Below are 72,089 nucleotides of genomic sequence, written 5' to 3'. Positions count from 1 at the left end.
TGGGATAACTGGTAGTACTCATTTCCTGGCTTCATATTTAGTGTATTACCATGAAAAGTGGACCTTTATATTTGGAACAAAAGCATAGCACTTTAAACATTTTGTTCTGTGTTTGGTGTACAAAGAAAAGTTCTCCTTTTGTTAAATTATGGTCTTTTTTTTTTTTTTTTAAAAGTGGACACAGATGCAGGAGATGACAAGAACAGGTTAATGATGGATGCAGCAGCAGTGATGGAGCTGATGAATGTAGGGGTTGTGTTCAGTGTGGTGAGTATCAGAGCTAGAGGCTAATGAGCAGCCGAGAGTCTTCACCACTGTGGCTGCTAGAAAAAATTGGCAGTAAATGTATGAGAAGCCTGGGTTTGTGAAGCAGGAATAACAAGCTGATCCAAGGAGATGTGGACATCTTCCAGGTGCCAGGAGTCAGGAAACCCAGAGATAACTGGGAGGCCATGGCCTGCTTGTTAGCAAAAGGTCAAACGTCCATGGTGCTGCCTTCTCGACAAATCAAAAATTCGAAAACATATGCTCCATCTCGAACAAATTTTAGATGCATGGGCAACTGACTCATTGCTGTAAAGTTCACATCAAATTTTTGTGTCACAATTTCCTGACTTGATGCTATACAGGTAAAGCTCAGCTTATGTTGTGTCTTTGTTGATGACATGTTGGTTTACAAATTCAAACACATGGAAATTTTAGTCAACTTTAGATCTGTCTTCCACAAATATTGGAATTGTAGCAACCCCCATTACCCATAATAAGGAAGAAGCGGCTAAAGACGAGACTGACGTTTTTTCTGCACTCAATTAAGCGATAAAATGTATGTTTGTAAGCTTAAAATAAATTCATATTAACCATAAAATACTGAAAATGAATTTATAAATGAAATACAGAACAGAACTGGGAACGGTTATCTCCAGGTTTAGCCTGGAGACACATTTCGACTTGCTTTTTTTTTTTTTATACTGTGTCTCCTAGAAACAATTAATGACTTAAACAAGGCTATACCTGTAATAAATAGTTTTCTTCAGCATTTCATTACCAACTGAAATCATATTTGCTTTCAAATTTGATAAAGTAAATGCACATTTTTCACATGTTGAGTTTATTGTACACGACATTAATGGTATCTAACTGCTAGGTTCCAAACAAACAAACTCTCTCACCTCACCCTATCCTGTGGTGGCCATGAAAAACTATGAAAGGCCCTCTGTACACTGTGTCCATTCTGGGCTATTGTACAACAGGGTGGTTGAACAGGGTGGGCTCCATGGAGGAAGACACACTCCCTCTCTACGTATAAAAGGCTGATTAGAATGCAATGAAAAACAATTAATTTGAGGGAATTAAGTAGCAATGAAACCATTGTTATACAGTTATACAGCTTATATTCACCGTTGAAATAGGTCCTGCTTGAATCCCTGCCACTGAAGTTATATAAAAGGTTACGGTCTTTAATGGGGCAGCAAAGCATACATATACAAGACTTATTGTAGAAATTATTTTACTGCTGCATTTTTTTCATAACAGAAGATTTACTCATAAACAATTTCAGTGGGAACAGTGCTGCTGGACTCCTATCTTTGCTAAGTGCATCAAAGTCAAAACAAAGCTATTCGGGTACACTGCAGTTTGCATGAATGTTAAACAGAAGTAGGCGTGCTTGCCAACATAATGTTAGGGTAATGGTAACTTTCACAGAATGACTCAGGGTGCATTATCAGGTGCTATATAAAGAGTGTGGTCCATCCACTCTCTCTTGTCATTGCACGAGGCAGCTCTTTTGTCCGGGCCTCATCTCAACAGCTGCTGATGCACCCGTCATATTGTTGTGATTGCAGCGTCATGTGTGGCAGCCTGCACCAGATGAGATATAATCAAGGATGAAATGACAGTCAGCTCCTGCTCGTCAGACATTTGTTGAATATTAAACTGCCAGACAAAAATGAAAGGAATATTGTTCATAAGTTCCAAATGTTGATTAAAGTCTCTTCTGCATGAGCCTCATGCAGACCTCTCCACTCCTTTTTTCTCCTCTCCTCTCCTCTCATATCTAAACTGGCATTTTCATATATCTGACACACCAAGAATGCTGTTATTGATTTGGGTAGTTAGATTTTCACAATTTTTCAACATAAAAAAATGTAATTGTGGACAATTCTAATTGTTCATCTTTATATTGTTAGAATCAATAAACAAATTATAGAATACAATAAATTAATTTTCACTCCTTTAACTAAATCAAGTGTTAATAGGGACTTTTTCTACTTTTACATGACTGATCAATACAAAGCTATTCAGCAAGAAAAGGTTCAGAACCTGATAGTTAAATTAACATTCCCTCTATTCACTTTGTAGTTCATAAGTATTAAAAGAATTTGATGTCTTACTATGTAGCAAGAAAGTATGTTATAACACCCTTTTTAGAGGAATACCTCTCGCCTCGGAGAAGAAGTGACTGAAGTATTCAATGTGATCAGGATCAATCAGACGCCAATTCAACACACAGACATGGAACAATGAAGAAATCAGTCCGATTCTCAGCTGCTAAAAAAACGATGGTCTACTATTCAGTAATAGAGGAGAAAAGTGCACGTCATTGTCGATAACTCTTTTGCCTTTTTCTTTCATTTCTTTTGTTTGTATGTTTGACTAGAATTTCTTAAAAGAAAACTTGCTTATGAAATATAGCCTCAAACTTCACTTGGATTTATTAAGGATGTTGGTTGAGGTAAGGTCCTTCTTCTTTGGGGTTGTTTTTTATTTCAGCATTCAAATAACATTAATTACATTGGATACCAGAATAAAATATATCAAACATTGTTTGAGATATTAAGTGAATTTTAGTGTCTGCTTCACTGCTTTTAGTCAATAGAATAAAGAAAGGGAGCCTATGTAGGCTTTTAGCATTGAAGCACTGACGATCTGCTTCAATGAATCCACTCATACAACTAAAGACAGAAAGAATTGTTTGCCAAAATATATCTCCTCTTTGAGCCGCAAGGACTGCAGAGTGCTATTATACTCATCGTTACATAACTGCGGCAATTTCTCTTTTAAATTTAGCACTATGGTACATAAATTATTCTGTGATCTCCCAAAAGATGCAGAGGTTCTCTACTGCTCTTTTTCAAATGCAGCTCATAAATGATGAACAACGAGTGTTCTTAAATGGAACAGAGAATTAACAAAATTATTTTTAAAAAGTCAATTAATTAATGACTGCCTTCACAAAACAGCTTCCAACTGTGACCACCACCTAATGTGTTAGTGGTTACATGCATTTTTAAGAATATTATTTACCCGCAACAATTAGACAGCACATCTCAGAATGAAGACTTTTATAGAGCCTTGTGAGCCTGCTTTAAGCCCACATATTGGTCAGAGGTAATATGCACTTGCTATTTCTGACTGCTAATGAGGTCCGCTGGGCATGTTTGATCTTACACTGAACAAGACCTGGTTAAAAAATCTCTGCTAATCCTTTTTAGCCCCTTTAGAGTGAAAAAACAACAACAACCTGACTGGACTTGATGCTCTGATAAAACCAGTTCATTAAGAGATGATGCAGACACAGGCAAAGGCAGACAATATTTTTCAGCTACATTGTTCGGGAATTAAATCCCTCAAGTGCAAAAAATTAAGGAGTGACAAATAAGAATGTTTCTTTATGTGGCCAAAAAAAGTAGCAAAAAGTCAACATGGGAAATCAATCCTACTACTAATTAATTATCCTTGCAGTAATACATAGTGGGAGAAAGTCTCCCCTTCATGTTGGCTTAGCTGCATTCGGATTTACTGCAAGTTCCATTTGCAAGACTAAATCAGCATTGCAAATGAGAAGATGATGAAAAGATGTATCTTTGCCAGCCCTCCCTCCTTTCGCACTCTATTTTTGTATTTGCCCCATGACCTGTGTCCCCCGTATCCAATGCAGTTAATTTCTGCTGGCCTCATCCTCTCTCCTTGTCAGCTCCGAAAGACAGGATCATGACTCGCCATCATGCCAAGGGTAAGTACTTTCTGGGTGGGGACAGAATGACCGGCGACACCTGGCAATGAGCTCATTCCTGGGAATGATGCCCTTAATTCCCACCACTATGATCGTTTGACCACATGCATCTCTGTGTTCTGTTGTCTGAAACACAGTCTCCATCTTCCGTCGCTGTCTTCAATTTTAGCAAAGATTCTTTCGACTCTTTCATAAATAAACCATACACCAGCTCTGCTTCCACAGGCTGCAGCAAAGAGCATCTTTAGGGAAAAGAGCTCCTCTCATACACCACTGCCTTTGGATGTTCTCCCCCAAGCCAAAAATAGCAGCCTTGCCTTGCACACATTTTCCTGATTCCTTCAAATATTATTCACTGTGTGAAAAACATGTGCTTATTTGTGACAGTGTGTGTGTGCTTTGTGTTTGCATGTGATATTGTTAGCATTTATGCATCGTGACAAGATTTGGTCTGAAAAATCTCAGGCAGAAATGCATTGGGAAGAAGCATTAGTTGCAGGTAGAAAGGTGTGTAGGTTCGTTTGATGTGCCAGGAAGGATGGGAGTGAGTGACAGACTGCCACCATCATGAAAATGTGGGTTTTTGACAGAGCAGTAAACAACATGAATTTCCTCTGACACACACTTTTAACTAACGAATGGAGTGATGAACACCATTTTAGGACCGAGTGTTTGTGTTCTTGTGTATGTTCTTTAGACATATTTTCTTAATAAGTGTTTATTACCTCTAGGTTCTCAGGGGGTTCTTGAAGTCAAGCCGACTGAATCCATCATCGACTAATGAGCTGCACGCCTGGAGTCGGTGCCAGCGTCTGTGTGTGTGAGTGTGTGTGTGTGTGTGTGTGTGTGTGTGTGTGTGTTTGTGTGTGTTTGTGTGTGAAAGACAGGGAGATGCGTGGGAGTAAAAGAAGGATGGGCTACAAAAACGCACACACACACACATACACACCCTTATCCTCACGTGCAGGTGATTGGGGTCCCTTTGTGAGAGCTAGGATTTTTGTTTTCCTGGGTACAGTGCTTTTTGGTGTGAGTGGGAGGGAGTGCAGGCGTGAAACAACTCCCAGCGGGACCGACAACGCTGCAGTGCTTAGCTAAGGAGACAGAGGGAGAGAATGGGAGAGGAGAGAACCAATTACAACGGCTCACCGGCCGACTCTCATCACTGTGCTCCGTCAGCTAAAACAGAAGCAGTGACTGCGGCACACAGCGAGAGAAACTCCCTCACGCAGGATGGGTTTTATGTAATATTTATTTCCCTGTAAAACTTTCAAAAAAATGTTTGAGTTCCTCTAGAGGTGCAGACTCAAGTCCCACACCTGAGTCACGACTTCAAACAACATCAGACATTAACTGATCAAAAATAATTATTGTTCTTTAAAAAAGTCATCATAACAAAATAATTCATGTTACTGAAACCTATATTCTTGAAGTGTTAGTTGACACTTAAAGTGTTGCAGCAAATGAGCTTAGTGCAATGCACACCAGTTTATATTAGTTTATAAAGCATACACTCTCCTCCTGCCACACAAGATAAATGGGTACTGATCCAACAATGCTGTAATGACTCCTTTATGGGTAGCAGGTCTTTAAGAAGACTGTTTCGGCTTGTTTAGAAGATGCTGCATCACTAACTGCAACGTATGGGTTTGGGTCGTTGCACCACAGACAGGTGATGAAGATGAAGTCTGGTGAAACAGAAGAATCGATCATTGGTTTTGGTCTCAGAGTCAGATTTGCTGACAATAAAAAAGACAAATATCTTTTAACACTGACAAAAAACTTGTAATTTTTGTGAACGTGTAAGAATCGATCTCTAATACAGGCTCGAAAAGTCTGGCAATATTTTGTTTGTCCAGTTGCTCAGAATAAACATGACTTGTTCTTAATGATTTAAAGTCATTATGTTGGAGACTATGTAGACAAAAGAAATGAGGCTTAATGAAGGATCCTTCTATATATGTACTGCGTTATTTGGAACTTGAGAGTGTCAAGAAATTAGGTCTAACTTTGTTACTGTGTGTCTTATGAAGGCACTTAACTAATCAATCAAGCAACATAGAAAACAATATCTAATTTCTCATTTTCTTTTCTTTTATATCATACTATGTGATATAACCCACTACAGCAGAGCCTATAAGTCTGGTCCTGAAGTTACTACTGTATAGAACTGAAGCATGATGGTTATATTGTTCTCTCGTTATGCAACGAATAGTAGGTTTGTTTGCATAGCATACTTCAGCAATCTAAGGTATTTAAAACGTTGCATGAAACCATTACCTACATGAGGAATGCTGCTCTTATGAAAACATGCCGTCTTGTTATCATGGCTTCCGCTCTGTTGCACAGAACGGATAACTGAATTTGGAGAGAATGAGTGGGCTGGACTGAGGCATCTCAGTGTGAAAGTATTTTAAAATGGTTCAAATATTTTAGCCAGGTGACAGAAAATGTGAAAATCCCACACTTTCAACCACCTTAGTGATAAGTAGAGGTTTTTCAGTCTTACTTACTGCTGACTTTGCAGTTTTAACTCATTGGTGTTTATTAGGGAGCACCTTTTACCTTTTCAGCAAAAAAAGATATTTTTGTTTCGTGCATTTTTCAAGTTTATATGTTTAGAATTTTGCAAATGCAGTAATTCATATTATGAAGAGGTCTTTTGCTTTTTTACAACCCCAACACCTTTTGAGGATAAAGAGAACGTTTTGTATTTTTATTTTTTACACATGTAAAATATCTGATTTTACTTTAAAACGTGTTTAAAAGTTGACTCATCCATCCATCCATTTTCTGGAGTATCCAGAAGTCTGTTTCCCCAGAGATATTCTCAGCATTCCCAGGCTGGGTGAGATCTGTAATCCCTGTCACACGCCTGGATTGGGATTAACAGTATATAATTGGGATGGGGTACTCTTGGAAAGACTCCAAAGGGAATTACACGAGTGGTATCCTAATCAGATGGCCGAACCACCTGTCTGTTCTTTGACATAACAGTTTCACCTCAGGATCCACTTACTCGATTGTTTTATCTGGGTTTATGACATTCACATTGTCCTCATCAACACTTGCAATAGAAATATTGGAATTATGATCAACATTTTAATCTCAATCTAAAAATTCAATTTGACAGTATAGTTTGGAGCTACAAACAGCAGTGACTAAATAAACAACTCTTCAAACTCTATTGATCGTCTGATTAGAACAACACATTCCTATTCCCACTTGAAGTCAAGTCAACATTCATGTAGTCCTCAATTTACGGACACAATTGGTTCTGAGAGGTTGTTTGTAAAATGAATTGTTTGTAAGTTATTATCTACTACATTTTAATCTATAATCTCCATTTGAGGTCATTTGAATGTCATTACTACTCTAAATAGAAAAAGACTATTCTCTAAGACTGACCAGAAACTGATAGACTGATAGATCTATTCCAATGAGATTAATTTTAGGTTTTTTTCATCTTAATATGTGATTTTCTTTCTGTATACAGTGGCTACAGGAATACACATATATTATATAGTGAGACTGACAGACTTCAACATTATATTGACAGTATGTTGAATTGTAATAATAAACATTTTTAGACAGCTGCTTGAATGCATGCAAATCATTCTTTTCATAGTTGGACGAATAGTGACAACCTCCTGTTCAGCCGTCTTCTTATTCAAGGATGTTGTTCAACATCAGACCCATCAAGGACAAACCATCAGATTAAGTGAGATCAAACTAATGTGACGCAGATGTGACTGAGATGTGGGCAGATGCCTCAGATGGGTGGCAGAAGATTCGAGGTTGAGTCAGCTGACACTCACTAATGACATCCACCATCTGTGAACTGTGATTGGCGGGGTGATATGTACGCAGAGTGGATATACAGTAGTGAGTAATACTGAATCAAGGCTTGTTCCCTCATTGATATTGATGTAGCATGCTCAGACTTTATACATGAACATTAGAGACCCATGTGAATTCGACCTAATTTATTCATCCTCTTCCTAATGTTCTACATACAAGATAAGGTTGTCATGAAACAGCATGAATGACAGGGAAGGTGTGTTTGCTTGGGTTCACATAGTGCTCATTCCAGACAGATGTACTGTAGCACATTCTGTACCTCTATCAGGTGCTATCAAGACAAGTCTCATGCAACTTTGACATGGCTTTCAAAACAACATCAGGTGCTGCATACTTGAAGTTTGTCACCTGATGCTGACGGAACAGAGAACACATGGACTCTGAGAACTGATCTATCATGTGACACATCGGGGCAAATACAGCAACCGTAAGGTCTAATATTGCATACAGTAGCATGTTTGATGCACATTTTGCAGATAGAACAGATATTAAGTATTTTTCACTAAATTCGTCATCCCCACAAAAAAATCCTGCATAATGGCTTAGGCACGATGGAAACAAAAACCTCAGCCAAATTAGACTACAGCTTTATTTCAATATGCTCACCCTACCCTGTTGCGGTGACAACTTTACCAAATTTTTTGATATCGTATCAGCTGAAAGACTTGAGCCCATTTGTCACCCGTTGTTATTTCATGGTTTATACTTCCTCTGACAATCAATATAAATGACATTAACATATATATTTGTGACTGCAAGTAAGGCATAAAGGAATAATAACAATAATATGACATATATATATAGAATATTACTGTTATATTTTTTCTTGTACTTGCATCTTGTACTTATTAGCTTTTATCTATATGCTGTCCCTTTCACAGAAAGTGTTAAAAAGATGCTGAGTTGCTGCAGGGTTCATGTCATCAACTTTGACCTTAGACAACATGTCAGGTCATGCTGACATGATTATCAGTCCTGATATACTTTGAACTCCTCCTCTTGTTTTCTTTCTGGATCACGAGGGCAACTTTCAATTGTCTGTTTAGCTTGTTAGAAAACAGTATGCTGATGTGTTTAGCCAGTCATTGGGATGGACCCATCGACTGACTTCACTCTAAAACACGCAATATTCTGTTCATGACTTAAGGATTGACCACATACCTGACATACCTTGAATGGAGCAGAAATAGGCATAGAAAAACTCTTACAGACCTTCTCTGTATTCCTGCCTCAGTGGTTTCTTGGAAGAATCAGATCGGTATCAAACTGAAGATTAAAAGCTATGATAAAATGCCCTTCAATCTGTATCCTCAGAGACAGAACATGATTCTAGATCTAGTGTGTGGGTATTTGCATGTGTACAGGTAACATATCCCCAAGCTTATTCCTGTCAATCATCCAGCAAGATTGTATCACTAAAAAGGTCGCTTCTTCTAAACAGAAAGATGAATGGAGAAAAAGAGTATTTGAATAATTTCTGTTCCAAAGTAGACAAATAGAGAAGGGATTGGAAGGATTGCACCAGTGTGTCTTCGATAATTCTTCCGGAATGGCTCAGGTGGCTCATCATGCACCTGTATCTGCAATGATGATCACATCAACATGCCATTTGGAGAATGGCTGATGGTATTTTAATGCGCTTTCCTGCTCAGTCCAACTCCGACTAGAACAGAATGTTTCTATAGGTCTCCACCTCAACCCGCCCTGATCAGGCTATAGATAAGCCGAATGACTTTCTCAGGTATGTAGCACCTCCCTAGCTCAGCTGACAGCACAACAACAGGTCGGTGTTCAACTGTGCTGTCAGTTTCCTCAAAGTAGAGTTAAATCATTCATTGTTCAGGAAATATCCTTGTTCAAATTCTGATTGAAAACTTCTTGACTGAACTTAACTTCTGGAAACATCACAAGTGGAAAGTTGAGCAATCGGAAGTTTTGTGCTTGATGTGAAATATCTCTTTATTCATACTCAAAATGTTTTTCCGCAGTTAAATTTTTTATTCTTTTTCTGTTAAATTCATAATTTCAGGAGGAAGACAGCTGAAGAGTATATATTCACCCCGCACTGTGTCTCTTTTGAAAATACAGTGGACCATTAATCTTCTCCTCCCGTGGGCTGCTGGTCTGAGCAATGTTTTTGTAGTCATTGTGATATAATCAGTTCCATAGCATCTTAATGTGCTTTTAAAACTATCCTCAAACAAATTTTGAATTCAAAGGATGCTTTAGTTTTACTTATTAAAATTCTGTTCGAGCAGACTTTCAAGGAAAAGTTTGTAGACTTTTAATTCATTGCATTGTACTAATGAAAACACCACATTTTGATGCACAGCTGGCTCTCTACACATATAAATAAACATTGCTCAATGCTTAATGCATTTCCCATTGTCTGTTCTTCCATGTATAGTGTGTCTCTTTATTAAACAATCAGTATGTGCACTGGGTACCCCTCCTTGTCAGTCCCATTGTACCAGCTGTGGAATTTCAGTCCTTCCAGGAACAATGGGAAGCTTTGACTTCAGAGGAACGATCTCAGCGATGCCTCGCAGATAAGGAAGTGTGCAGGAGCCACACAGAGTATACAGACATACTACAGCCCTATTTACAGACATATATTGTTTCTGTTCTTTGTCTCATGGCATGCCAATCATTTCCCTCTGCCTAATAATGATTGCAGAGGACAGATCATCAGAGGAACCAGTTGGATAGGATCATACCAATCTCTAGATTAGCAATCAACTAATAAATTATTTGATTATCCTTGCATTATTGTACATAGAGTATACGAATACAGTTGTAATAAAAATTAAACACATTCATACTAAATGTGTACAATTGAGACAATTGAGCCTTATGTTGACAAATTGTAAAAATGTTATATCATTATTTATCTTAAAAAACACTTTGTTATATACAGTATGTCACCATGTGTTTATAAGTTATTTATCTCCATTGCTACCTTTAGTTAGCATGGTTTTACCCTTCACTCCATTCCACCTGGTACCACTGAAAACAATGGTCTACAGTATCTAAGTCACACACACACACATTCACTGTCTTCTCTTCCTGCCTGAGGTCCGCTGTTTCTTTTCTTGTCCGCATCCTGCCCAGCGGTTTGCTGGCTCCTATCTGGCGCCGCACCAATGAGCAGCCATTGACCCCCCTCCATCACCAGACTAATACTGTGAAGGGTCAAGAGCAAGGGGAGAAAAGGTGATAAATGTAGAGAGGAAGAAAAGTGAGGTTCCAGTGCTAAAAGTTGGGAAAATTACAGAGTAGGTTTGCAATGCAGGAGGTACTTCAGTCCTAAATGGTGTTAAATCACATCACAGCCATGGGGAACAAAGCAAGAAACAAAATTATAATTATTGACAAAAGAAACTTCCTTTCTTAATATGGGGGGGGGGAGCATGGTTAAATGATTCTATTATTCCTTCACATACTACCATTAGGTTATACTCTTATCACACAGGACTTGATTCCAAATCTACTTTATATGTTGTGAAAGACAAATCATGAGTCAAGGTACCTGTGTCTGCCGTAAGGCATGATTTTAAAGTTTCAGCTTGAATAATGTAGACAGAGAGAGAGAAAGAGAGAGAGAGAGAGAGAGAGAGAGAGAGAGAGAGATAGAGAGAGAGAGAGAGAGAGAGAGAGAGAGAGCGAGAGAGAGAGAGAGAGAGAGAGAGAGAGAGAGAGAGAGCAAAGTGAAATCCTCATAAATTCTGAGAAACGATATGGAGACCTAGATGAATGAAATACAGAGGAGTGCGCTGGAGGGGTGAGTAGATGTGAAAGAAAATATAAAATAATAAAAAAAAGATATAAAAGGGTAGAGAGAGATGAAGGGAGAGGAGTGATAGAGAGAGCTGACAGGGGGGACAGCTCTCTTTCATAAAGAGCATTGGATATGAGCCTCAGTCTGTCTCCCCAGGGGATGTGGCCTGGTTTGTCTTTTCTTTTACAGCGCACGCACACACACACACACACACACACACACACACACACACACACACACACACACACACACACACACACGCGCGTGCCCGTCCATACATACTCACATATATCCAGCTGTCAGTACAAAACTAAATCTATATTAACTAAGCTACCCATATTCATATTTGCCTATGAGCGTCCCCTGGTTCATTAACAGTAGTAGAACACATCCATACGTTCCATGTTCCACTGTACTATGAGTTCAGAGCGTGTTTTTAACTGTACGCCAACACATTCAAAAATAATAAATTGGTTAACAAATGAGATACATCAAGCTTATGTTACCTTTATCTGTTAGTTCACCCAGCTTGTCAGCAGTGAGGCTTTATTATTTACTCTTTTGTCAAATTGTGTCATAGTACAGCAAATAAATGTGTATTTGTGTTTGCTCCCCAACAGACGCTAAAAGTCACTGAGGTGAACTGTCAGATTGAATAGGCTGAGGTATAAATTGGGGTAAAGAGTGATCGTAAAGGGTTACTAAGGAGATGGGTTGGGTTTTGGGGGGGGGGGGGGTTGCAGTGTTTGCAATCCCAGCAGTAAAAATTCCTTTCCTTCCCATTTCCTTTCCATTACCACACATACGGCCTTTCTAGATTTTAGCATTAACGTGCTACTGTTGCATCTATTGTGTTAAATTTTGTGGCCCCTCTACCCAGATCCTGACTGAGATAAGTTATCAGTCGAATTCTCTGTCGTCTGGCCCTGAAGTCCTGCTAAGGTTTGCTGTTTTCTTGGAATTTCCTGTCCTTAAAATTCCTTACAGGCTAAAAGTTACAGCTGACAAAGGACAATATTCACTGTTGGTGCCCCAGGAATTGACTGAACAAATTCACCATTACCCAAAAATGAACCCTATGCAGCAACAGGCAGCAAATCAAGTGAAACAAATTGTTTCACTTGATTTGCTGCCGATTGACTGAAGGAGTTTTTGGTTAAAAAAACAAAAACAAAACTAAACTAAATAAAAATGAAGTTGTGTAGAAACACAGTTAGGCAGTGATAATCCACTTTTGTAAAAACTTTCTAATGTTGAAAACAAAAAAACATGTAAAATAAGCTGGAAAGTTAAACACATCTTATTGTCCAGGGAAGAGACAGAGAAAGTCAGAGCAAGCTGAGTTGTAGCCTCCAGTGAGAAACACTTCATCTTTTCTGCTTCCTTATTCTCTTTCATCTTTCATGCTGGCTGGTTTACTCCCTTGTCTTAGACACATTCCATATCTATGTGTCTGGGTATTTTCAGCCCTCACATTTTGCCCACAACCTAGTAGCTCCATACATTGCTTTTTATCCTTCAGATCACAGATGCACATATGCATATATATTCACATCATCATTTGCAGAAAAGTGTAAATGAAAAAAAAAATCAATAGACAAAGTTCAAATTCAATTTTTAATGCACCAAATTGTCAAACAGAAGTACTAATGTACAACAAGTAGCACGCTACAGCAATGAGTGTGATTACCAGAAATCTTTGGAGTCGCCACAACATCCTGAAGTCAATGTTCTATATGCAAGGAGCAGCAGAAGAAGTTGTTAATTCTAATCTTTAAATTTCTGCTGCCTCAATAAGGCATCCATCCATCCATCCATCCATCCATCCATCCATCTTCCTGACTCAGCTGGAGATGAGACGATTACTACTGTCTCATCTACAGCTAATTATTCGCCTGCTGGTCATGTCACAGGTCTACTGGAGCCTATCTCGGCCCTTTACGGAAAACAGGCAGGATACACCCCAGATAATTCGCCAGCTCTAAAAAACATTGGTATTCTATTTTTTCCAGTAGTCGAAGTTTATTTTACTCTTCACACTTCAGCAGTGACGAATGAGTGAAAATGGCACATCCAGTTTGAGCTACGGTTCATAATCCTAAGAATATAAAATGGGTAATATAATATGGATAAGAATACATCTGAACATTAGTCTTACCTATGGCTCACAATATGCATTTGAATTACCCAAGTTTACACACCTCCCCATGGAGAGCCACAACAGCAAACAATCATTCTAATGACACAAAAGATTTGTGCTCAATTAGTTTTATCTGCCTAACAGCTCCGCTCCGCTCTAAAAGCATCAGTCAGGCTGGCAGCAGGGATGGATATGTGGAGAATGTTGTTTCTCTGAGTCAATCACACTTAAAACACACACGCGCACACGTACACACACACACACACACACACACACACACACACACACACACACACACACACACACACACACACACACACACACACACACACACACACACACACACACACAGCATAGCAACATATAATCAGGTGCATATGCATACCTATGCAGCCACTGATGCAGCATTTTAGCTTGCAGGCAGCTAATGTTTATAATTTGACACATGTCTTCATTTTGTCTCTCTATTCACTTCATTTTCTTCCTTCCTGGGAAAAAGTGCATTTCCTCCTCCAGTTTCATTTGTGAACCTGAAAACTGTATCATACACAACAGTTTGACTTTTGGGTAAGAGGCAAACACAGACATCAGCAACTATTTGAGCTGATTTTTTCCGTCAGTTCCATCACACAGTTCAGGAGCCTGACACGCATACACACGCAAGTATATATGCATATAAATATATATAAACACACACACACACACACACCACCACACACACAGAAATACAAACAGACACACATACACATTGACTTTGAGGCTCCAACACTATGAAATGGAAATGTTTCGGCCATGTTCCGGGGAATACCAAACGGAGCATGAAAATAACACCCTCCTGACAAACTCCGAAAAAACAAAAATGCAAAAAAAAAAATTAAAATTGAATAATCAGGAAAAGTCTGTCATCTGTAAGCAAATGAAAGACCTGGTGCGACTTTGTGAGATTTTCCAGACGGGGAACATATATATATATATTTCCTGACACCAATTTATACAAAGAAATGAATCTAAATGTAGGTCACTGACGCCCTGGAAGTTTGTACAAAAACCCAAGACTTTACATTTCTCTCCCCGTAACTTTACAATTAATAAACTACAAGACAGTTCACTCTCCTCTGCTGGTATTCACTTATTATTTTTTTTTTAGTTTCTGCAAACCAAGAATAAAAGCAGCAAAGTGGAGTCTGGCTGCACAGTTACATAATGCAGCCACCCTGTTTGCCAGTTTTCAGTCAGAAGAGTTAAGATGTTGTCATTTCCCCCCCAAAGTTGATCTCAAGTAAAATATGCTTTTAGGAAAAGGCCTACGATAAGGTCATCACAGTCCAAAGAAAATAAGGCTGTTTAGAGCTTAACACTGCTGATGAGATCATTGATGTTTTTCCAGTAGCAGCTTTTGTCATTGTCCACTGACCCTGTGAGTCAGGTTGAGAGCACGGGGTGAAAGGCCAATTCTATTGCACAGATTGTCACGTCAACATCAACGCATCGTGTCATAAACTGCGTCATGGACCGGCACTGGATATCACCACTGAAATTAAATTTAGAGGTTGTGGTTTGTTTGGTGGCGATGGTTAGCGTGTTTTACTGTAATGATAAGGTTCCCTATACTATAATGATAAGGCTGCACAAGGGCTGCACATAGTTCGCATTCATGTTTGTAATGACACTGATTGTCCTCTCATGAGACTAAATCTTGTGCTGTTTGCAGAGAAGTCATCCATTCATGATTTATTGAGTGGGAAGCTAAACAACCAGCTGTTGTGTCTCGTGTGAAACGTATACATGATGCAGCTGCTGCCTTTCATACAGACTGTACAAGCATAGATGGATGGATGGACTGACGGTCAGACAGACAGAAAGACAGATAGATAGATTATGTATACGGGAATATACATAATCTGGTAGACTGGAAGAACATCTAGAGAACGTTGGCCACAACAGACTGGTAGAACATCTCCAACATCTTGCTGCATAAGTTGAAGACTCATCCGAATAAGTTGTAGACAGCGACCGTGTTGGATTTACAATCCAATCTGTTGTTGATGTTCACATTCAGGTACTTGTTGTCCTCCACCTCCTCCACTACCTCTCCCAGAATGCACGGTGGCAAGGCCCCTCTTCTTCCTGAAGTCAGTCACCATCTCTCTGGTCTTGCTGACATTCAGCCTCAGGTGACTGCATCCAATCCACAAACTCATCCACCACAACCCTGTACTCCCCTTCCCTCCCCTCACTAATACACCCAACAACAACATTGTCTGTCTCATTCTTCGCATGGGGGGAAATTTAAATCCTATATGCTGGTAGTAGTGTGAACACTACCAGTTACAATGGTAAAACATACACTGTGTACTTCATTACATTTGTTGAAATAATGCTAAACATACATTTGATAATCAGATTGGACAGAACTGCAAATAATTGGAATATAAATGGCACTGGTGTGTTCATAGTGATATTGGTGCAATTTATGCAAACACTTAGACTTCCAAATGTAAAATCTGCTCCTCTCTTTTAACTACATTATATGAATGAATCTGAATATGAATACCCAGCAAAACTCACAGGTAAGACGAATCAGGCACCACCTGGTGCAGACTGTGGCTCTCTAACTTTGCATTTGGACTCCTAAGGGTTTTCTTTCTACTTTTTGAACCTCTAAAAGACACACGTAAAGGGAAAGAGGCTAGGGAGTCAAACAAAACAATTAATAAGTGCTGCTTCACTGCTGCTGTCTCCTCAGAAGGACACGGTTGTTATGTTGTGTCAACATGAAGCGTCTTTTTCTCTTTCCACATAGGCTTAATGTCCTTTTCTGAGTATATGATCTATCTCTCTTGCTCTCTCGTTTGTGTATTCGTGTGTGTGTTTTCATACATGTACACACACACACACAGGCACGCACGCACGAACACACACATACACACACACACACACACACACACACACACACACATCTAAATGGCCACAAAATCTTGCTGTAATTTCATTGGCTGAGGCAGCTCATCCTTCAGACCAATGAGCACCACAGTACAGGTCTTTGGACTGCTGGCCTGGTGACTGAATCACTCTGGTATATCAACGTGCACAAAGCACACACACGCACATACGCAGACACACACACACACACGCACATGCATAGACAGAGTCAGATAAGGGGAAATGTGACACATCTGGCATACAAAGCAAGTAGATGTGTCTCAAAGAGGAAGAGATATTAAAAACAGGGTGAAAGAGATGCCATATCTCATCTTCCACCTACATGAGATTCATTATTCCTTGTCCTCTTTGCCTTACCCTCCTCTTCTTCCCTGGGCTTGAATGCTGTTTCCAGCTTATGTGGTAATTAGTTTCCCTGGGCTGGTAATCGGCCTGCTTTCCCAGCAAGGATAAATCAGCAGTACACTCACTTAATTTGTACTCTCCCTTAGAAACAGAGCCAAAGTGTTTGAATGTGAGCCGAGATCCGTGGTGGGCACAAAGATGGAAGTAAAGGATAAGTGTCGAAGAAGAGATGAGGCTAAATAAATCCGGTAAAAGTGAACAATAGGGAACTTGATGCCATTTCCCTGCAAAAGGGACCAAATGACCACAACCTACCTTTGTGAGCATTGTCTCTCAGTCAAGGTTAGAATCACGGTTTAACTTCTGATGACAGACACACTCATGTCAAAGGCTGTGGCTGCAGTTACACCGACATTACATCAGTGCTTCCATGATTGTGTCATGAGAACAGCTCGATTAGGTCTTTAGAGGTTAACAGATGAGGGTCAGTCAAGTCAGGTTTACATTTGGTCACCTTGTCTTCTTCTTCTCTGTTAATTATTATTCTTTTATTTTTCAGCAGATTGAAGACTCACATTGAAGGAAAACAATGTTTTTGTTGTTGCTGTAATTTCATTGGCTGAGGCAGCTAATCATTCAGACCAATGACCAATGAGCCTGGTGACATACAACAATGAATGGATACAATCCGCACCATAATAAATACCATTAAAAAATCCCCCCCCCCCAGCTACAAATTAGAAACTCAAAATGCATTTTCTTTTATGACCTTGTAAATAATTTCTAAATTATTTTTTTACCATTATAAAACCTATTGATCACAACTTACAAATTCTTTATAAATGGTGTTTTATTAGCGAATGGTATCTAATATTTTATCACATAGAGTTCTTCATTAGTTTCCAAGAATTAAAACTACACAGTCACCCACTGTGTGTGGATGAGCATTGCATTGTTTCCTTGGAAGCAAAGCCTTTTTTTTTTTCAAGCCTGCTGGTCAAAGTGGGGCAGATGCTTTTCTGCTGATTCTATCACAGGGTTTCATTTATTTCTTTAATGTGCCAGAGGGATGTGATTCACTTTGAAGGACAGAACCACCAGTCAAAAAATGTAGACTGTCACTATCACAGGAAAGAATCTGAAACATGGTCTCTTAGTCCTTTGTTTCTTCTAGAACTCATTGAAGAGGGAAAAAATGAAGTATACTAAAAGCAGCTCAGCCCAGATTTGAGGTCTATAGTCATCACATTTCTGTGTAGGTACCAAATTTTCAAAATTCATTTTTTTAAACTCTGGTATCCCATTTAGTTTTGGCTCTTAAGGAAATTTTAGACCCTGTTGTCCAGATAATGTGGGTGTTCATTACAATCACTCCACTCTGTAGCTTTCTCTGGCATAGCTTTTCTTTATTTCAGCTGTTACATAAAGATGTCTAACCATGCAGGGAGCGGTAATATGCTGACTGGCTGACCGAAATGTGATGTAACATTTCATCCGATACTGTAGAGTTGCTGTCACGGTCGTCCTGATCCAGACGGCTTCTGATCTATATCAGATTAGGGTCAAATAAATGTCAATTTATAAATGGATTCTTAGCCATGTCTCTCACAAGAGGAGTAAACATGCCCAGACACATACCAGTAAAACCAAAAGCCGTGAAAGGCAGGTCAGAAATAATTCTGACCATTCTACATGTGTGCTTTTCTATTTTTGCATCAGCCTGAGACTTTAAAAATAATCACAAATTTACTTTTAATATGCTTGTTTTTTAAATGTGTTTACTTGCTTGCTTATTAAACTCTTTGTGGCATTTGCTGAAAATAGTAAAATGATCATTGATATAGGCTGCTAGAATATGATATCTATGATTCTACCCTTCACAGTGTGGAGCCATCATTCACTAATATTAGGCTGCTTAGAGTTGATTTCCAAGTTTGACTTAAAAAAATTACAATAGGAAATATCAAAAACTATTTTGTTCATAAAAAGGCAAAGTGCAGCATGTGTAATACTTGCACATTTTCCCTTTTTTCTCCAAATTGCATTGTTTGAGCTTCTATTCAATTTCTTCAAATGTGAGGTTATTTTTTTTAATGCTTATATCTGGTAAAAGAAAACTACAAAATGTTATGTCTGGCATTTTGGCAGATACTGTACTTTGGCTATGTGGGGCAGATTTGACACAAACGCGATGGGACAATGTGGGAGAAGAGAGATTCAGATAAAGACAGAAGACAAATGTCTGTCATCACCCCATCAGTCATAAATGTCAGCAGCAAAAATATCCCAGACACTTCATAAAAAGCCTCAAAGGGGTTGTGAATATTTTACCTAAAAGAAAACCAGTGGCCTATTGTCCCAGGAGGATTTATTTTTAATCTGCTGAGAGTTCAAGCAAGACAAGCGCTCTAGGCTGAAAACTCTCTTTAGACTTAAAGGAATTTTTGTGTAATCAGAAAAGGTTACAGGTTTAAATTCACTTTCTCTCACAAAAGAACATTCTGTACATCCTTTAGATGCACTTTTATCTTTAACAATTTTGAGAATCTTTAGAATTGAACACCTACAAATTGAGGCTGAAGTTACAGGCACATTTTCTTCTCTGCAACTCAGAAGTAAAATTATTTAACCATAAATTTCCTGCAGGAGAGACTGCATAATACACTGCGCGGCCCAAAAAAAAAAAAATCACCGTTTGGGTTTCAATAAGCAAATTGCAGTGTTTTGAGGGGTTGCATCAGGGGTTGCAATATTATTCAGCAAAAAAAAATTAAGTCAGATGAGTATCTGAATGTACTGAATGACCAGGCTAACCCATAAATGGATTTTTTCTCCCGGATGGCACGATCATGTTCCAGGACAACAATGCCAAAATTTATCGGACTCTTAAATGTGAAAGACTGGTCCAGGGAGCGTGAGGAATCATTTTGACACATGAATTTGCTCCCACAGTCCTGAGCTTAACCCCATTCAAAGTCTATGGGATGTGCTGGAGAAGACCTTGCAGAGTGGTTTGACTCCTATCGTCAATACAAGAACTCGACCAAAAATTAATGCAATTCTGGACAGAAATAAATGCTGTGACGTTGTAGGAGGTTGTCGAAACAATGCCGCGGCAAATGTGCACCGCAATCAAAGCTACAGGCAGCCCCACGAAATATTAGAGTGTGTGACTTTTTTTTTTGGCTGGGCAGTTTACATTTGCGTTGGTGTGCATGAGAGCCTTTATGTAACTACGGTCATTCTAGTGTGAACAGGTAGCAACTTGTGCAGGAAAAGATCTGTGTCCCATCATGCATCTGATGAGTAATGAAGTATAATACTCAGAGGACATTAGAGTCTACAGACTAATGTTAATTAAAGTATTGCATGACTTCGACTCATGAAACAATACAGTGACAAAGACTACAACTTGATGAATATATCAAAACAGAGACCCGTTTAATTTGCATTGTGTGTAACTTTAACTATAAACTTTAACTGTAAAATGTCATAGTGTTAATAATCATGGAAGTAATTGTCATAATTAAAATAGTAATAATAATTGTCACGAATATCATAACTTAATAATGTTAGGGGTAATAATTAGCTTGTTAAAATGTACAATACGTTTTTTCTGAATTCACCCTCCTTTTGTCTTTTGCCAGTGTTTTACAACAGTGATCCTCAAAGAATAGCGTGCAGTGGACTAGTTTCCCCCCTGGTGCCTGTGTGTCTACCGTCCAGTCGGTTCAGTTCAGGGGTGTGGTTGAACGTGGATGGAGCTGTCTGCTGGAGGAAAAGAACAGACACTGCAGCTCCTCGGACAATAGCGTTGGCCTGTCTTTACTATTTTGAGAGGTTTCCTACACCTTTAGCCTCGCCCTAAATTTCACCCGCCCATCTCTGCTCCGATCAGCTCTATCTTCTTGGTTTTGTGCTAGCAGGAGTCTAATCTGAATCATGCTGCGTGCAGGACTGTGTGTGGGTTCAAACAGTTTCCTGGATGCTGTTTCTGTCTTCCTGGTGTGCTGCCATTGGAACAATGGGATGAAAAATGGCTCAATGGGTCAGGAGTAAATTCAAGTAAATTTGCTTTGAAACAAATATTGAATTCCCTGACTAGAATGAAACATTATCACCAGTACAGGGATTTGTGACTTATTTTCTTTTTATTGCATGTGAATGTATGAGCATACTATTTTACATGGCAATGACAAGTATCCAGTATGATAGACTGTACAGCATCGGCGCCCTCAGCACAGGAAGCCCAGCCTTTTGATGGCAGGAAGCTGCTCTCGCCATGGAGACAGCAGTCTGAGCCGATGTCCTGCAGGTCAGACATAAGCACACACACACGCACGCACAGTGCACGCACGCACGCACACACACACACACACACACACACACACACACACACACACACACACACACACACACACACCATCTATGAAGCTGGTAGTGACTTAGGAATCTATGGGGTGAAAATAATTAGCAATGATCCAATGCACAAAGCCCTTCCATGTTTTGTGCTAACCATAACCTTTAACTGCCGAAGAGCACACACGCACGCACGCACGCACGCACGCACACACACACACACACACACACACACACACACACACACACACACACACACACACACACACACACACACACTCACACCGTTGTAAACACAGATCTTAAAATAGGAGGAATAAAGCTTGTCAGGACCCAGGTTTTGGGGTTGGGGGTTAGACGGGTTGATGAGCCGATACTTATCCTTTCCTGTCTAATTTTCTCTGTATCAGTTACGGTACAGTCCAGATAAACAATGGAACTACAAATAAGCATTAATCCAAAGAGGAAACTCTCATTCACTCTCATGCCCTTTCAAAATAATGTTATCGTTAATAAGTTTGATTTCTATGCATTTGAAATCATGCTACAACAAAACATATTACTGTACACACAGAACACCACAGCATATGATTATATGACACCAACACAGAAAATAATTGTGTCATAACAAAAAAACAGTGATATGCTCTAATAAATTTTAAATGCAATGAAACAACATATCACACCATTCCATCCCATCATACAACATTATAATGCACTAAAATGCAAAATACCCAACTAAACTTTACCATAACAAAAAGGGCAATTTAGAAATGACTAAATAAGAGACACACTGACATGTCTGGTGGGTGAGCACTCATCATATCATGACTCTGCTGCTGACAGATTGAATTAAACGTGAACGAAGAGCAAAGGTTGACTTCTGTACCTCAGGACAGATTGTGGGTCGGGGTGAGCTGACCGGTGTGGACATACAGGGTAACGTGAGTAACAGCCATAAGAAGAATTATTAGAATTATTATAGATTGCAAATAGCTAAGATAACCACTATAATAATAATAATAATAATAATAATAATAATAATAATAATAATAATAATAATAATAATAATAATAATAATAATAATAATAATAATAATAATAATAATAATAATAATAATAATGATGATGATGATAATAATAATAAAAATGATAATATATGAATGCAGAAGACTTATTAGATTTTTTTTTCAAAAGCGTAATAATCTCAGATCGCAGCATAAATCTTCATTTTATCAAATTATGTCTAAAATTTAAGGACAGTTTTCACTGCGGTTCTGTGATGAACTACTGTTCTGTCCAGGGCGTGCCACCCCTCTAACCTTATGTCAGCTGGGATAGGGTCCAGTCCCAGTAAGTGTTCAAAGGGTTAGTTATTGGGAATTGATTGGTGGTTTTTCCCCTGGACATTGTTTACGGAAGCAGGCTAACCCCATGTTTAAATGGCAATAATATCCTTATCTAGGGTCAAAGATCAAGGAAATATAGTTGTTGATGACACTGGATTGCACAATTAATGAAAAGAAAAAAATTCTTTTGAATTTGAGTGAATCTTTCTTTAATTTTGTGTGGCTTTCGAACCACAATACAAAACTTCAGAATAGAGGAAAGATTTATCATTGGTTAATTTAGTTATAAATGTCAATACAGATTGAATGTCACTGAAGCGCACCGCATGTGTGCATGTGTGTGTATGTTTGTGTGTGTGTATGTGTGTGCGTGCATGCGTGTGTGCGTATGTGTGTGTACATTATAGTATTCATTCAACATTTGGCTCTCTCTCCTCCCCCATCCCTCCCTCTACGTCACTGGATCATCCCCTTCATACTTCTGCATAAACAGATGTCCGTCTCTGTCAGTAATGACGTCACTCCTGTTATCTAACTGTTTTGTGGGGGTTTTAAGTCCTATGCAACATAACAGGATGTATGCAGGCAAGTTAATAATCCATAGGGCATCCAAGAGGGTACTGTAGGCCATGAGGTACACACACGCACACCAGCACTTACAAACACACACAAACGTCCAAACACAAACACATATTTACAGATCGATCAGATGTTCCCTGGTGACCTCACATCATGCAACAAAAAAAATAAATTAAAAAAAACTATTTGCATATTTGCACAGGCAGTAGGTTCAAAGCGCATTAACATTTTAATTTTTGTGCGATCCAGCCAATCAGAATTGACCAGTATGGGGGAGTCTCATGTCAGTTGATCAGAATTAGGTCATCTGATTGATCGGATTCTCCTGTGGAAAACAGGTGGTGTGTCAATGTGAAAAACACTGCCAAAATCATCTGGCTCAGGGTGTGACTAGGGCAGCACGTCGCACCTGAGCCACCCATAGATACAATGTTCACGGCAAGGTTATGCATGAAACCAGGTCAATGAAATTCTACATTTATAATTAAAGATCACTTCAATGGTATGGCTCCCAAATTTACTTTCTTCATCCCAAACTGGGAAATAAAAGGAGGGAGCGTACAAATCTGATCAGATTTTAACAATTTTTTGTCAAGATGATAAATTCAGCTAATCAGAAGAGCACATCAAGATGATGATTAATCAGCACGATTATTATGCAGGAGTGTCACAGATCAAAAAAAGTTTTGAACTATATTGACAGAAAAACTAATATCAGCTGTCTCCAATGCTGCTTTTGAGAATCAAGTAGTGTATCCAAGCCCACATTACCTGTAACTGGTCCAGCATGTCCTCATCAAGCCTCACCTCCATAATTGTCTGAATTACACCACCTGGATGGTTAATGTAAAAGTTGGTGGCAAAACCCAATTATTTCTTCACAAACTTTCAGAGAGCATCTCTAGAATGCTGGTCCTGGAGCTTATCATTCACACCAGTGGGCTTGAACCACCTGCATTCCTTATTATAACCAGCTTGAGTGGGCAAGTGCTCACCTTCAATAGCATCTGGCTCTTTAGATAAGTGTTTTCCTTAAGTGTGTGCAGCATCTTGTGGGTGAGTGGTTTGCTTATGGTGAGTATAACGCCTGATGGTGGGTTCATTTATCGATAGTAATTTCAGTGCACTAAACCATGATAAGATCCTGCAACCAATTCTTGGCCTATTCATCCACCACCGTCTCCTCTTGTTGCAGCATGATGACGAACTGATCTGTGCTGTGAGAAACTGAATTCACGATACCCGATTTAAATGTGTTGTTGTGCATCTGGGTAGCAGTGGTCGCACCACATAATGACTGATCCACATCTCATCATTATGCATCAGCACTGATGCGTCAGCGACAATCAGACACAGACAGCTCTGTGAAAGGATGTGGACAGCACCACGCTCACAGGATGGAGGCCGTTTAAACTGATTACTGTGTGTAATATGGAAATGCAGGGCTGAAGTAGGAAATGCACAAAATATCCATCCCTGATTTTCTGTAGCTTAACTAGTTGTCCTGAATGATTCTTTGTCAAAGTGGCCTAAATATGTGAAATATAAAACACATCACCTACAGTTAAAGCCCTTAAAAGTTTAGAACTTCTCCCAGCATTAAATAGCTGTTTTAGAATAAGCAGGTACTGAAAACAGGAAAAAACACCCTTAGTTATTATTTATCTCCACCAGGACTGTGTGGGTTGAATCTGATCAGATGTGATTGACAGCACTATGGCAACACAAGCGCCAAACCCCGCAGCTTTGAAATCAAAATGATCTGAAACTAACTTTTCATAAGAGAGCCTCGCCCACTTCAGAACAATTGGAAAAGCGAGGATGAAAGCAGGCAGAAATCTCTCCTGTGAAAGAAGCAGCTCTGTCCTAATTTTCACAGGAGATGAATTCATGTCTGACTCTATCGCTTGTGGTATGAAGTGATGTTTTTAGGGAGTTTAAATATTCATTGTAACCAACTTCATACCCGGTTTGGCATTGAAATGATCATGTCAGAGCTTTCAGAGGGGCTCAGATGTTACATTAAGTAATTAAACCAGCACCAGACTATAAATATTAAAGTGTAATTTTATAACATAGGTCTATGATACTGTAGGTGTAAAAATCCTCATCGGTGGAGTCTCTCGGGGGCATAATGACATACAGGTTTCATTTCCTCTGGCTTTCAAACTGTCACGTGAAATCTCAGTATGAAGGATGTCGGTAATACAACAGGTAGAAGCAGCTGTAAAGTGCAGAATAGCCGCTTTTTTTAAAGATGCTAATCTAATACAAAACACTTGTATTTTGTATTTTATGATCCTAGCTGGACTTTGAGCCCTGTGGAAACCATTATGAATATCTCAGAATACACTGTTACCAGTCTGATTTCAAGTCTTCTTTCTGAAATCTTAATCTCACTCTTCTCTCCGTCATTACATACTTCCTTTCCTCAGCCCTTCAGCTGCTTTTACATCCTGAGCTCCACGTCCCGGTGGCCCAAAACGTGGATGGCATGTAGGTTTAGTGAGACCCCGCCGTGCATCTGCATAGTCCTCTCTCTCTTGTGTCTCTATCCAAGATCATCTCCCTCTCTCTCTCACCCTTTATTTAATTCCACATTTTGTTTCACAGGCACAACGGATGGTACCCGAAGGGTTCTTCTTATTTTTCAAGCAGTCTTTTGAGCAAGGTTATGCAATACATGTGCATGCATATAAACTAAAAAACACACACAAACACACTTTAATATGTAATATTAATATTATGTGGGGAGTGGTAGAAGATATGAAATCAGGTCTTCATTATAAAACAGATGGATACGGTTTGAGCAGATATTGTGTTGAGACAAATTTAAGAGTCTGTTGATGCCTGTTGATGTAATGTCTGTGTGTGTGTGTGTGTGTGTGTGTGTGTGTGTGTGTGTGTGTGTGTGTGTGTGTGTGTGTGTGTGTGTGTGTGTGTCCTTGTCTTCTGGTGACATGAAGAGAAAAGCTATAGGTCTGCAATGTTTCCAAAAACAGACTCAAAAGGAATATTTTAATAAAATGATGGTCCTTTCACACCAAGCTGATGCCCAGCCATCAGCCAAACCTGGGGTGTGTGGGTCAGCCCTCGTGTTCTACCATTGTGATCCACACCAGCCGTCCCTCCTCTTTGGGGGAGCAGCGTAGCCCATCAGGACTAAAAGATTGACTAACATATGACATAAGTCATCTTTACGTTCAAGTGTTCCAGTTAAAAAAAAAAGTTTGTGGAATATGGTACAATGTGACACAAGACAAAATGAAAATCAACACAAATACAAGCAAATAAAAAAGCAGCAGCAGTTGGAACTAATAGACCCATCTACAATGGAATTATAAGCAGTTTTGTTTTACTGTATTTTGTGCACCAATGTTCCCGACATTCTTCTCTAAGTACAAATTTATCAGGACTAAATAATGTAGCAGCTAACCATCTTTTAATTTTCCTGGCGCTCCTCTGATCAGGAACCGGTCATTGATCCCACAGAGAAAACAGTTTGATGACATCACCACACACAGGAAACAAAGTAATATTAGTGTAAAAAATGTTAAAATATGGAGATGTGAACTACCACCAACTACCACCTCATTGATTTCTCTTGTATTCACAGCGTTATACTGAACTGCTTCCTTTTGTAAACCACTTCTGACCCCACCATTGTCCACCAACAAAGCAGTCCAGTTTATGATAGCACATTAATTAGTGAAATTAAATGAAATCTTTTCATTTCCCCCTGAAGTCATGTGCATGACGTTATATATTAACGTGTTTCATGAACAAAGACAACACAGCAGAAGAATCCCCGGAAACTTTCCCTTTCTCTCCAAGCTCAGTCAGGAAGTGGACGAAAACAAAAGGCTGTTTGTTATGAAAAGTTTTAATGAGGTTGCAAGGAGTGTGTGTGTGTTTCTGGGCGTGTGGGTGTGTGTGGGCTCAATTCACTTCTTATATAATGGTTATAATAATGTTTAACTGAATCTGGAAGCAGGCCAGTTGAATTAGCCTTGTGCTAACTGGATCGGTAAATATTAGATGTCAGGACTGTCCCACATTTGAGGGCATGAGTGGATGCCCCGATGGAACAGAATTTATTAAAAGGAACGCCCCTTAAGTTCATTCATTCATTCATTCATCTCCCAAACCGCTTTATCCGCCGTAGCGGGTCAGGGGGCACTGGAGCCTATCCCAGCTGTCTTAAGGCGTGAGTGCTGCAGAACTTAGCATACGGACAATCATTTTCAACTTGAGTGATCGGCTCTTGATTTGTGAATTCCTCTGTATTTAGTTGTTGGCACCCTGGTCATACTGTCGGTCAGAGACGGGAAGGAAAAGTAAACAGAGGCGTCCAACACCACCTTTCTCCTCACATGCTTGTGAGGTTCAGCCGGTCTTTGCGTATTTATTTAGTCGTGTTTATTCTGTCATCCTAGGGGTGGTGTGTCACAGTCTAACCAATAAAATGACGGGGAGGGTACGAGCCTCAAAAGGATGAGGGGGGTAAAGAGACAAATGTGTCAGTGGAGGCAGGTGGTGGAGGGGGAGAGGGGGTGGGGGGCAGGTAACACTGACTGTAGCTGAGATAACAGCAGACAAAGAGTAAATGTAGGTGAGAGAGTAGTGGAAGATAATCTACCTTTTATCACCCAGGAGGAGCTCTAATGAGCATCCGTTCCAATAAGGGCTCGTATATTCTATAATGCTGCTGCTAGAAAAGCTTCTATTAATTTATTTGTCAGTCTCTTAGTGTATAACTGTAATATGAATACATATTAAATGATTGACAGATTATTATTATTATTATTATTATTATTATTATTATTATTATTATTATTATTATTATTATTATTATTATTATTATTATTATTATTTAACAACTTGATTTTAGGTGATTCCTGTGACATCACTCTCTGCTATCTCTGTCAACATATTTTTTTTGTATGTAAGAGAGGGAAGACTTTTTAAGAACTACAAGTAATTGAAAACTAGATTAGCCTTGGAGGAAATGTTGTATGTTTGTATGAGGGCAGAAGTATGCAGACAGTCATGAGCTGGACAATCATGAAAACACAGACCAAATCTGGTCCAGACCTGGTCCAGAGGTGATCACACAGCTTTTTGAAGATACTTCCTCACCTTGACTCCCTCTCCATCTTTTCCTACACTCCCACACACACATCCTCCCACATCATGACAGACAGGCCTTGGAACTGCGCAGTCTCAGCAGACCTCTGATGGCCTTTGTGAGGCAGCCATGCTGGAGGCGACAAGCCTGACACACTGTTCCTCCTTGACACATTGGCTTTGTTATTTCTCCATTCAGGGGAGGATTGGTGTCACCCGTCCTCCTCTGGAAGATGAAATCCAGCTCCAACAGCCTTTCTAGCAATCTATTGAAGAGAGTTTTTCATTCATCAATTCATCACTAAGCAGCATTGAAATGATGTAACCGTTGTCCCTGTACCATCACTGCTGATTCAAAATCACAGCTTTAGAGGGAGAAGATTTCTGAAAGTAAAATGAGACTTTTTCTCTGTGTAAGTGTCTGCATTTCAGTTTGCAACACACTTAAGAATAAACATGAAATGTGTTAACCAAGCTAACATTATTAGGTCATTTACAGATAAAAATGCAAACGGACATATCCTGGATTTTACTTTAAGTTTTTGAAGGTGAAATGTATTTCATAATCTCAAAGGTTGTATACTTAAAATAAGGTTGCCAACATTAGCTTCAGTTCATGACAAAGTTACACAAGACAAGACTTTAGAAAACCCTAAAGTACATGTATCTCTCCACGAATTTGTTTGTGCAGTTCAACCTCTTTTGATTCAAACATGTTTTGAATTCAAAGTTTGAACTACAGACTCCTTCTAGCCACTGTCTTTATTTATGCAAAAAACAATATTAGTCCCCATATATATTTTGATAGATATGGTTCCTTGTTAATAGCCATTAGCATTTGAAGCTGCCACATCACTCCACAGGAATTTGTAAGAATTCTCGACCTTTTGAAGGCAACTCTGAATCGCAAAACACCGACAAACTATTACAAAGACAGGAATCTCCCTTGAACTAACAAAGACGATGCAAAGTTAAAGTTAGAGGCTGTTGGGACTCTATGTCTCCAAGTGTTCTACCTCCACCACTCATGGGAGCATCTCATGCAACATTATGAAAACAAAAATGTAGAACAGGTGGCTTACAACATGCATGGAGGTGTAATTATATGATGTGCACAGTGGATGAATTATGCATAAAGACGTCCATCATGTGCACTTGAATAATTTAAGGCCAATCGCCCCCACACTGATCACATGGGGCCACTCCAGATGAGTAATCGCCTGCGTGACATTGTGTTGTGTCTGGGGCAGAGCAGAGCTGTTGGGTAACCCTGACAGAGGTCACTGCATCGCTTCCCTCCAGGTAGGTAGCATGTCTTTGAACTGTCACAATAAATTGATTGCAAAAGAGAAAGCAGCAGGTAAGTAATAGAAAAGTTTACCTTCAAACTTCAAGGACATGTTTTCACATTCTAGACAGAGCATTCAACTCATCTCACTAAGGCAATGCTGTATACAGTATACAGTTATTATTAATAATGTACCACATTGACTCACACTCTATAACTGCGAATATGTCATGTCCACTAACATGCATATCTTTGTCTTTATGGATTCACACATATTTTCTGTCCAAATGTTAAGACAGTTAAGAAATCTGTTATTAACTCTTTCTCTTTTCTGTTTTCTTGTTTGCACATTTCAGGCCTGTTTGCTTACATTATGTTTGTGCAGGTTCTTATGTAAAAGTTCCCTTTTTTTCATCAGAACCTGCACAAACCTCCTGCCTTCAAACATGCTGCAACAATTCAATTTTAAAATTAGTCAGTGAAAGATTTAGAAAAGCAGTGCAGCATTTTCTAGATGTTTTTGTGCTCCTTCTTGTTTGGACTCGTCTAGTGTGTCAGAGCGAGTTTTATACCAAAGCCTTTGTGTAAACTCTTCATATTTCCGTGTTGACCTGGTTTTGTTTTATTGTCTGCTCTAAATCTTTTTATGTCCTATTGTGTTTGGATCTGTTACACAGTGTTATGCACACTCTTATTCAGGAAACAGCATTGCCATGGTGACATCCTACCCCAGGATTGAACACATCCTTCTACTGTATAAATGGGCACCCTGCAGACCCAGGGAGACATTCAAGAACCCAAATGTCTATTTCTACTTGGTCACCGGGACAGCCCAACCCCATCATAGCTCAGTTTTGTTCTCCTCACCTCCTAGAATTTTTTTTTTTTTTAGAGAAATCACTGACCAGCTCCTGCTTAATTTCTGTGAAAAGGGAAACACAAACTCATTTTGTTTTCTCACCTGCTTATTTTCCGAACTATTCGCAAAATCCAAATGTGTCTTCCTCATATTTTCAGCATTAAAATGGACACGTTTCATTATTATTTTGCCATCCAGACTGCATTGGTACCAACAGTTCAGACATGTTGTTCCGACCAGGTGTTTCATAACATATCTTCATAAAAAATATGTTTAAGAAAATATTCATTTGCTCCAAGGAACCAAGGAGGGTAAACCACAACAGACAGAGGACTGCCTCACCTTAATAAATCTGAAGCATGAAAATGGAAAGTTCCAAAGTCCTGACCTACTTTTCTGGACCGTAGCCTCTGTTCATGTTCCTGTTGGACTCAGGACAAACATGCCAGTGCAGTAACTGAATTCTGAAAATGATACTGGAAGCGTCTGTGCTAAAAATGGCTATGCAGCCCAATTTCTTAACATTAACAAGATATCACATTGCTCTATCACTGATTGCATTAACATGTCTAATCACTAATCCTGAGGTCAATCCACATTTGTGTTTGTCAGATATTCAGGGGTTGTTGTTTTTTCTAAATTTAGGATATTCACAATTAATGCATTATTCTTTGTCATTTCCAAAATAAAAAAAAAGGACAAAGCTCAGGCAATTAAGCAAATTACTGATAAACTGTTTAACAAAAGCTAAGAACACCATGATAGATACAGGCCAATAAAAATGAAATAACTGCCCATTTAGTAGCATGGAACACCAAAATGAACAACACAGAAGTTGCATAAACTCCACAGATCGAATGTTGGTGAATGTTCACAGTTGCAGTCCAGGTTCACACAGTGAAATTTGCAACAAAGTTTGAAACTAAATTTAAGATTGCATGATTCCCATTCCACTGAAAATCTTCAGTGGAATGGGAATCATGCAAATCAGGTAGATTTAAAGGACTGGAACTAATACAATCTTTCTAATCTAACAAAAGGTGAAAAGTTTTACAATAGTATTTGAATATATATTGACTGAATGTTTCCTTTTCATTGCTTTATTGGATATACAGTCACGCAGCCTGCAACATTTCACCCATTTATAGTAACTTTCTCTCTCCCTCTCTCCAAACTTTCATCATTGGGGTGAGCATGGCTGAGTTTGTTTAACCTGCTTAAACTGTGGCATTTTCTCAGGACTCAACTCTGTCTTGCTGCTTATCTAACACAAAACTCAGGCTGCTTGCTATGGAAAATTCTCCAAACCTAAATGTGACAAATGACCTTGAGCGATGGGTGTACGGTGAAAGAATGAGAGACTATGAGAAAGAGGAAAAAAGAAACAGGGAAATGTCAAGTTAAAGCAAATACCACCACACGGATAAAAAGCAGATGTTATAAGACTGGAAAACAATCACTGATAGTTTTTCCCTCAGTGTTCCACACTACATTTCCTACAAAAAGTAAATAAAAACTTCATTGGTATTATTTAAGGAACAGGAACAAAGACATTCATTTGAACTCTTATTTTAGAAGTTATGTACTTAATATGGTTGTGTTAGTTATAAAAACTAATAATCTTATAAGTAATTACAATTTTAAAAAAAGAGTTTTGGGTCAAAGGAAGGGAGAAAACGGCCGTTGGCTGTGACAGTTCTCACCCACCTACATATGAATGAGGGAGCCCTCTGCAGGAGGCCCATCACATCCCAGCAACCGGCATGAAAACTGATCATTTATATATTCACACTGGCAAGAAATTCCAATTTACTCTTGGATCAAAAAATGAAAGGGTGCTCTATTTTCACTTTCTCTGTGTAGTGAGTGAGGTAAAAGCCCAAGGTTAGGCTGAACCCACTAGCAGTGCTTTCAAAGTAAGGGTGAGACCTGCTCTATCAAATCATTTCCTTCTCAATAATAAAAAAAAAAAAAACATCCACAAGAAAAAAAGAGAGGGAAGAAAATAAAACACAACGTCTGAAATCAAGAAATAATAATAACTGTATGGGTGAGGCAGTGCAACTAAACACGTAGCTTCAGATGTTCCGGTCTAACTTTTGGGTGGTAACCATTAGATGTACCCTTTTTGGGGAAGGCATAAGAATATGTGTGTGTTGTGTGTGTGTTTGTGTGGCGTGACACAGCACAATGCCAGATCTGTAGTCATAACAGAGAGGGTGGGACACACACCAGAACTGTGGTAAATGTCACATCCACCTCTGCAGGGGACGTGATTGGACACCCTGCCTGGCGGATAGGGAGGGTCCCCTGTGCACCCACTCTTCCTAAACTGGCACAAGGAAATCAGCCGAGTTCACCGTGTTCATCAGCATGCGAGACGCATTGCTGACGTCAATATCATCTCACATGGATCACTGCACTGAAACGTGCTCAATAAGAGGCAAAGAGAGGGTTTATGAGCCTGAAAAAGTAATAATCGTGAATTTTAAAATGACACCTGAGCATGTTATAATCTTGATGTTAGCGTTGTATTCATATTTAGATTAGAGGAGCTGTTCAGAGCTGACATACGTATCTACCCACCAGAGGATTCCATGAGCTTCCATTTGTGTCCCCATGTCCCCAGATAGAGCGGCAGCAGCTCGGTTGTCTGGAGGCTGCAGGGTGGCTGGTTCAAGGCCCCTGTGGGCCAGTGTGAGCTGGCAGTGGAGAGGTGTCAGTTCAACTCCAGAGCACTGCCGAGTCACCCTTGAGCAAGGCACTGTCCCCTTTATAAGTTCCTCATTCAGATGCAACATGGTGTGTGTGTGTGTGTGTGTGTGTGTGTGTGTGTGTGTGTGTGTGTGTGTGTGTGTGTGTGTGTGTGTGTGTTGGGTCTGTACACATATAAATATGACATGTGGCTCACAGATTGACTGACACTAGAGTGGACAAATAATTTCCCTACAGGGATCATTACAGTTGATTTCATTTCATTTCAGATATAACATCTATAAATACGAACAGTGTTCCAAACAAGTTGATTTTGATTTATTCACCTCTCTTACATCAGTAGGTCAGACTTTAAAACATGTTAGTATAGTAAAGTATGCATTACGTAAACGAGACTTTGATTGAGTGAGCCATAAAGGATAACACTGTGGCACGCGACAGGTACAGAATGTACCCGAGGTACAATGTCCTGATAAAAAGTCAAAGTTCAACTTCGTCCTTCTCAAATTGAACCATCGTCTCTTCACAGACCAGTTTCGTTGTAACAGACCTGCGACCTTTGGCCGACACCGAGTCATCAATGCTGACCAGTGGCCACATTCCGCAGACATCAGTGACATTACACACACTTCAAGGTAAACACACACGAAGGTAAAGTTAGAGCAGTAGCTGTGTTACGAAAGAGCTGAAGGAATACCAGGTCAAAGATTTTTTGAAGGCCATCAAGTTGTTTTTGGGAAGAAGTTAACCTGAGGGACAGATTATATAAAGTCTCTTAAGCATTAATCACCTTCACAAGAAACATTTAGACTATTCTCTGAGATTTGTCCATGCTTCTGTGCCTCACTTTCAGAATTACTCTCTGAAATGTTAAGCAAGACACACACCTTTAAAAAAAACTATATTAGGTTTTCATTTCTGACTTCTTAAATTATTTTCTTGTATTCTTCAAATGGGAAATGACGAAGCTTTTTACCTATCAGGGTTTACCTCACCTTTTCGTTTTATTTTATTCTTCCTGACAAAAATGATGTTAGAATATAATCATCAACCCATCATCTCCATAGTCCACATACTTTACATTCATGGACACTGCTGCATTTACTGCAGCATTCTAGGGAACATCAGGGGGACATGACATTTTCAGATGTCTAGTTTTAAATTGGAATCCCTCAGTGCATCCCAGCTACAACTATGAATCCTGCTATATTTCTTCTTCACAAGAAATTTCAGCTGAACCTCTGCTTGTTTTTTCATCTCCACTTTTCTATTCTGTCTGTTTTTTTAGTTAATCATAGGGTTCAGTAATCTGAGTCAGAGCTGTTGAAATTCTTCTGAAAAGAGTTGCAGAAAGAGGCTGATAAATATTATGACCAACAACAAAACTTTATTTATTTCTTCAAATGGAACACACATCCCTCTCCTCTATCAGTATTTGATAGTTACTGTTTTCACCTCAGTGAAAAAGTGGTAGGAATCCTTCCCTCCCTCCCTTCCTACACCCGAGTTCTTCATCCCACCAAAGGGCAGATTCAGATCTCTGACTAGCCAGCAGTTTGTCCACACCAGACCTGCTTGTAACCTCTTGGCTACTCGGTGAACTTTCCCCGTGTCCTGGGACCACACAGTGGCGCCCAGGCCGTAGCGTACACCGTTGGCCTTAGTAATGACCTCATCCTCTGTGTCAAAGGGGCCGATGCAGGTCACGGGGCCGAAGATCTCCTCCTGCATGACGCGGGAGCCGTCGGATATGCCAGAGATGACGGTGGCTGGCATGAAGTAGCCGTTAGCATTGCACTCTGGGAGGTCCAGCTGGTCGACTCCTTCACCACAGTGGACGATGCCTCCTTCAGATTTAGCGAGGGCTACAAAGTTCCTGACCTGGACGTCAAAGAGTTCAGTTTAATTTATCTAACTCATGAAAAACTTCTAAAAGAACTCTATGAAAGCGGTGATTTCAACGCTTAATATTATCAACAACTTCTAAATGGTTCTGTCAGAGCATTTGAGGCCTCGTTTCATCACCTTCTGCAGGTGCTCTTTACTGATGAGCGCTCCGTTGTTGCTGCTGGGGTCAGATGGATCACCTGTCTTCCACTTCTTGACTGCGGCCACAAACTTTTCCAGGAATTCAGAGTAAATACTCCTCTCTACATAAATCCTGCTGGTGCACAGGCAGATTTCTCCCTGACAGACAGAATGAAGGGGGAAAGAGAGGATTTTCCTTAAAGTACTGACTGCTCAGAACATTGTTGTCTACTGTATATATGACAAAGCATGGATCGCGATCGCCCCCATGTGGACAAATTATACCTCTGCATCCTGAAGGCGCCGATTTAATTAACAGCTTTTATTTCAGTCACATTAATAATATTAAAAAATATTTGAATTATGTAAAAAATTTAAATCAAGCTTGTAAATAATTTAAATGTTAGTACATAATTCAAAATGAGTGCATTTCCCAAAATGCATGTAATATAACTGTCCCATTGTCTGAAATACAATGGGACGCTTATTTACCTTAACAGACAATGCAAACTAGAAATAACTGGACGAAATGGAACCATAAGATCCACTTGGCTTTAAATGAACCATAAATTATTAAGTTATGGCGTGTCTGGGGCCTTTGAAACTTGCAGGAAATTAAAAGCAAGATTAAATTAGTTTTTTTTTTTTTTTTTAAATCAAGTTAGAAATTTTTTTCTCTTTTTCTCTCCTCACCTGGTTGGAGAAGCTGGATCGCACCGTGGTCTGGATGCACTGGTCCAGGTCTGCGTCCGCGAAAATGACGGCGGGGTTTTTACCCCCCAGCTCCAGTGAGAGCTTCTTGCAGTAGGGGGCGCTGCGCTCCGTGATGAGCCGGGCGGTGGCAGTGGAGCCAGTGAAGGAAATCAGCGGGACGTCAGGATGACCCACCAGTGCGTTTCCTGCTCTCGGCCCCAGGCCAAACACAATGTTGACCACTCCTGGTGGAACACCTGCAGACACAGACAGGCCTCTGCAGCCAAGAGTGCATCCCTCCAGCTAATGCATCATGGATGCTGTAGTCCTACCAGCCTGCTCCATCAACTTGCACATCATCCAGGCCGTCACTGAGGTCATCTCACTGGGTTTGGCTACCACCGTGTTACCTGTTGCAATCGCAGGTGCAATCTTCCACGTCAGCAGATACAAAGGGAGATTCCAGGGGCTGATCAAACCCGCTGCGTGCACGCACACACACACACACACACACACACACACACTCACACACACACACACACACACAACACATAGTAACACAAAGTGAAAACACACACCACAAATGTGAGGTTCTTTATAATAATCTCACTGCGCTCATACCCACTCCCACAGGGCAGCGGATGGTGTAGTTCAGGCAGCCCATGTGGTCCATCTGGGAGCATTCAGTTGTGTGGTGCAACACCGAGGATGCAAAGAAGCGGAAGTTGTACACAGATCGAGGAATGTCCACAGTTCGTGCAAACGTTATGGTTTTACCTGCAATGGTTGAAACACAAGAAAAGCTGAGTGTGAAGGTAAAGACAACATCCACATAGTTCACACTACAGTAACCAAGGGTCTTGGGTCCACCTGTCTGCACACAGAAAATATTAGACATAGATCCAGCAGCTGCTGCTGTTCTTCATCATTCTTAATCCAAATACTGTACAGTGGCCATCAGTGTTTTCTTGGTCCCAGCAACACAAAGGAACTGAAGAGTTTTTCACAAAAACACCCAGTTTTCAATAATGTCTCTATAGAATAGTTTGTTACAGCCTCATTATCGTGCTAAACCTGTCTTATAAAAATAGGATATTTCTTCTTCTTCTTTTTCCTCTTCTTCTATCTCACATTTGTGAGTTTGTTTCATTGCCTTGGATGTGGGAGTATATATCTCAAAAAAACTGTATGGCGTGATTTTCCTAAAAGCAGCTGTGAACATCAGCCGACTGAAAGATGACTAATTCTTTCAGTGATGTGGTGACCGTTCATCTTGTGCCTCAAAGAGGATCTAAATTCAAGTTGCGCGGTGTGTAAGAAATTTCAAAATTGCATTCATTCTTGTCAGTTTTGAAACAGTTGTCCTCAGGTCAAATGTCATCTTAGGGCAGAATAAAGAACATATAATATACAGCATTAAAAAGTCCTGTCATGACCTTTTAGGAGAGATAACCTTATGTCTTCCTCAGTGTTTATTTTCTCTTCTGGCAGAAGCCAGAAAATAACTAAATCCTCAGTGTGGCTTGTCTTTATTATGAAGAAATAATCACTAAAATAGAGACGCATTCAGAAACTAAGCTGTACCTCACAAATTAGTCAGATTAGTAAAACTGTCATTTATGATGAATATGACTGCTGGTGTTGAGAAAAATATTTCTACTAATATCATGTCCAGATTAAAACCTTACTGAATTGATAGGGAGCCAGATTTCATGTGATGTGTTTCTCGCTTAGACTCAGGCTTACGCAGTGGAGCAGAGGCTCATGTCATGTCTCACAGCCTGATATGCTGACCTGATGGTGCAGCTGATTGCTCCTCTGATGCAACTGCCATGACGACTAAATCTCCATATTTATGAAGTTACTACAGACTCTCCTCCCATTCTCTACCCAGAGTTCTTATTCAGCTCATTATCACCGTCAAGCATGATCCTGGTACGATCATCCACCCCTGCCTGCAGTAGGTCAGTGCAATGTGTTGCATAACTATTTAAACCATTATTCACAAAGCCTGTGCAACCTGTTGTCATCTGTGCAAATACTGTAACGTGTGAGTATGAGTGAACTGTTGAATGTGTGTGATAGTGTTTGCATTGGAGGAAAAACCTTGAAGTGCTAAAACAAATTTACCACTGCGGCAATAAAAGTATGTTGTATCTTATTTTGACGACAGATCTGCTGTCTTTAAACTTTTACATAAAATGAATGCAAATGCTTTTGGCTCCAATTGCTATCAAAGTCGGTGTGTATGGTAACACACACCCCTCCTTTATAATACACCTGACCCAAAGACTCCATCCACCTGGAAGGTGTTAAAACAGTAGCAGCTGAGTAAAACCTTGGTCTTTGGACTCGGCTTGGGCAAACTCCTCCAGACGGGCTTCCATCAGGTCAGCCAGCTTGTTGAGGATCTGTGCTCGCTGCTGCGTGCTCCGTTCAGACCAGCCTGGGAAGGCCTCTTTAGCTGCTGCCACCGCCGCCGCCACCTGCAGGCAGTAAAGCACGAGGTCCCATTCTGATCTGTCTTTAAAGCACGTGTCGAACTCAAGGCCCGCGGGCCAAATGTGGCCCTCCACATCAGAGTTATTTAGCTTTAAGGAGTAGTTACATTTCGTTACATTATGTTGAGTTACATTTATTCACTACATCTGGCCCTTTGAAGACAGCCAGCATGCTGATGTGGCCCTTGGTGAAAAAGAGTTTGACACCCCTGCAAAGTTTAAGGTGATGCTTTTGCTACATCATTGGTCCCAAGAAGTAATCTTTTTTTAAAATAAAACTATTTCCCATATTTTTCTTGTGAATTACCAGATCCCTTCACCTCCCCTTCAGATTAAAAGCTTGGAATGAAAAAAAAGACGTTTGCTTTAGCTCACACCTTTTAACCGAGGCCACAACCTGCACAGAAAAGCCCTCCACTACAGAAAACAGTGGTTTATTGACATGTGTCTAATGATTACTTGATAGTTGACTCTGAAAGGTGCAAAGGTGAATTCAACCCACTCTTAGGAATGGGTGACTAGTTTTACACAAAGTAAAACCTGGTGTAAACAGGCTATGTAAGACTTGCAATAAAAATAAGTCTTAAAGTACTACTTAAGTAAATAAAAATCCTGACAAGAAAAAGTTGCTGAGCCATGCTGGACCATATTTAACATTAGCATTAATAATGAAAAAGCCTGAGAGCTTTTTTTTAAATTACTGTATTCCAACAAGTTCTGCAAAAGCACAAACCAAAAGCAGGAGTCAGTGTTCTATACTCATATTAGGTGTCCCACCTCCTCCTCACCACTGTCAGGTACTTTGCAGTACACCTCTCCCGTGGAGGGCTCATAGGAGTCGATGTGATTTCGACAAGGCACAAACTTCCCTCCGATGAAGTTTTCCAGAACCAGGAAAGGGCAACGATCTGAAGTCTTCGACATCGCAAAATGTCAACTAAAGCTCCCAAACCAACACAGCAGACTAAGAAAAAAGGTAACCGGGCTACTGTAAGCAATTTCTCCAGCCGCACAAACACAACTGCTGAGAGAACTTTGCCTCGGACGGACCCTCCCACGACACACGGAAACTCCTACTTACACAGGCGTCACTATTTTATCTGATGATTGCTGTTTAAAAGTTAAAAGCATTCCAAATGAAGAACAGAAATCAAATGACATTAACATAAGCTAATACCGACACTGATGTGTGTCAGGAAAATATCCCATTCTGCTTAGATTTGGTGGATTATAGCTAAGATAATTAACAGTAAAAAAAAACTATCACACATTCTTTGTATTTGCTCTGCGCTCACCTGAGGTAAACTTTCTAGCTCAGATACTTCCGTGAAATCTGGAATTTTATCAAAGGCCTGATCAGACATTCATCAAAACGAAAATAGATTTTTCTCTATGAAGATGAGATGATCATAATTATCTTCATTGTGGGTGTTCCTGGCACCTGTCAAAACCAGCTACGGGTGAGATGCAGACTACGCCCCGGATGAGACGCCAGCTCATCGCAGGACCACTTGGAATACAGACAACCGTTCACTCTGTCAGACCTAGGGATACCGGTGAATGTTTGAGTTAGATTTAGCCTGTTTGATTACAAATTGTCAAGCAGACATGCATATCAATATAACACGTCAACAGAGCATTTTAAAGGCGTCTCAGATCTTTTTTTAACTTACAAACTTGCTGAAAATTCAGACCATCTGATTTTATTTTGTGGTACATTGGAAAACTGATGGGATTTTGTCCTCACCTCTTCGACTCGGTCTCTTAGGAATTTAAAAATATTAAATACATGCGATCTTTACTGAAGAACCGTAGAACATTGAGCTGCACTGAAAACACAAAGATGTTGCTGGACAGAAAAAGACAATTCATGTAGTTGAAATAAAAACTCAAACCCACACGTTGCTGTTGTTCAGTTCATTTCATGTCATCTTGTCTGATTCAACTCATGAAGAAACAGAAACACAGTTCCTTTTACCCTCATACTCCTTGAAAGAAACAAACATCAGGACTTCAAAGCTCATTTTTCCTGTCAAACTTTTAGTTAAATGTCTTTTCATCGAGAGGGAGGCGAACATTCCAATTCCCTTTTTTTTTTTTGTTCACACATTGCCATGCGTTGGGTGGGTCTTGTCGCCTTAGAATGATAAAATATTTCATGATTAAAACAAATCATATCAAATGTTTTCTGTGGACTTTTTCAGTTCATTTCTGACCAAAATTTAAAACGTATCATTTCAAAAAGAAATTTTCTCTTTACATCACAGCGTGAGAACTATGTGCAACAGATGCTCTGCTAGGTTTATTACACTTCAGTCCACGATCAATCGTTGCTCCTTTGAGGAGAGCACAGTGATACTAGACACTGTGAAGGGCCAGCAGGCTCATCTTTCAGACCGTTAATGATTTCACTTCCTAAAACAGTCATTTGAGAGCAGACAGAGGTTCAGGCGGAGAGATGTGAAGTGGGGGTTTCAGTGGAGAAGGCTGCTCATCTTCTTGCCTTTCCAAATTTATTTGAGCAGTTAGTGTTCATTCAGGTGAAGCAGCTACTCCATCGAGATGGATGGATGGATGGATGGATGGATGTGATGCTCAGAGTCTCTTGAGGGATTGACTCTGGCTCCATGCAGTCTCCACGGGAAGATCGGACTGGCTCTCTGTTGAAGTCATTCTTTAATCTACGGGGAGGAGGAATCAGAAGGGAGGTGAATGGGGACACTTGGCTAAAGGAGGAATAAACTTTTGAGTAGGTTAAAGCAGCTTCATTTCTGCTTTTAAATAATGCAAACAAGCAGCTTTACGTTGTACATCTTGTTTTGACTTGGACCAAATGTTAGTTGTTACCTCGGTGACGACTCCGGCGGCGATGGTGGAGCCGACATATCTCAGCATGAAACGGCCCAGTTCTTTGTAGTCCTTATACAGCTCTAGTGATACGGGTCTCTGGGTCTGAATCTCCACAATGGCATTCATGCCCTTATTCAAAAACCTGAGCAGGAAACAAAGAAGACAAACATTAGCACCACCACCTGGACTCAAGCATCAGTTTATCAGTGTCTCTTTCATCTAGAAGGATTTAAGGACGATTCGTGTGCTAACTGTACATAAATACTGTAACATGTAACACAATGCCCCAACACTCACTTTGGTTTCTTCTTGAGTACCTCGCCACTGCTCTTGTGTAGAACACTTATTAGTTTTCTAATGGTGGCTGGTTCACTGACTGTCTGGTAATGTAGCAATACCTGTAACCAAATACACAAACACAAACACAAACAATGAGGAACCCTGCACACACAGCGACACACAAACACAGTTGTAAGTGTATTGTTTGGCAAGTATTAACATGATTCCACTGGAAATAAAGAGAAAACAGATCAAATGCCTTGTGTGTGTTCATATGGCAGACCAGTGAAGTTCATTCACAGAATATAAATAGAAAATAATACTTCCATCTGTGGCTATGGCAGGTTCTGAAGCACAAAATACTGTTAATGGTTGGACTATGTATTAGCAGCACTTACTGGGAAACCCTGTGTGATGGGAACCTCGATATTGAAGAGAAGGATCCGGGCTCTGAATCGAGTGCAGACACGAATCGGCTCCTTGGGATCACAAAACACGCAGCCCACACTGCAGGAAAGAAAGTCGTCACTACATGTTAGCCACACACAATTCAGACGTAGACAACCTAAATATCATAGACTTTACACATATTTTTGCTGATAGTAATAAACTCCTGCTAACTTGATCTTGATGATGTCCATGCCGGTGACCGTCAGGCTGACGTGGTCTCCTGCTGCAGACCAGTCCATGGCCTCATCATGTAGAGTAATACCTGTGGAAGAAGCAGACAGGGTGTAGGTCACACAGCCGCCACAGGAGGGCAGTGTTCAACACAACTCACAGCCAGTAGCTGACAACACAGTCACTCCATGAAAGTGAGAGCTTGATAATGTTAGACTATGACAATGCAGAATGCAGTTTAGCCTCTGACCAGGAGAGCACACAGCTGTGAAAGTCAGAGAAGTTAAGAAACGTGTTTGCACGAAAGACATGGATTAAGGAGTAGATTATAAATGTGCTGAAATACAGTGTGTATAGTGTATTCAGCAGTTACAGTGGAGCAACAGTCACTGGAGGCAGGGCATGTGGGGGAAATTTGTCTATACTATTGATGGATTAATGCCCTGTATTACTACTAATATTACAGTTGTTAGTGTTATTATTAATACTATCCGGCTGGCACTAGTGACACACCAGTGACTACCTTTGACAGTGCAGGTTTCATTCGGAGGCATCGCCAGTATCCGGTCTCCGGTCTGGATAAACCCTGCCTCGATCTTCCCCGTTACACAGAATCCTGAGCCTTGGTCTGCAGCGAGAAAGTTCAACAGGCTCTTTAGTTTAGAAAAAGAAATTAAAGGCCCATAAAGAAATCCCATATCCTGTTTGTAGGCTCCACAGGCGAGTTTTACCTTTGAACACATCTGAGACAGACATCCTGAAGGGTTTGTCTATACATCTCTGAGGGGGTCTGAAAGAATCTAGAGGAGAGGGAGAAAAATAAAATTAAAAAAGGAGAATAAGTCAATGACAAACAGGAATATAATGCACACACATGAGACTTATGACTGAACGTTATGTCGTTCTGAAGTGGGTTTAAAATAATTTATACCCTGAGTCTGAATTCTGAACATCAACAATTCACGTCCTACGGTTTATCGGTTAACTACTTTGTCATTATAAAACACAACTTGTGAGAACTTGTGTTTTCACATTTCTAGATTTAACACAAACATCCTTGCTGCTGGACAAAAGTACTTTTGTGTTGGTATGAATGTACCATAACATCTATCACAGGTAAATGGACACAAAAATACACAACTAAATGCAAACCAGTTTTGAGACGCTCTACTTTGAACCTCTGACAATATGAAATGTCATTTTCATTTAATTCTGCTGTCGATAGAACATATCTGTTACATCTAGATCGACAAGCGTAATTGTCGTACACCCGCTTTCACGAAGGCATTAGATTTTAAGGGGACCTATGAGTGACAGTTAACCAACAACATTTTTTTGGACAGCAGGAATTATGGTAGTTTGTATTACCGATCTGCTCCAGCAAGCTGGGCCCGGAGTACCAAGAGATAAGTTCTGGCACTGAACTCCTGGTGGCGAGGTTCTCTCCTGACAGGCCGCTTGTGGGGATGCAGAAAACATCAGATTCCTGGAAAACATATGCAAATACTGGATGAACATAGGAGACCACTTGGAAATCAGTCAGTCAAATGTATAAAGTGATCAGTTAATACAGTCTACCCTTAAAGAAAAATAGTTTAATTTTGCAACATGGGCACATGTTGGTGCAAACTCACTTTGAATCCTGCCTGCTTGAGAAAATTGCCAAGTTTGGAAGTGATGTCTTGGAAACGCTCTTGTTGCCAGTTTACCTGATTTGTACATAAACATGGAAGAAAACACTTTCATGTGTCAGTAGAATGCCAGTGATCAATAACAATCACAATTATGTGTCACCTTGCACATGTAATTTAAAATGCAAATAAAAATTCACAAATGCCTTCTAGAGAGATAAGAAATGGAAGAATAGAAGAAATGCATTTTATGATAAAGTCAAAGCTGCTGCATACTTAACATATTTTGATTAAGCAACATTAAAGACAGACTATCTGATCTTAAACAGTAACTTCTCGAGGGTCATATTTTTATTAAATATCTATGTTCCTCTAAACACAGTACCTGTGTTTTACATTGCTTTACCCATTTTCCCTGCTCATGTTTGCTGTTTCAGTGATGTGCAGCAGTAGGTCTGACCTGATCCATCTTGTTAACAGCTACAGCCAGCTGAGTGACTCCAAGCGAGCGCACCAGCAGGGCGTGCTCTCTGGTCTGACCGCCAGCCTCAAAGCCTGCTTCAAACTCTCCTCGACTTGCATCCACCACCAGCACGGCCACGTCGGCCTGGAAGGGAAGATTATCAGGGAGAGATAACGTACTTCTGCTGGGGACGATATGAATGCAGTAAACTAGCACCTGAACTGTGATGTGTTTATTGTATGTGATGAGTATGTAATGATGCGTTGATCAGCTGAAACCATTATGCATAGCTCCCACATTCAATTTAGGAAAAAGGATGGAAAATAACTACTGTACAATAAAATGGTAAATGCATTCAAATGGACACATTTGATCAGCTAACTTCTTTCTTCTTTTAAGACAAATACTTTAAATTGTCAAAAGCAATGCAACACAGCATGTATGTCAAATGCATCACACAGGCAGCAACAAAAGCATATTACAATATGACTGATCTTAAATTCATTTGAATTTTTTTTTTCATGCTTTGTCAGCAACAAAATACAATCGAGACTCTGACTCTGCTCAAAACAGAAATTTCTGAGTCAAAACATGACGAAGCTGAATGTGAAGCAAGTCATACAGTAAAAAGGGACAATACAAAGAACAGACAGACACTAGCACACCCAAGTCTGCAAAACACCTCCTGACACCAACACCCAAAACCACCAAGATTATTCAAAATCATATTGCCGGGTGGGGCAGGTTCAGGGTATACAAAAAAAGAAAGAAAAAAAGAATAAACCATACTAATCAAGATGAGGTTTGCAAAGATAAGCAGATGGTTGAGTTCACCATCAGGATCAACTGCAATCAAATATTCACAGGTACTTGAAGATTTTTGACATTTTATGTACTAATAACACCAATCACATTATTGCTACACTGGTGATGCAAAAAATGATGTCATCAAGACTTAAATTTGGCATTGTTACCTACTGAAAATTAGGGTAGCATAATAAAACACCACTACGCATGTATGTTATCTTTTGCATCTCAACTAAACTTTATATTACGACATGCAGTTTTTTTAAATTTTAATATTGCACATAGCGATATTGTAGTTTGAGTAATATTTCACACAACTGCTCAGCCAATTTGAAAATCCATGACAAGAACTGTTTGTCACTATTACTTGCATTAATATAATGAAGTATTTTCATTTACGTAGTTGTATGATCCAGAACAAGTTCTACAGACTTTTCACAAGTGATTCTACATTCATTATAAAATCACTACATCATTGTCACATTTTGAGATCCCATGAACTGTCACAGAAGGCGTTTTCCAACCCCTTCTATAGTTTCATTATATTCATTCTTACCCCTATAGTACTTCACAAAGATTAATGATTCTGTCCAATCCAGTGCACAAATTCAAACCAGTTTAACTTCATTCAAACTGGCTGAACCATTTGTTGCACGCTTCTGTGTGTGTGTGTGTGTGTGTGTGTGTGTGTGTGTGTGTGCGCGCGCATGCGTGCGTGTGAGCTAGCAGTATTCTGGTGGAGTTCCAGAGCACTTGAATAACCTGCCGCAGCTGGTAAACATTTTATACAAATCTAAAATTATGGAACAGAGAGAGACACCTTGATGAAGATTATGTTGTTCAGTAATGAAACATGCAACATTACTTCACCGCAAAGAGAAGTTTTGTTCTAGGTCCATTTGCTATTTTCAACTCACTGAATATTTTTTCAGTAAGAATTAAACTCTTCCGTTTCTATTTACTTTCAGAGGTTTTCTATAAAAAAAAATTTAAAAAAACATTCCAGGCTTTTGTCATACAGTCAACGAAAAAAACACTGAGGAAAAATTACTAATTTAGAAAAATTCCCATAAGATCTTCTAACCCAACTACAGCCAACCTACTGAAATCAGATGTTAAACTTTCAAGTACAGTAACCTGAATGGATGTAAGCAATGGTATACTGTATGTGTGGTGGAGATGTGTGACAACCATCACACTCCCAATTATGGGCTAAAAATGGGTGAAGCTACCGAGTCAAGTGTGCTGCCTAGTGGTAAAATTCAGTAAACCAGTCAAAACCGGGGACCCAACCATACATTGTCGTAAAAGATCAGAATACTGTAACGGACAAATTAGTTTTGCACACACACACACATGCACCTTGATCATGGATACTGAGCCGCATATAGCATTTTCATTTTGATAAGTTTGCATCTTCTCAAATTTAATTATCTTTATTCTTTTCCCCTCAGGTTTGTTTTTAGTCATAGCAAACATTTAAAGTTGTAACTTTTGGATCAAAATATGACATAAAATGTTCAATTTAAATATTAGTGCTTCCAACAATAATGTGTTAAGTTGAACCAGAGTGAGCTGATCCTGACGAAATGCAGGTTGGTCGATTGCTTCTATAAGGTATACCTGTGCAGCGCCTGTGATCATGTTGGGAATGAAGTCTTTGTGGCCTGGGGCATCCATGAGAGTCACCACCTTAGAGTTTGTCTCAAACTTTGTCATGCCAACATCCATCGTCACACCTCTGGAGAGAACAACGTATAATCAGTGGAAGTGTTTCATGACCTCATGACTCAGCTGAAAACATGACAACTGTGGGAGCAAAAGTAACTTCAGAAATCAGCGTGGATTGCCACGTTGATCCCCATCTTTCTTTTGCTGTGGAATCAACAACAGAAAGACAGCAGTCGTTCTATCAGTCAATATAAATATATATTTACACATTGTTTCGTGATATTATATATCTCGGAAGTTTACCATCCATTATACCTCCATTAACAACAACATATGTTGCAACTAAATCAGGAATCTGATCCTACTGTTATTTCAACATCCAGTTATTATCAGTGGTAACAGAAACACCAGATGGTTTCAAACCCAAGCACCCAGCAGGAAGAGACTGAGTTTGGTAAGCATCTTTTCCAGTGTGTGTGTTGGTGGGGGGTGTAAATTTGTTTGCTTAATGGCTTAACTGTACCTGTCCCTTTCCTCGCCAGTTTCATCCAGGACCCAAGCAAAGGCGAAGGAGGCCTTTCCGGCCTTCTTTGATTCTTGCTCGTACTTGTGCATGGTTCGCTTATTCACATTACCCAGCAGATAAAGCAGATGGCCCATCAATGTGCTCTTACCTGCATCCACGTGACCTGTAGAGAGGAATAATTTAATAACCACAAACCCAGGCAGAAACAAAGAAAAGGGGTTCATTAGAGGAGAGTGATAGGAGACCCCAGGGGGGATAAGATAGAAAATAAAGGAAGAATGTGACAAGAGTGATAAGACAGGTAGGGGAAGAGAGAAGATAAGGCAAAGGGAAGTCAGAGGAATAGAAAGGAAAAAAGCAGAATTGCACAAGCAAAGGGCCTTTCACAGAAATGGGAACATGGATGGAGGGTGACGGGGGAGGAACAAAACGCACTAACTAAAAATGTCTGCACTGCTGAAAATAACTTGTTATTTTTTCTGGTCTAATGAGAAAGAGAAAGACTGAGAAACTGCTCTGGTCACCTAATAGTATATTAACTCATACACATTTACTACTATAAAACTACACAATGCACAAGAAAAGGCTGATTTAAAACGAACAGTTGAAATGAACACAGAATTGCAGAATAATCAGATAAAACGTAGGCAGGGCACAGGAGAAACATACTGTGTACATGGGTTTTTGATGCAGATACCTAACTATTGTAGGCAAAACAGTTGGGCATAGTAGTAATTTTGTTTGTGCAAAAAGCACTGATTGTTGTATGTTTTCTTTTGTTGTGCGGTGCTGATCTGTTATGAAGTGAGGTGGTGTTGACGTGTGGTGTTCACGATCATTTATGGTGCTTTAATGCATTTCCTTCCTACCTATAACAACCAAATTCAACAGAGGTTTGCCACCCTGCCTCTTCTCAAGCTCAGCCTTGATATTGATCATCTGCCGAGCCTTTCCTGAGGAGCGACCGGGGGTTGAAACAGTGGAGAGTTCATCCCCATTCAACCCCTTGGATGGAGTTTCAGGGTGCTTGCCTGCGGCCTCTGAAACTGTGGACAAGGTGGCATTTTCAGGGCTGCCACCCCGGCGCATTGAAACATTGACAATACCATTCTCCCCTGCACTGAGAAGAAAATGTGGACAAGATTAGTCACGATTAAACACTCCTGAACAAAGTTCAAATAGATGATAATCACGTTAGTGGTAAAACTACAGAAAAGATAACCCAGCAAATTAAAAGTCCTGATTACTCTTCTGTGCGGTTCTATCAGATCATGTCTAGTGGTCAACTGTTGTGTGTGTCTGTGTGTGTGTATTTCTATAAAGGTACCTGGGAACATCAAAGCCCATTGTCTGCTTCTTGCCAGAGACAGTCATGCGAGCCACTTTGGGTAGTACTTCAGAATCCAGTTTACTGAGAGACACATCTCTTTTAGCTAAAGGGAACAAAGAATCAAAACTGTACACTTGTACACAAAACAATCAGGTCACATTTTACTCAATATTTGTACCCAGTAAATGGGTTTTACAGTATGTATAGGTTATATGTACATGTAAATATTCAATGGTATTTTTCACAGCATGTATAAAGCTAAAAAGTTAGAGACAGATCACTGAAATCAATGTATAATTCCACCAAAATTGTTCCATAAATTACATTTTTATTCTGCTCATTGGTTCTTACATAATTTGACTTACAATCAAGTTTAATTTTAGTTTCCATGGTGTTGGCACACAGCAACTCATTTCCACCTTGCAGGCCAGGCTCCGCCATGGAGCACAAAAGACAGCATTGAAAAGTGTAACTTTATTTAATCCTGAAAAATACCGAATCACCGCAGTGCAACCCAGGAGCAGAACTTACTTCCTGCATGGGATGCACAGCTAGCGTGACTAAACGTCTTTACTGACATGATGTAAAGCACTGAAAACACCATGTCTGACATATTTCACCTTCCTCCTCGGTCAACAGCTAGCAGGGTCTTGTCGCAATCAGGTAAAGGAAAATATTATTCAGAATGAGCGAATATATTTTTTACACAGAATGATTTGTAAAAAAAGTTTTTTTAATACATTCTTCTTTTGTCAAATAAGAATGGGCCTCTTAAAAAATTCAAAATAGAATTTTGAAGGAATGCAGCCTAAAAATACAATTGTAACCCTATGTTTTCTATTACTGCTTGAGGACCATCCAGACATAAAGGAGGGACCCCGAGCTTTGGGAATACAGTTGTTGATGAACAAAACATACCACAGTGTCTCATCAGGTGACAGTGTATGCAAATTAAAATGAAATACTGGAAGTTTATTTAGTAATGTTTGTCCTGATTTTTTCTACTATATATAGTACATTGTTGTGTTTCTTACTGGCAAACAGACTTAATAATACTTAAGGGAAAGCATATGATGAAATCAGTCACTCCATCTATCTGACAGGCAGTTCATGTTCTGCAGCACTGAGAGTTGCTGAGGTCACTGATTCGTCATCCCACTCCCAAATGGCCACCAGTACCAGTCATAACAACCTGCTCATGATTCATTTAGACTGGGCTGAACAGCCAAGCCGAGTGCACAGTGTGCATCTGTGTGCCGCAGTGACATCCTGGTTTACAGAGGGTTAATCTCTGAAGCGGCCGTTGCCTCACATCTTTACGTAAATGGAGCACTGACAAAGCATTTCACGGAATCAATCTTCAGAAAGGAAGTCATCCTCAGCTAGGGCTAAGGTGGACCAATCATCATGCAAATACAGAACTGGTTAAAACAAACCTGCACATATTTACAAAAAAAAAAGATTAAAAATGTACAAGTAATAAAAAGTTGTCACTATCTTACAAAACTGGCATTGGTCATAAGTTCTATTTGGTTATTATCAAACAGGTTGACTCCCAAAACACCATCCTCATTGGTTTTACTGTAGAACTGTTCTAAGACCTTTTGAGAAAGAAAAAAACTGCTGGATCCCATCTGATATTGTGTCAATCTCATATCATAATCCAATCAAATTCACTGTGATCTCCTCCTATATGTATAACAGTCCACTCCAAATAACACCCAGAGGGAAATGACAAAAGTGGTGTGATTCAACTGAAATAATTCTGGACTTTCTCTAACCAACCTTTCTCAGAATGACAGTCTCTACGTTATAAAAAAAAGTCCCTCTCATTCTGAAAGACTGACACACAAGTGAGGCGGCTCACAGCAGGCTGAAGAGGTTTTTATAATAAAGCAAGACATAAGTACTGACATGCATATGTGGTTTATTCCCACACACTGATCCACATTTGTTCATATGTATATTATATATATATACACACACACACACACACACACACACAGTATATGCACTAATTTGCAGAACACTTCTGAAAACTACTCCCTAAAAAACAAAACACAAAAGGACAATCAAGAAGAGCAAAAAAACAAAAACAAGGTTCAGTGCTGATCTTAAGAAGCATCTTGGATGAGAGGTGAAATGTCTTCAACCAACTTAAAGCAAGTCTAGTCGATTCTTTTTTTGCTCTTCTTGATATTCCTCGATCTGGATGACTGAGAACCTTCACGGACAGAACACATGATGTTCTTCGCACAGAAAGTTCTGGAAACTACCTAAAAAAAGTCTAAAAATGACTTGCAATAGACTGTGGAAAATGTCCCTTAAAAAAACCTTTAAAAACCTCTTAACAGTATTGTCATCACTGACTTCTACATTACTACAATATCTGTCTGGCAATAATGCAGCAACATAAGATGGAAATATTATTCTCTGGGGAATTTAGGTTTTTCCTGAAGTCGGGGGGCGGGGTTCTTGTTCCTCCTGCAGTGATGTGGAGGTTTCAACCATCTAAGATTCCAGAGAGGTTGTAGTTCACTTATAGGGAGATGGGTAGTTTAAAAAAAATACAATCATAATATAAAATTAGATGTTTGTAAAATATTTTAATAAAACCAATAGACCTAAACCTCAACCAAACAAAAAGTCAACATTTTGGGAACAAACAAACATTACATTACAACCTACAATTATAACCAGAAAAATCATTTGTTTGTTTTCCCCTCTACTTTTTAACCTGAGGTGAAACAGACAGGTGCACCCTCCCCAATACCCCCCAGGTCTTAATCGCCAAACAACCCACTTTTTATACCAGACAAGGTGCTCTTTTACAATATTCCAACACCTCTGCAAATAACAGAGTAGAGAGATACTTTTACAGGCTGTCCTGGGGGCAGCACTAACAGAGTAACCTGAGAACAACCACACAGAGCAATCAGGTTCTGATGCTTGGAGTAGGATCTCAGTGCAATGTTTGGACTGGCAAGTAAACAGTTGGCGTCCTCTCATCCAGGATTTCTGGAGTGTAGGGGACCCTTGTAGTGACTAAGAGTAAGTGAATCATCTGTACACCTTCGCCCGAGGGCCCAACTGAGCACAGGATAAGAGTAGGCAACCCAGGATATGCAAATAACCCACCACCACTATCCAAATGCACATAAGTATGCAAGCAAAAGCAAAATAACAAAGCCTACAACTGAAAGAGCAGGGTGAATGACAGTACTGCATGGGAAGCTGGTTGTGCAAGTGAGAGTAACATTTAATGTTACTCATTGAAACTAGTTTAACTTAAATGGACCTTTTGGCTTTTGTGTTTATCTACATTTCATAATTGAGTGCATTAAGTACCACACTCCGACTAAGGGAAAGACAACAATGCTCAATGATCATAGAGTTAATGCACTGTTGTGATGGTAGTCGCAACAGTATATCTGGATTCTGGATGGACATTTTTGATCAGGCTCCCTGCTAGAGGCTGCTAGAAGCTGTAATGAAAAGAATCTCTGATGAACTGACATTAAATCTTCATAGTCCTCTGAACCTCAAATTAGTCTGAAACAGTCTTTTCATTTCATTATTATAATGAATCATTTACATTATGGGGAACGCCAAGTATTTGAGTCATATGAAAGACAAGGCCAAACAGACAAAATACATCCTCATAGATGAGTGAAAGCCTTGTCAGCATTTACTGATCTTCCTGTTCATTTCCAAAGAAATCAAGAGAAAGGTGAATTACACCAGCATCACATTAGGAGGATGTGTGTGTGTTTGTGTGTGTTTGTGTTAAGGGATTTAAAGATTAAAGAGCTTTTTATTGGTGCCCCATAGGGGAAATTATTTTTCCACTCCTGTTAGTAATCATTACACACAAACACATATACAGTATATGGAACAGGCCCGAACTAATGCTTGCACGCGCGCGCGCGCACACACACACACACACACACACACACAAACAGGCCTGTAGGGCATGCAAATGATGTTGAAGGTAGGGTGGCGGGTAGCTCGCTTGTGGGGCGCCCCTAAGAGCAACTTATAGAGGAAATGGTGCTTGCTCAAGGGCACATCGGCAGTGCTCAGGAGGTGAACTGGCACCTCTACACTGCCAGCTCATAATTTTTGCCTGACATGGGTCTTGAACCGGCCACTTTCCGGTCCCCAGCCCAAGACTTAGTGGACTGAGTTACTGCCCCGATATCAGAGGCTGTTATGCACAACCATTGGATAAAAGAAAAAGCGCTCTAAAAAGTCAAGTTTCAACTCATCTGGTGAACCAGATAGTACAGTATGTTTAACATTAAAAGTAGTGAATACAAATGAACCAAACAAAGAGTGAACTTCATTCAAATTTGAAAAGTCTATGAAAACATGAATGAAGCTGGAAATGAAGAAAATGATATGGCTGGCTGAGGAAACCTTTTTAAACGGAACCTCTCTGACCCCTTTCAGATTGAGTCAAACACACTCTCTCACTCTCTCATACACAGACACAGACACAGACACAGACACAGACACAGACACACACACACACACACACACACACACACTTACTCAGCAAGCAAATTTGACTAAAACCAAGGACTTGAGAACTCTCACCTGTTTTGAAAATAAAGTTACAGGAGGATATACGTCTAATCCTACAGCAGAATAAGTTACACTGTGGCACATTCAGATTTCCAAAGTTTAGGAAAAAAATTTTATTCACATTACACTGAAAGCAGAGTCCATTTATATTGCATTTGTCTCAGTGACAAACATGGTGAAACATCTGGAGCTTGTGAAGAAACCATGAAATGGATTTGGTCAAAAACTATATTTAAGGTGGAAAGTGAGCAAAACTTCTATCATTTCTCAAACATTTTGTTTGTCTCTTGGCTGATAAAGGTAAAATGGATGACTATGTTTCCTGAGCAAAGCAGTCATTCAAGTTGTTTACTCCCTAAACAATCAGGACCTAGTGCATGTGTATCTTTTTGAGCTTAGTTGACAAGACTCCCTGTAATAATGATATTACCAACATCAAGCTAAAAGTAAAAACTGTAAATGTTTTTGGGTTAGGGTTTAGTTACACACCAAGAGAGAGAGCAATACCATTATTCATTAATACACCTGGAGGCCACACTGCAAGATTATGATCAAAATGTGTCAAATATCTTGATTTATTACTATACCCCCTTAAAGCCTCAAGAGATTATTAAGTAGATAACTGTTGATGTTTGAGGGTTTTTTTTCTGGTTCACTGTTTTGTTCCTTATATTTTACAAAGCCTGTCTAGAAGCAAGTGTTGCAGTAGCTGTAAGTGCTGTGATGAGGAAATTGTTACGAAATTCAACATGAACCAAAAATATCCCTGTTAATATCCATTAAAATGGAAAAAGAAAACGATTACAGAAGCTCCCCTTAAAAGATATAGTTTATAGTGATATTGGATTTTAAAAAATACAAATTGATGCAAAGCTGACAAAACAGCAAGAACATCCAGTTACACCAAAGAAGAAACTGGAAGCCTCTGTCAATAAGATCTTTCTACACCTCTAATTATTCAAAAAGACTGAATTTTCATAAGCTGCACTTTTATTATTTGCACCAGTTATGAGCTATAATGATTTCACAAGAAATTGTGCATGCCTGCTCCAAACTGAAAACTGTGTTCGGCATTCAACCTCTGCAGGGGTCACCTCTTGCGTGTCCTGTAATAAGACTACACTGTTCTGAATAAATGAGGACCTCACTCTTAGCTATTTCTTGCCTGTAAACCTACAGCCCCACAACAAACAACAGTGATGGTGCGTCCTAGTTCACCTGCTTTTCTTTGACCACTTGTGAGCAAAATGGTATTTTCCAGTGTCGGCACCACATGAGAAGAGACTATGTGCAACATGTCATGCCTTGCAGATATTCACAGTCTGTAAGACACAAAAATGATTTGATCTGTCAAAGCTTTTGACAAAGCTGTGAAAGTTGAGAGACGTGATCAGATTTTCCTACGTAGGTGGTTGTAAGACAGACATAGAATAAGACTGCTGCGTGCTTGGGGTGACATTTTCTCCAACTGTGCAGCTTCCTGCTCAAACCCACACAGAGGCTCACTTGAAGAGAACAGGACAAAACTGCTGCTGGACAAAAGCAGTCAATAAGACTTATTTAATTCTACAGTTTCACAGAGTGAATCTATAAAGGCTGTAGATCACACTGAATCATTTCTCAAAACACAGAGCACAACATCTCTAACAACCTACTTTTTAACCACCCAACATCGTTATCTTTCAAGAGTATACATACACAGAAAAACCTGTCTGACCTGTGATGTTTGACTTGTCATTAAATACACTATCTGCCTTTTATTATCCATCCTTTCCCTGAGGCTAACCACTCCATGTGTGACACCCGGAGGGTCCACTTCACCAAGCTTCTGTACCAGTGTAAAGTTTGCAGTAATCTATGCCAAAACAGTGTCACACTGAGTGCTGTCACATGAGGAAATGCAAAATAAATAAATACTAAACAGTGACAAAAGTTTGAGATAACTCTTCTCATCTGCTCCTGTCTCACAATGGCAATTAACACTTATGTCCTGTTGACAACAGCAAGATGACTACTCTGAAAATAAGTACAACTCCATGAATGACAAGTCTCTTCACAGTTGTTTGCTGCTGGTAAATTATAACTAACACCTCTTCAACAGATCCTTGTGCAATCTTTAGAAAAGTTCATGCCCTCTTATTCAGGGGCCAGCTATTAAAACATTGAAGCCAATTGTTACCTATTGTTTAAACACACATTTTCTACTAATAAGGTTCAAAAAGGAAATGGAGGAATGAAAATCTAGAAATATAAACTTACCCATGAAAAATACATTTTTAAAAGTAAAAATAAAAATAAAATACAACCACACACAATCATGGAGACACACCCAGAGACAGGTGTATTCAGAGTACATAAAGTTAGTCATCTTTATTTGAAAATTGACAAATTAACTTCTGGCAGAGTGTGATGACACACCCATTGCAGTCCATTTGTACTTATTAATATTAAAAGATTGTAAGAGTCTGAAGGCATTCATTGTGACTCATTCTGTACACTTGTTTTTATCACTTTCTACACTCAAAATAAATTACATTCTTCAATATTTAGCAACAAAACTGTGGCATATGTGCTTGAATGTCATTGTTTCTGTCTGTATGCACGTGCATGTATATGCACTTGTTCGTTCATGGGAAAATCTCCAGGTGTCCATGAAACCAAAATGATTTCACCCTTCATCACAGACAACAGTAAACCAGCACAATGGTTAACTGATCCATATTCCAAAGGCTGCAACACACCTGCACACAAAATCAAACTTTTTTTTTGCCTTTTGAGGGTTGATGTAGCTCTGAAGTGGAAAAGAGGCCATGCAACAAGGGATGCACTTCAAATTTTACCCTAGTAAAGATTTAACTACTTCAATTTCATAAAATAATGTCAAATAATGAGCTAAAGGTTTTACAGGCATACAAAAATAAGACTCAGGTTTAAAATGTTGAAAAAGATATGTACAGTAAGTGGACAAAACCTTTTCATAAAAGTTCTTAAAATTCTGTCATTTAACTTGGCTGTGAATCTATTAAAGCTGCCAGCTTTTCATATTTGATCTATTTTTACTAAATCATATTACCACTAAAAATGTAATACAGGAATGTTGTAACAAGTTTTTTAACCAAGGTTTGTTCTTCTGCTCTACTGCTGTTCTCAAATCTTCATGACGGCTTAACAGAAAATTGTTTAAAAAGTCTCAGAGGAATTGATGAGAGTTTAGTTCAGTTGACAAGGTAATTTAGCACCAACTTGGGGCAAATTATTGTTTAACTACTTTCTTTACCTGGTAAAAGCTTTTCGCTGATTAGCAAGGACAATGTCATCAGGAGAAGGCGTGTCAAAACAAAACGGTGTAATTGGTGACAGTGGGGCATGCTGATCTTTAGATTTGTGATGTAACTTAGACTTGAAGGCCTGATAACAACTTCCTGACCTTGGACCTCTAATCATTCCCTTTAATCTATTCCTCGTTCCTTTTTGTTTTCTGTGACTTTGAATTGACAAAGCAATTGCAAATACTGAGGGCTGTGCAAAAACAGAAGCATCAAGTCCAATTGGGGTTGGAGAGGATGGTGAAGGGAGGTCGCTGTCGAAGTGATGAGGGCTCATTCCGTCAGACTGAGCCATGAGTGTGTTTAGATGAGTCTTCTGCTTCATCTCACATAGCCTGGAGTTTTGCTGGAATGGCTTGTGGTTGGTACCACCTTCTGCCGACAAACCAGCAAGGAGTGTGGTAAGAGAGTAATATGACCCATCTGAGGTGGTGGAAGTTTTGTCTTTGTGTGCTGACACCAAATGTGACAAAGAAAGAGGTGCAGAGATGGCAGATGGTTGTTTCAGTTCACCGGCTGGAGAATCAGTGGTCCCAAGGTGAGGGGAAACCGAAGAACTGTTGGCATGATGCTGGAGGGCCAGTTGAGACAATGAGGTAGTCCCACCAAGACATGTAGGAGTAATATTGGTTGACTGAGTAAAGTTGATTGTGTTCACAGGTTGTTCTGTGCTTTGTGAATGTGAATGCATGTGTCTAATTCTGCTTTGGTGCTGTGAAGCAAGCTCAGATAGTGACGGGGTTTGCACTGGTGCAGCCCCCCTCTGACAATTTACAGACGTTAAACTGCTCTGGGAAGAAGGAAAGGAGTTTCCAAGAGTTGTTGGGCTCTGGTTTGAATGCTCCTGGATTAATTCTGCTAAGGATGGGCTTCCCTTATGATTAGCGATTGCAACATTGGCTCCAGCCCTAGCTCCAACTGATAGCGGATTGCTCTGAAGGAAAGAACTCAAATTCATAAACCCTGGAGGAGTGTCGAAAGAGGAGCTTGAAGCTGTATTCTTGGTGTTATTTAGCGACAAACTACTGAGTGGAACTGAAAGAAGGGAAGAAGCTGAGCTTTGAGATGCTGGTAACATACTTAAAGATGTCAAAGTTCCCAATGAAAGGCTATTGTAGTTAGACATAGTGGACAGGGATGAATTAGATCCTATGGAGAGAGTATTTAATGAGGGAATACTTGAACTTTGCTTTGTGTCCGCTACTCCTGCCTTACTCGTCTCTGCATGCTCAGAAATGAAAGGCGACAAACCGGTACCACTAATGTCTGGACCAACTTTCTGATGGACACAATTTTGATCTTCACCACTGTTCAACTGGTTAGGTTTATGTTGCAATACAAGGTCGTGCAAGTTTGACGTGCTGGTTTGTACACATGGTTTTGTGTATTTGAAGCCATAACTTTCAGGGTTATGTGCATTGGATGTAATGTCTGTGTGAGATACAAGCAAACAGGCTCCTTACCTTACAAAAGCCAATTGTCATTGTCGAAGAGATGAGATGATCACAAAGCAGAAATCAGGTGAATCATGCCATGAACAAGAAGAAAGACAGCAGAAAGAAGGCACTTTGTTAAACTTTGAATTTGCTTAACAATGTGAAATAGAGAATGCCCATGGCTGTGAAGTTTTCATATACACAGTATCAGTAACATATTTTAAAATGATCTTTTGTTCAATTATTTCTGGCAAACCAGCAAACCTTCAGTGAGCTTGACAAATTCATCTCTTGACTGAAACTACTACAATTGTGCAAATACACCATCAGCAACTAGCTATTACACTAATGGTGACAGGTTGGAAAATTCTGACATATCATTCCAACCGTATTCGATAACTACTCCATATCGATATAATTCTCAATTATATTACAGTCAGAATATTACATAAGATAAAATAGAAAATGTTGAAACCTAAACTCCTGTTATTTATCTATATTACATCCATTTTGAAACACTTCACTATTAAATATGTTGTACTTTGAGACGGCATCTTTTTATATGCACTCTTAACAGTCAGAATTTACAAAAATCAGGCAAGTGACTATTATTTCTTTAAAAAGATAACTAGGTGCATCAGTAGCAACAGAATCATTTTAAAAATATTCATGAAGAGCTAAATGTAAATATTTATATTGATTTCAATATATTTTCCAAGATTCTTCAGATTTTGTGCTTTGCAAAAGGCCTCAACTCTCTAAAATGTAATTACTGTACAGTGGATCGATCAAAGGCGATAATTCCAGACGAACAGCCAGGTGTACCTTTCTCAGCAACAGCTTCTCGTTTCGCTCTTTGTGGAAGCGGCAGCTGTTCATGACTGACTCTTTCCATTGAAGTCATATCTTCACTGGTACTTGTGGTTACTGGAGCCATCTTGGTGTCCTCAGAAAGGACTGCATCCAATGCCCTCTGTGGGTCGAATCCACATCTTATAGCTGCCTGGGTCAAAACGGAGTCTGGCACCGCCTCTCCCAGTACAGTTCGCATGTGGTCCAGACAGGAATATAGCTTGGCTAAACAATAAACGATATGTTAGACATGCTTTATTTGTGAAAAAGAAAAAAGGCATTTGAGAAAGAATGACAGATGACAAAAACTAGTCCTTCAACATAATCTTAATGACTTCAATTGCCGCATTTTCAAAAGTGAAATATTACCTTGATCTAGAGAGTCAAGATTGTGGCTGATGGTAGGGGACGTGTGTTCAAGATCGTCTTCATATTCTTCTTCTTCTAAGGGTTCCTCCTTTGGTGCTTGCTTCTCTCGACGCGAGTAGATAAACTGATTTGCTGAGACAAAGTAGTCTTATTAGCTGAGTGTATTTAATAAGGATTCATACTTGAGCTAATGTGTTCTGGAGTATATTTATACTAACCTGTCGCTGGTGAGATACAGTAGTCATCATCCACTGACTGCCCATACATGTCGTCATCTTCAAAATCTACAGAAAACATTGCTTTAAACGGCGTTCCTCACTTGACTCAACACAAACATACACACGTACACGTGAAGTTCTAATAAAAGACAGTGCTCTGCAACAGCTGTGTTTGCGTCGTCAGCAACTTCAAAGAATGCATAAAACTATACTTTGAAAGTTTTAATCACTTAAAAGATTCCCAGTGGCTTTCTTCGCCAGTGACGTCAGGAGGTTTTTATTTAACAGGTCCAATAATGAATTTGAAGCTTGATCAACGCTAACAGAACCTGATAGTTAGCGGGTTAGCATTGAGCTATCCCTCACGTTAGCTCACAGAGGCTATTAGCTACATTCGTAAAACACACGTCATATCAACTTTTAACACCACATTATTCATGATAGTCTGGAAGTCTTGAGTATTTCGTGAACTTTGTTGTTCATGTAAATGTACATTTCATTACACGACAACGTTATCTCCCATATTAAGATAGCTAGCATTAGCTGGTAGCGCTACAATGAATTCTAGCAATACGGCTATATAGTTTAGAGATTTAAGGCCTCAGGATAACTTTTAAACCGTAACACTGTGTTACAATTATCTACCTTCATCGTAGTTGTAACCTCGAACATTTCTGTGTCGAGACATTTTGTTTATGTCGTCTCTCCGAACCAGCGTCAATGTTTTGTTGGCTCACAGACTGCAGTAACGTGTCTCACTAGTCGGCTGCCATTGCTGTTGCAACGTACAGACCTCAGTTCTGATTATTACATAGATTAACTCAAATAGTAATTAAATTTAATTTCCAAGTATCCTTAAACTAGAAACATCTATATAGTAATGTATTAATGAGTAAATTAATATAAAAATTTAAAAACTTGCTTCTAGGCAAAACGTTGGTGTGATGTAACTTCCGGTAGCGTTTTCGCCAGTCAAAACCTGGGGTCAGATTTCCCGATCAATCATCACAATACACAGTACAGTCTGCCAGACAGACACAGACTGACCTGAGATCAGTTGACACGTATGGAGCATTACGGTAATCCCCAATTGAAATAACACATGTCAGAAATGAAGAATCTATTTGATAAAATATGAGTATGTTGATAAATGTCTTTAGTAAGATGCATAGTAAGATGCACAGACGACTGTAGACATTTAATTAATGCTTTGGACTAAAAAGGTCTGACTTGTTTTAACAGTGAATAATGCTTGTTAATATCTGCATATGTAATTAGTGCTACAGTCGAATGATGAATCAGGTAAAGGTGGCAAATATGGTTAGAAACCAACACATCCACACTCTCACACACATCTCTCTCTTTCACACACACACACACACACACACGTTTCAATGAGTAGCATAATTTTTCATGTCTATATAAGACAAGAAATGTATTAATATTCTCTAACAAAAGGGGAAGCAATAGGATATTTGCTCTTTTGTGTGCCCTGCTGTTAATGTTTTTGTGCATGTGCACATGATCATCCACCGCCTGCTCTTTCCAAATTTGCACATATGGAGATGTATGTGTTTGGAGGATAGCCGTTTGTTTTTTTGTTTTATCATTATGTTGTCTTGATCTCATCCACAGTCACTATACGTTAGATAGCAGCCTGACACAGGCAATGCAGAGCACATCTGCTCAGTGAAATCAAATATGAGGTTTGGTGTCTCTCCTCAAATTAAAAATAGCATAGAATAAGAAAAGACATCTGCTTAGGTAATTCTAAGGACCTTTTCAGAAGGAATTACTCATAGATCAACTAGCAGTTTGACATAGGCAGTGGTTAGTAAGAACAAGAAGGGGATCAGTCAAATTAGGAGGGGTGTCGTCACTGAATTTAAAATTTCTTGTGCAAAAGTCTGAGCTTAAATAGAGTGTGTGTGTGGGGGGGGGGGTGAGGTTTCCCCTTCAAATTCCACTTCCTGCATTTTGAAGTCTTAGCTGCACATCTACATGTCAAAATAAACAAGTGCACATGTTCAAAAACTTGCTCGCTTTACAGGGTCACACAGGTGACAGTCAGGGAACTCTTTCTTTCTGAATGTTTCTAGGACATAAAACCCAAAGCAGAAACACCACTTGATATGTAATGGAAAAGGAACATATTTCCGAAGTGATAAGTCAACATTACAATTGTAATAGTGTTTGCGGCTTGCTTCTTGTATTGTCCAATAAAACTTTTTTCAAACCAAGAACAGTGTTTGGCAAAGCATCACACTAAAGTAATTTTATTATGCATGTGTTTGCTTACTGTAATAAAATGTTAAAATGTGTTACATGTACATCTGTGTACATGCACATCTGTGTTGCAACAAGTGTGAGATTTTACACCTCTGCAGGGTAGCAAAAGTTTGTTGCGAACTCATAACTGGTGAGATATTGAGATGCTAAGATGGATTAAACAGATGGATTGCCAGATTGATTGAAAAAAGAGCGGCTCAGTGGATGGGTGCTTTGCTCAACTAATTTAAAATGTATTTCATATTGAATGACTTGACTAATAAACAGCCTCAATCATTCAGTTCTTTTTAATTGAACTCTGTTCAAATTTTGCCAAAAAATGAATGAAGTGAGAATCGAGTGAAAGCAAAGGATTGTAAATCTGTCAAAAACAGGATATAAATCTGAGAAGAAATTAATCCTGCTGTAATTGCAGATGACAAAGCCAATGTGCAAGTGGGTGAGGGGTGAAAAAAGTTGGCAATGGGTATGAGGTAATGCTTTACATAATTTGCCAAGGGCAACAGGCATCATGGGAAGAGTCTTTTAACAGGAATTCTCCTGCAGGGAAAATGCAAAATCTACCCACTTGTAAGTCTTTAACTGGAGGTCCAAACATGTGCAACCATCAAGGAAACACATGGTAAGTCTTATAAAGTGGCAAAATGCAAAATGTTATATTTAACTTTCCATAAAGCAAATTTTCTATTCACAATTACATGTAATAAATATTCTTTAAAAATTCTGAAAAATTACGGCTTGATTCAACACATTGCAGCAGATTAAAAATGCCTACACCTCATGCATGTTTAAACATTTATGTATTACCAATCGTTCACAAATAGAGAAGGTGGGTTTATTTAACCGCATAAAGAGATGATCACATTCTTATGATCAGCCCCTCCCTGTTCATACCCATATTCACTCACACACTCATGAACAAACAATTAACAATACGCATGAGACATACTGGATCTGAAAGCCTAGTGGGGTGATATCTCAAGCCCAAGGGCCATCATTAAACATCATTCAAATGAACCAACCTGTGCACACAATGCTTTGCAAAGGGGGTGGCCATCACAATACCTTCCCTCAACCTGTCCAATCGCGCCCATGCAAATATGCTTAGCTAAGAGTCAATGGGAGACAGACTTCCTGCTATAGGGGAATTTGCATACCCTGGCTCCTATCCTTCAATTTGGTTTCAGATAACAAAATGTTGTTTTGAAAATTACCCTCTAGGGAAAAGACTCATTTGGGCTTGCACAGAAATTTTTTGAGACACATATTTCCACGTATGCTTAACATTTTGCAAACATATAAATCTGTGGAGATACATTTACAGTGCATTAAAAAGTTTGATAGGTGTATTGGAATACTTCTGCTTCTACTTACTGACCTTTCATTTATGTTTAAGTATTTTATAAGCATTTGTTTCACCAACCAATGGTTTTTGTCTGTGATGTACTTTCACTGCAATTTTGCACAGTGTAGCACATATTTAATGACATTATAATTTGAATAGAGAGGAGGGACTTTCTCTGCTGGCAGCAATGCTTTTGGACACAGGTGTGTATAGGATTTGAAGCCTATTGGTGATTGCAACCAGACAATATAGCATACATAACAGTTGTACTACATGTTAACAGTACTATAATTTTAGAGTCAATAAATGCTTTCTTCTGAACTAATAAAGCAATCACAAGCATCACTAGATGAATTACAATGCACGAGTTTAAAAATGTCTTTTATGATATTTTTAATTTCATCCATATCCAACACTAAACAATTTTAGATATGCATTCCATTTAATGTTGTGAGATTATGATTTTGGACTAAATAGTCACCCTGACTGTAAACTTTGATATTGCCCCATTTCATTAAGCCCTACATTGAGTGTGTACACTGTTGGATTAGATGAAAGTTGCTTCCTTGGTCATGCGTGCTTGTGTGCTGCCTTTTATCAGGACACTGTTATGACTGCCCTGTGACAATAGGGTTGTCTGGGGTGATGATAATTACAATTGACCGGGACAATACTGTCACGTATGAAGGAACTAATACAATGCGAAAACGCATTTAAATGCAAATAAAGCATTCACCCCCCCCACACACACTCCGTGGAATAAATAGCTACGCAGGGTCAGCCTTTGCACAGGAACATAGGGAACTCAACCAAAACATATTTACAAGGGGGAAACTTTTATTAATACAGGGTAAAGCAGAAGTTATGCAACACAAAAAGGAAAGATCTTCACTATTAGTCATCTTTGAGAGAGGGCTGCTGAAAAACAGGATCAGCTCGTTCCTAATTTAAATGTGGATAGTTTTGAATGGATGCAAAGGTATTATGATCTCCCATTTTTGAATCCCTACATCAGAAATAAGATGGATAATATGATCTTAAAGGCAGTTGTGATTTTTATATTACAAATACACACAAACATTTAAGCGTCTGTACATTTCTAATGCTGTGTGATTGAATACAAAAGCTAACTGCATGTCTTCCTTGTTTTATCATTGGAAAAACATCTGAATTTTTAAAAACCAGCATGCATTCTACAAGCTGATAGCCAAGCAGAAATCAAAGAAACTTCACTTTACAAACCCATCTCCAAATCACCTGAATCGATCAGGCTTGAATCTAGTTTTCAGTGGAAAAGAAATTAGTCAAGAATTATTGACAAAATGCACATACCGCGGGCTGCACGGCAAAACGCGCCTTTGCCCATTTTAATGTGGAATGGCCCGTTGCGTTAAAGGTACCTCGTAAATTTGTAAATCTAATTTTGACACCGCACTGTAAAATACCCTATATACTGTATCTGATAAACCAACAACAAAACTACTCTCCCAACGTGTATCATCAACTAACATTTACTTTTAAGATATAATGAAGCCATGGTTTTAATAATTTGATATTTTTATATGTCAACAATGTGTCGTTGATCTTACGATGATGCATATGCTGATTGTTATTTAGATAGGACGTTTTTCAGTGTAATAAAATTTCTTTAAAGATAAGCTACAGGATGTATCGGTTTTGTTGACACTTTCTTGGATAATAATCAATATTCTGACTTTTCAAACTCATAAAAGTTATGAAGGCGGATGGCACGTGAAGGCCCCCGTATTGGACATGCGCAGCTCGCACACGCTCAGGAGCGGCAAATTCACCGGGATAGATGCAATGGAGGGGAGGAGCGCCAGACGAGGCTGCTGCCGTGTTTAAATTAATGTCAACCTGCCTACTCCCCGGGAGAACAAACCTAGCGCAGATAGAGAAAGTACATGACCAGCGAGCCGCTCTTCACATTATTAAGATGACTCGGCGGCCCAGAAACAGGTAAGACGAAGCATTTAAAATAGCTTTGCTCGTCATTACATATTGTATACATGCTCTTTGAAGGATATGTTGCGTAGTTTTTTTCTTCTGACGTCAGACATTATTTTTATTGAATAAGGATTGAGTTGCGGGTTTAAGGGTGTAGATTGTTGAAATTTTTTTTTTTTATAATTATGAATGAGTTCACCTTTCCACACAGAGAGTTGGAGGTTAGTTTTGTTTTCCTGCCCGTTAGAGCGGTACTAGCGGTGTGCGCGCCCATGACAGGTGGTGGTCATCTGGCATGTGCGCTCCTCGCGCTGCTGTCAGTGGTCTCTCTCTCTCCGTGTCTCCCTCTCTCTCCCTTTCTCCCCCCCCCCCTCTCTTTCTTTATTTCTGAGCGTGTACAATGCTGTCTCTCTCTCTAGCCCAAGGGTTAATAACGTTACGCGAGTGGACATGTGTACATGCGTCACGCTTTGGACCGGACGGCGCATGGACATGACATTATAGGAGGTTATAATACACGCAGCAGCAAAGTGCGTGTCTGTGCGCTCATGGATTTGACCCTAACCCCTAACGCAACAATTAAATGTATCTTAAGAGGATTTGAATTTTATTTTTAATCACACATTGGACCTTACTATCCAGGTATAGCCCGTAAAAGTACTTGATTGAAGTTGCTCGAACCTTTACGCACCGAATTTCGCCACAGCATCACGCACGGCGAGGAAGGCTCACTCGTATTTTTGGAAAATATGCTTCATAACCTTTTCTGCCACTACAAGAGGCGACTTTTTTTTTTTTTACATGTCTGGTTTCGACAAACAAATCGCGACCAATTGTACCTTCAGTCACCCCGAGTGCGAACCTGTTGCTCTCCCTCAATAGACTTCTAGTCGGCAACAGATTGTGGTTCCAGACGTCAGATTCGGTGACTCCTTCTTAACCGATCCTAACACTTATTGTTTCATGTTGGTAACAGACGAATTAAACACACTGCAATGTGGAATCGTAAAAGATGAGTATCATTGTTTCACGATTTGTTGAGTAGTCTGCAGTTAGTATTTCTTTTTGGTGTCACACTTATTTTTTTTTAATGGCTTGGTTATTCAACAGCAAAATATCACACATGAAACAACTGACAGTTTAGGGTTTATCTGTGTACAAAACATACATTTTATTCATATTTCTGATTGATTCAGTTTATCAGTTAGTCACTTTTTTGTGGAAATTGATATAAAAATAGAGAAGAGTGTTCAAAACATGAGAATATACACCTTTCAGGGGGGTTTCTGTTCACCTGTTGCTTATATGACACCAAAGTACCTTATCTGGCTTCCACGTTGCCTATACTCATTATGATTGGTTAACCAATCACTCAGTGTGTGTGTGTGTGTGTGTGTGTGTGTGTGTGTGTGTGTGTGTGTGCTTGACTGTGCTGCACATTGGCACTGCATGTCTAAACATGCCAAGGTCACAAAATTATGATCACATTTGCCAATCCCAGTATCTGTGGAAACCAAAAACACAGGAACCTGTTCATCCATCGTCCCCTCCCTTCCATTTGCTGTTCTCTCTTCTTTCTCTTCCCTTGTGGGTGTCTTGGCTATAAGCCTGCACCCAAACCTTCAAGAATGACTGGTTCTTTCTCTGTTGACACCTGATGAGTTAGAGTGTGCTGACTTCTTTATGTGAAGAGATGATTAGGGAGTAGTTTGGGAATTGACTGGGACTTATTGTGCTACTATTTATTTTGCTATTATGCTGTACTATTCATTTCCAAACAGTTTTTGCTTGTTTTAAAGTCTTCCTCTTACTCTCTGTTGGAAGTGTTTACAGTAGTGAGGAGGACGAGGAGGAGACAGAGATGTATGAACATGATTATGATGGATCACTTGCCAAGCCAGGGAAAAGACACCTTGGAAAAACACGTTGGACAAGAGAAGAGGTACAAATACAGAGAGCAGTCTGAACAATTCAACACCTGCTGTTCATTACAACACAATATATTTAAGACAGTTGATACGTTACAGAGAAATTGCCCCAAGAGGGATTGCCCCTTTTTGAAATTGTCCAGTCTAACCACAGCCATTGACTGTTATGTCAGTTTTTAATTGCTAATTATTGATTGATTATTTAATTTCTAATTATTGTTGCATTGATAAATATGCTGTTTCTCTACAGGATGAGAATTTGAAGAAACTTGTTGAACTTCATGGATCAGAAGACTGGAAACTCATTGCAAGCTTACTAACTGTAAGTAATAGTTCTGTTCATATTCATAGTAGATGAGCATTTAGAACATTAGACAATGTGGTCACATAATTGAGTGGTGACAGAGTAATGGATGTGTTTATTTCTGACATTTCTAACTTTACTGTATTTCAAAACCATGTAACCTCCTATAGTATTAGGAAGATTAATTCTTCTTGCTTTCTGAACGTCCAGAATCGTACAGATGTGCAGTGCCAGCATAGATGGCAAAAGGTTCTTAACCCAGAGCTCATCAAAGGCCCATGGACCAAAGAGGAGGACCAGAGGGTAAGAAAAAAAGAATGAATTAATCATATAGAATTTATGGAAAGCCAGTGATTAAGTAATTTTTGACTGTTTTGGTAGAACATTTGACGTTCATCACCAAACACTGTGCACAGTGACATAGTAAAATACTACTGACAGGAAATAGGCAATCAAGTGGCATCCCAAATGAAAAACACCCAAAACAATTACTTGATGTTCCGTTGTGATTCAAGCAACAATTCTGTAGCAACACCTTTGCTGCTGTTGCACATTTTTAGTTTCTCAAAAAGTTGCTATTACTCAACAAGGAACACGTTTAGTCTCTGAAGTATTTATTGAACTAGACAAAAGGGGTTATATTTCCACCCAGATGCCAATTTAGTGATTAGCAGAGGGGCTAACGTTCCAGTGGAAACTCCCTCATTGCTCTCCACCAGGTGTTCTCAGTCACCTGTTCAAGCTGAAAGATAAAGAAGGAAGGATGACATAAGCAACATGCAGTGACACAGTGTACACATTTCTAACATTTGTGTGGGTAGCTAACCAGTTTTTTATTGTCATTTTGTTGTCATTTTCTCTCTTTCTATCCCTTTACTTCTCCCTCTCCTCCCTCTTATTACTTCCTCTTTCCTCTTGGCACTCCACTGTCATTGACTTCTCTACCTTTTTCTTCTCTTCCTCCTCCACCCTCTTCTGTCCTGTTCTGTTTCACACGCACACACACACACACACACACACACACACACACACACACACACACACACACACACACACACACACACACACACACACACAGGTGATTGAACTTGTCCAGAAGTACGGAGCCAAGCGCTGGTCAGTCATTGCAAAACACCTGAAGGGGCGTATTGGCAAACAGTGCCGTGAGCGCTGGCACAACCACCTGAACCCAGAGGTGAAGAAGACGTCATGGACTGAAGAGGAGGACCGAATCATCTACCAGGCACACGAAAAGCTGGGCAACCGCTGGGCCGAAATTGCTAAGCTGCTCCCTGGCAGGTGAGGTAGAGAAAGAAAGAGAAGCTGGATGAAATAACTGAGCCGTTTTTGGTCAGCTGTGAAATGTCAGAGTTGAATTGGCGAAAAAGCCCAGAGAAACTGAATAAGGCTTTAAAAAGGAAGAAAGTGAGCAAACAGGATATGACAGAAGATGGAGTGAATACAGAAGAAACTTCAGTTACATCATTTCAATTATAGGAATACAGAAAGATTGGGAGAGAAAAGGTCAGGACTGGGAAGTTTCATAGTGAAGAGACTAGAATCATTTGACCGTGTTGAAGAGAATGGGAGAGAGAATACTGACATGGTTGTAATGGTTCCATGTTGATAACCTTATCATTCCTTTGAGTGGATGCAAATATGTGTGAACTAGAGTGTTTCTACCTGTGGCAGATTGTCTGCATGCATAGTGCTATCAAGTACTGTTATTGCCCAGGGTGTTTTTGAATTTGCATGTTTTATTTTTAATACATTGTTGGCTAATATGTGTTATGTGTGACTTCCAGAACTGACAACGCTATAAAGAACCACTGGAACTCTACCATGAGGCGAAAGGTGGAGCAGGAGGGCTACCTTCAGGGTACATCCAAGAGCAACAGCTCCTCACTCTCCATCAACCACGGCTATGTCAAAGCCAACAATCCAATCATGGGTTTCCCTCACCACTCACCCAGTCCTGGACAGCTGCCCCCCTTGTCGCCACTGAACTACTCCTACATCACTGACACGCACCGAGTAAGTTGGCTTCAAACCTAAAGTAAAAAAGTGGAAAAAGCACATGATGTTTGCAGGTAACTCCTGAGTTTGATGTGAACACGTGTTGGATTTTATTTTCAGGTACCGTTTCCCATCGCCTTGCATTTGAACATTGTGAATTTTCCCCAGCATGGAACCGCTGCTATACAGGTAAGAGAATCAACTAAACGCAGTAGTTTTGATCACTATAAATGGTGAGACGAAAGCATGAACGGAGATTTTGCTCGAATCTGACTCATGCTCTTTCTTTCCTCAGAGACATTACTGTGAGGAGGATCCTGAGAAGGAGCAGAGGGTGAAAGAGATTGAACTGCTGCTCATGTCAACAGAAGATGAGCTCAGAGGCCAACCATCACTACAAGTGAGTATTGCGGGTGTGACTTCACAGTTTTTAAGTGTGATAGAACACTTTATGTGGATTTGCATTTGACCCTGCCTTTAAGGACAGTGGTTTGGATTTATGTGCAAGTCGGAGGAAACATCTGGGGGTCTGTTTCTGCAATAGTGAAGAAATAGGACCTGATCGCCATTTTTTGTGTGTCTGCATGACCCCTTGTGCAACCCAACACTTCTGTCACTCTTTACATTAAAGTTCCCTTTCTTCTTCTCTTTTTCTTGTTTGTTGATTTTCATACCTCTTCCTATATTTTTTTTTCTTTGATTCTACAGTGCTTTGATTTTCAGACAATTATCCTTTCGCAATTATTTCTGGCCCTCATTTTTGAAAAATCCTTTTCTCCTCCAGATGAATTTGCCTTTTCCAAGCTGGGTCAGTCAGAGCACTTTGACCAACAGCTCAAACAATGTGCCAATGTTATTACCTCATCACCAGACAGTGCCTCTGGACCAGAGCTGCCTACCAGAGGAGAGCGCTTCTGCAACACGTGCCCACAGCAATAACAGCAACAACAACAACAACAACACCAGCAATGGCCACCACAGCAGTCCCACATTCTCACATCCTATTCCAGAGTTCATGGAATCTTTCATTGATTCTGTAAGTATATGCGATTCATTTATCTTTGGGCTGTAACTAACTCTAAATAACCAACATACAACCAAGACCAAATAGATAGTGTAGCATTAGCAACATGGACCTTAAGTAGTGAGCACTAGCCCAAATATCCCACCCTATTCTCAGTGTATGAAGCTATTGGAAGGAGATGTACCCTAAGCAGAGAGGGTTTATCCCAATCAGGGTTCAAGAACTACTCACACAGTCATGTTAGTTAAAGTACCTGTGTAGAATCTGAATCCATTCCATCACCAATCAGCAACCAATCATTCAGAATGAGTTTCTTCCATTGGAAGAAGCTCAAACAACAGAAGAGCTCAAACTTCCATCTTTTTATTATTTTAAATACTAGACTAAACAAAAAACTGCTTTTTGCTCCTCGTTTCTATTTTCATTTAGTGTCAACCAATTGCACACCCATTTGACTTGTTATTGCATTACTACACCCATCAAGCTAGTTTACTGACTGGTTTTCTTTCTTATTTTTCAGTTTCTGAACCAGTCAATGAACTCAGAACACTGCGACAATGACAGTTTGCCAGTGAACGTACCAGTCGACTCCAAGCCTCTGATTGACCACACCATTAGGCCCCAGAAAGAGAATGAAATGTGGGTGACTCCATCTGTGATGTATTTACGGCAGAAAAATTTGTGATAAATGAGGCGTTGTATAAACAGTGGTGTTTCTCTCTGTCTGTTAGGTTCAGAAATCCAAACATTTGTCGTTCGGTCATGGAGTCGTCGCCTTGCACACCCACACCTTTCAAGCCCGCCCTTGCCCAACAGGAGGCCAAGTATGGGCCCCTCAAACTACTGGTGAGTTAGAGACTTTAAAATACTTTAAGGCTGGATTTTGCCAGATTAATATCTCTTATGTTCAACATACTGACAGGAGGATTTGTGTCTTTTCCAGAATGTCCCTTTGGAACAGCAAATGGTAGACACCATCAAGCAGGAACCCATGGAGTGTGCCATTGAGCAGCCTCCTCTCAAGAAAATAAAACAAGAGGTACTTTCCACTCAACATCAACTCTTGCTGACATGCAGTCAAATGTGAGACTGCAGCTTTAGTCTTAGCACGTAGAAAGCAAGATGGAAAGTGGAACACATTTTCAGATGCAGTTGTGTTAACAAATGTGGACAACTGATCGTAATGTTTATTCCCCTCTGAAGCACACTTGATGAACATCAATGACAACTTTTGTGGTGTGACTATTATGTGTTTGGGTCATAGGTGGAGTCCCCATGTGAGAGGAGCCCCTGTATGCAGTGGGAAGGACAAGAACTGAACACACAGCTCTTCTCCCCCAACGGCCCCGCACAGGAAGTACCTGTAAGCTCCCACCCACCTCACCTCCACTTATATAAAGCTATCCTTCACTACTCACTTCACTACACCTTATCCTGAGGGTACTGCTGTAGCAAAAAATCAGCTGGACTTCTTGTTAAGGTATATTTTCTTCATTTTCCATCAGGACCTACTTACAAGCTCTTTACTGAGTGAAGACGCCCACAAAGCGTACCACTTCCCTCGCAGAGGCATGGGCAGCCCACTACAGGTGTGCACACTCTTGCGTGTATGCATTATTTTTAAAAAAGTCACAATAAAATTCTCATGAAAACTCATCACCCTCTCTTTC

General features: G+C 39.6%; 3 protein-coding genes across 11 annotated transcripts in view; 1 reads left to right on the top strand and 2 right to left on the bottom strand.

The window, feature by feature from the left end:
* Positions 1–33,691: 33,691 nt before the first annotated feature.
* aldh8a1 (aldehyde dehydrogenase 8 family, member A1) lies at positions 33,692–39,982 on the bottom strand. 2 transcript variants are annotated; one of them, XM_068341891.1, is made up of 7 exons: positions 39,368–39,573; positions 38,417–38,564; positions 36,700–36,855; positions 36,411–36,560; positions 36,079–36,335; positions 35,383–35,544; positions 33,692–35,238 (listed from the first exon to the last, which is right to left on the bottom strand). In XM_068341891.1, exons 1-7 carry the CDS (start codon positions 39,410–39,412, stop codon positions 34,786–34,788), a joined length of 1,371 nt encoding a protein of 456 aa, XP_068197992.1. In that variant the 5' UTR covers positions 39,413–39,573; the 3' UTR covers positions 33,692–34,785. The 2 variants fall into 2 exon arrangements, with proteins under 2 accessions (XP_068197992.1, XP_068197990.1); XM_068341889.1 differs by having other exon boundaries at positions 33,693–35,238; positions 39,357–39,982.
* A 214-nt stretch (positions 39,983–40,196) lies between these two features.
* Positions 40,197–60,330, bottom strand: hbs1l (HBS1-like translational GTPase). Of its 5 annotated transcripts, XM_068341884.1 has the most exons (18): positions 60,191–60,330; positions 59,546–59,611; positions 59,328–59,459; positions 58,932–59,183; positions 48,755–48,860; positions 48,297–48,547; positions 47,425–47,590; positions 46,854–46,971; positions 44,421–44,567; positions 43,964–44,038; positions 43,698–43,815; positions 43,061–43,129; positions 42,853–42,957; positions 42,330–42,420; positions 42,107–42,215; positions 41,727–41,827; positions 41,427–41,571; positions 40,197–41,260 (listed from the first exon to the last, which is right to left on the bottom strand). In XM_068341884.1, the coding sequence occupies exons 1-18, from the start codon at positions 60,231–60,233 to the stop codon at positions 41,249–41,251; spliced, it is 2,106 nt and encodes a 701-aa protein (XP_068197985.1). In that variant the 5' UTR covers positions 60,234–60,330; the 3' UTR covers positions 40,197–41,248. The 5 variants fall into 5 exon arrangements, with proteins under 5 accessions (XP_068197985.1, XP_068197987.1, XP_068197988.1 ...); XM_068341886.1 differs by lacking the exons at positions 58,932–59,183; positions 59,328–59,459; positions 59,546–59,611; positions 60,191–60,330 and adding an exon at positions 54,563–55,629 and having other exon boundaries at positions 40,207–41,260; XM_068341887.1 differs by lacking the exons at positions 58,932–59,183; positions 59,328–59,459; positions 59,546–59,611; positions 60,191–60,330 and adding an exon at positions 49,123–50,695 and having other exon boundaries at positions 40,208–41,260.
* A 4,686-nt stretch (positions 60,331–65,016) lies between these two features.
* myb (v-myb avian myeloblastosis viral oncogene homolog) overlaps positions 65,017–72,089 on the top strand; it is an 8,352-nt gene continuing 1,279 nt past the window's right edge. For 2 of the 4 annotated variants that reach the window (XM_068342241.1, XM_068342240.1), the window contains exons 1-14: positions 65,017–65,159; positions 66,972–67,089; positions 67,326–67,397; positions 67,590–67,682; positions 68,458–68,678; positions 69,185–69,413; positions 69,516–69,584; positions 69,691–69,795; positions 70,180–70,431; positions 70,940–71,058; positions 71,151–71,265; positions 71,363–71,458; positions 71,684–71,782; positions 71,925–72,008. In XM_068342241.1, coding sequence (XP_068198342.1) covers positions 65,050–65,159; positions 66,972–67,089; positions 67,326–67,397; positions 67,590–67,682; positions 68,458–68,678; positions 69,185–69,413; positions 69,516–69,584; positions 69,691–69,795; positions 70,180–70,431; positions 70,940–71,058; positions 71,151–71,265; positions 71,363–71,458; positions 71,684–71,782; positions 71,925–72,008 — 1,782 coding nt within the window. In that variant the 5' untranslated portion in view covers positions 65,017–65,049. Of the gene's footprint in view, positions 65,160–65,376; positions 66,073–66,971; positions 67,090–67,325; positions 67,398–67,589; positions 67,683–68,457; positions 68,679–69,184; positions 69,414–69,515; positions 69,585–69,690; positions 69,796–70,179; positions 70,432–70,939; positions 71,059–71,150; positions 71,266–71,362; positions 71,459–71,683; positions 71,783–71,924; positions 72,009–72,089 lie in introns of those variants that run through there. The other 2 variants (XM_068342242.1, XM_068342243.1) reach the window with 2 other exon arrangements.

Source organism: Antennarius striatus, chromosome 19 (assembly GCF_040054535.1).
Source record: "Antennarius striatus isolate MH-2024 chromosome 19, ASM4005453v1, whole genome shotgun sequence".
NCBI lineage: Eukaryota > Metazoa > Chordata > Actinopteri > Lophiiformes > Antennariidae > Antennarius > Antennarius striatus.
The sequence above is the reverse complement of the archived record's forward strand: the minus strand, read 5'-3'. Positions and strand labels throughout refer to the sequence as shown.

Bases quoted from the DNA above. Each gene is read 5' to 3' on its own strand.
- aldh8a1 (XM_068341889.1), bottom strand. From the start codon at position 39,503: ATGTCGAAGACTTCAGATCGTTGCCCTTTCCTGGTTCTGGAAAACTTC. The intron at 38,565-39,356 runs GTGGGACACCTA...TACTGCCTGCAG, and splicing joins CTGACAGTGGTGAGGAGGAG to GTGGCGGCGGCGGTGGCAGC. The intron at 36,856-38,416 runs GTTTTACTCAGC...CAACCATTGCAG, and splicing joins AGCCGAGTCCAAAGACCAAG to GTAAAACCATAACGTTTGCA.
- hbs1l (XM_068341884.1), bottom strand. From the start codon at position 60,233: ATGTCTCGACACAGAAATGTTCGAGGTTACAACTACGATGAAG. The intron at 46,972-47,424 runs GTACAGTTAAGC...TGTTCTCTCCAG, and splicing joins ACTGGCGAGGAAAGGGACAG to AGGTGTGACGATGGATGTTG. The intron at 42,421-42,852 runs GTAGTCACTGGT...CTTCTTCCACAG, and splicing joins TGAAACCTGCACTGTCAAAG to GTATTACTCTACATGATGAG.